The following is a 61670-nucleotide window of genomic DNA, read 5'->3' as shown; positions in this document are numbered from 1 at the left end:
GTTGTTCTGTCGCCCAGAGAATACCTTCTCTCTGGCAAGAGGGACCCGGAGCCCGGGGGGAAGGGGGTGGTGTCTCACTGCCGCCTCCCCCCCTCCCCCCACCCCATCCTGGCTCATTCATTGACTACCATCCGACATTTTTCTTTTCTCCTTTTTCTTCTTTTTCCCTCTTTTGGCGCAACAGGCAGCCCAAATATCTTTATTATTATGACTTATTATGTTTAGTGAATATAATATTTCCTGTTCTTATTCCTGGATATTAAAAGCATGCCCGGAATGTTCTCTCTCGCTTCCCACCGAGGCCAGCCAAGCGACCAAGGCCATGGGGAGTCGGTTTTCTTGAACAAAGCAGAGGCATTTGTTCGTGCAAAGGTTTTTCTTAGACTTGGGAACCATGTCAGGGGTCTCTGGGTCCACCCTGCCACGAGTGACCCCTCAGACCCAGGCTCTGGTTGGCACAGCAGAGGGGGACTTCTCGTCTTGGAGGGATACCTGAGTTAGGATAGTTCAGCTGTGACCCAGAGCTTCTGTGGGCCCTACTGCAACCTTTTTAAAAAAAATTAATTAATTTTTAATGGGCTGGAGTGACAGCACAGCGGGTAGGGAGTTTGCACATGGCTGAGCTGGGTTTGATTCCTCCATCCCTCTCGGAAAGCCTGGAAAGCTACTGAAAGTATCCCGTCCACACGGCAGAGCCTGGCAAGCTCCCCGTGGCATATTAGATATGCCAAAAACAGTAACAAGTCTCACAGTGGAGACGTTACTGGTGCCCGCTTGAGCAAATCGATGAACAACGGGAAGACAGTGCTACGGTGCTGTATTTATTTTTAATGAATCACTTTATTACTTTGGACAACCTGGCAGGCTACCGAATGTGACCTGCCCACACGGCAGTCTGGCAAACTCCCCGTGGTGTACCCAATATGCCAAATACCAGTAACAATGATGGGTCTCATTCTCCTAACCCTGAAAGGGCCTTGAGGATGGCACTTTAAAATCTCAGGGCTAGGATGAAGGAGACGTTACTGGTGCCTGCTTGAGGCAGTTGAAGAACAGGATGATGTGAGAGTGAATCACCTTGAGGTACAGTTACAGACTTACAAACTTTCATGCTTATGTTTCAGTCATACAATGTTTGAGTACCCATCCCTCCACCAGTGCCCATTCACCACCACCAGTATTCCCAGTATTTCTCCCACCATCCCTCCACCTCTGTGGCAGGCGCATTTCCTTTAACTCTCTTTGGCTTACAGCAACCTTGACGCCCTTGAACATCTTGGTGATGTGTTTTTCTCTTATTTGCCTTGAGGAAACCCTTCCCCCTATCTTAAGACACAACAGGTCTTCCCTGTTTTGCTATTTAATATCCATCCCACCGTCTCTCTTCCTGGGAGTTGTGGCCCGGTTTCTCACCCTACTTTGAGATGATTTCTTGGGATTTCCCGAGGCGAATATGTCTGATGACCAATTACAAATCGTCCTCGCTACCATAAATTCAACATCCAAACATCCAAATGGGAATGTAAAAAGGACAGCATGTCAGCCCCAAGGGTCCCCGGGACCCTCACTATGTGACCTATTCAGGATACCTTGGGTGGTTGGGTTTGACAATTCAAGGATCTGGGCAAGGTCTTGGGGAGGGGGTGGGTGCCCTCCATTCAGGACAAGTCTGGGCAAACTCAGCTGCCCATTTGATCCATCACCCACCTGCTCCCGCTTCCAGGGAAATGAATGAATGGAACGGGTGACTGAACAGAGTTCCCACTGGATACAGGGTGAGGAATCCCCCCACCGCCCCTGTCTGGGGCTCAGCGCCGGTGGCCAGCAGCTGGACACCAGCGAAGGAAGGGGCACTCCCAACCTCCTCTCTGTCCCAGGGCACTGGGGATTGCCAAGGGCATTTGCATTTTCAGTGTCTCTGCAACCCCTGAGCTGGGGACTGAGAGGGAATAATGACTCCCAGAGAGGGGAAGGAAGAGTGAGTGGGGCCTTGGACGTCTGGGTGTGGGTCCTGTCCACTCTCTGCTTGCAAGGAGACCTCAGCAGCCAGCCGATCAGGAGTTGAGGGCCTGCCCTAGTGGGAGAGCCAGCCTATCAGAAAGGAGCACCCTTTGATGGCCCAGAGAACCCCCACATCATTCTTTCTTAAAGGGAATCCTGAGAACAGCTCAGGAAACTGGACTTGCAGTCACTGCCTTGGCCATGTCCTCCGACAGCCTGTCCTCTGACAGCCCTGCTGGTGGGGTCACTGTCTTCCTGGGCACGAGAGCACAGAGACCAAGGCTGGGGATGCACCCCCAAGGCACACAACTGAGAGCTGTCTGGTTAAAGTCCCGTCTTTAAAGCTCTAAATCCAGAGTTGTGTCCCTCACTCAGCCTGTCTCAACCATCTCTTCCAGAGACCATTTCATTGTCCCTAATTAATAAGTCACAGGGGATTGTTTTTGAGACAAAGTTAAAGTGATAGAGGAGGAAAAAAAAAAGACTAGGGGGCTGCAGAGCTGGCACAGCGGGGAGGGTGCTTGCCTTGCACATGGCTGACGGGGGTTTGAGCCCAGGAATCCCGTATGGTCCCCCACACACACTGCTAAGAGTGATCCCTGAGTGCAGAACCAGGGCTTAGCCCTGAGCATCACTGTGTGTAGTCTGAAAACTAACAAATACACAAACAAAAGGACTAGGCAAGTCTTAATGCTGATGAAGAACAGATTCTGCCCAGGACAGGCTCTGATTTCTGATCTAAAGTTTCTTTTCCTTGGAACTCTCTGCCCCTGACCCCCACCCCTGAGGCTCAGCTTCCACTGCAGAGGACCAGAGGTAGCCACCGGAAGTGGCAGACCTTACAATATATACAAGTTTCTTTTTACCCAAACCAGCAAAGGGGACAAGACTTGAGCTGTATCAAGTCTGTATACAATACAATCAATGAACTGTATACTTTAATAGCTACTTTTTGGAAACAGTAATTCCATGTTTCCGGGCCAGGATTGTGCCAGGGATGGCTTTGCCAGTACGGCCCTACAAAGCTGAACAAGAGCAGACACAGATCCCATGTGATAGGTCAGGGGCAGTCCCTTGGAAACCTGCTGGTGAGCGCACCGGGCAACCACACAGAGAATGATGACACTAGACACCCCCCCAGCACCCCCCACCCCACACCATTAACACGGCGGGACTGCAACTATAAACATCTACAAAACACACAGGAGGCAAAGTTTCTGATGTCTTGTTGATGACTTTTAAAAAATGATGATGCCCTTGGGGCCGGAGTGATAGCCCAGCGAAGAGGGCATTTGCCTTGCACGCCACCGACCTGGGTTCGATTCCCAGCATTCCATATGGTCCCCTGAGCACTGCCAGGAGTGATTCCTGAGTGCATAATCCAGAAGTAACCTCTGTGCAACTCCTGGTGTGACTCAAAAAGCAAAAATAAATAAATAAATAAATAATGATGATGCCCAAAACAACAAGTGCAGGAATTGCTACATCAACCCCAAATATGGGCAAAAGTATTCTCAAGTATGTGTGTCTGAAGGCGTCAGAAGCAAGATTTATAAAGAACTACAATGCGTGAGCAGAAAAGAGCCTGATTTTAAAAATGACACAGGAACTGCCCCCTCCTCAAAACATACAAATGAAATAGGAACTCCACATGATGAGTCACCAGCTATGTCACACAGAGCTATGCCACAGAGACATCTCATCACACCTGCTATGAATGACTAGGTCCAACAAGACCAAAAGAATCTTCTGACTTAACTTCATTTTATATGATGCCTTCCAGTTCCAGCCAAGATGCAGCAAATTGCATGATTTCACCATTCCTCATGGCTACGTAGTATTCCATTGTGCATATATACACCACCTGTTCATTAAATGCTAGATGTTCTGCCCAAAACCTGAAAAGAAGAATAAGGAGAAGTAGGAGGAAGAAGAGGAGAGCGAGGAGGAAGAGGGGGAAGAGGCAAGGAAAGAAAAGGAGAGGAGAAGAGAAAGAAGAATTTATTATTTAAGGGCGCTGGAGTGATGGCACAGCAGGCAGGGCATTTGCCTTGCATGTGGTCGACCCAGGTTTGATCCCTGTCACCTCATATGGTCCCTGGCCCTGATAGGAATGATCCCTGAGCACAGAGCCATGAGTAAGCCAGAGAAGGAGCAAAGAGGTTAAGGCACTTGTCTTGTATGTAGTTGACCGTGGATCCATTCTTGGCACTGCCTAGGGTCCCCTGAGCACCAAGCCAGGAGTAAATCCTGAGCAGTGCTGGGTGTGGCATGAAACCAAGCAGAAACATGAGGGCCAGGGGCCAGAGCTGTAGTCGAGGACTCACTTTGCGTGCTTGATGTCCTGGGCAGAACCCCCAGCTCTGCCTGTATGTTCCGGGAGTCCAAGGGAAGGTGGGGGGGGGGGGGGAGGAGTTTCTCTTCACCAACGGGTGAGGGAGGCTGAGTGTGAGCACTTCACAATACAGGCAAAGGTGGCGTGGCCTGGCTAGATGCCCCAAAGGAGCATCCTGTCCCTGCCAATTCTGCCACAGCCCAAACAAAGCAATTCTGGCTTACCACCAGGAGGCAAAGGCTATTTTTAAATATTTCCATTTCACAAAGCTAGGCCAAACATGAGGGGCCGGAGAGGGAGTACAGTGAGTAGGGCGCTTGCTTTGCACACCGTAGATCTGGGTATGGTTCCCAGCACCCCATAGCTTCCCCTGAGCTCCCCCAGGAGTGATCCCTGAGCCAGGAATAAACCCTGAGTACCGCTGAGTCGGGCCCCCAAACCAAGCGAGCAAAACAAAACCAAACAAACCTGAACAGAGGGAGTTGTGAAGAAAAATGATAGAGAATATGTTTTGTGGGGCTGGAGTGATGGCATAGCGGGTAGGGCATTTGCCTTGCACGCAGCCAACATGACCGACACAGGTTCGATTCCCAGCATCCCATATGGTCCCCTGAGCACCGCCAGGAGCAATTCCTGAGTGCATGAGCCAGGAGTGACCCCTGAGCATCGCCGGGTGTGACCCAAAAAGCAAAAAAAAAAAAAAAAAAAAAAAAAAAGAATATGTTTTGTTAGACTGGACCACAAATGAAGATAGCACAAATTCCCGAGAGGAACTGGATCCACAGACGAAAAGCAGAGCATGGGGTGTGGGGGGGGGGGGGTTCTCGGGACGGGGTGGGGTGGGTGAGTGTTTAATAAGCAGCAATTCCAGTTTTGCAAGAGGAAAAGTCCCAGAGATGCTGGTGGTGATGGTTGCGTAACCTGGGGGTGTGTCTGCCTCTGAACCGCGCTGTCCTGGTTGTTTTGGTGTTTTTTTGTTTTGTTTCATGGCCACACCCTGCTGTGCTTTGGGACCTGCTCATGGTTCTGTGTTCCCGGGACTCTGTGATTCCAGGAGGATACCTGGGCTCCCAACCTCTTAGCTGCTTGACCTCTTCTCCTGGTCCCTGACCTGTATAGTCACAAATAGTCCTGACTGGGACCAGAGAGAGAGAGAGAGAGAGAGAGACCACAGCAGGAGGGCACTTGCCCTGCACACAGCTGACCCCTGACACTCCCATGTGGTTCCCTGAGCCCCGCCAGGAGTGATTCCTGAGCACAGAGCCAGGAGTAAGCCAGGTGCATGCCCCCTCAACCCCCCCCCCAAAAAACCTGCAAACATGAAAACAGTGGTAATGGCCCAAGAATAGCCGAGATAAATGCCAGGAGGTTCACTCCACAGCTTGGAGGCCAGCTGTACATGCTAGGGGAAAGGGCAGCTCAGATAGAGAAGGGAGCACCAAATAAAGGGTGTTGGGAGGATCCTCCCAGGATAGGAGATGCACGCTGAAAGTAGACTACAGACCGAACATGATTGCCACTCAATGCCTCTTTTGCAAACCACAGCACCCAAAAGGAGAGAGAGAACAAGGGGGAATGCCCTGACACAGAGTCAGGGTGGGATGGGGGAACGGGGGGGTGGGGGGGGTGGGAGGGATACTGGGATCCGTGGTGGTGGGAAATGGGCACTGGTGGAGGGATGGGTGTTTGATCATTGTATAATTGAAACCCAAGCACAAAAATTTGTAAGTCTACAACTGTACCTCATGGTGTTTCACTAATAAAAATTTAAAAATAAATAAATAAATCTCAAAATGAAGAAAAAACAGTGGTGATGGGCAATTGTGTGTTATTTCAGTATGGCTAACATTCTTTCTAATTACAAAGAAGCAGAGAAAGATAGCTGTGAACAGTTCTGTTTGGGAAATGAGGTTGCAGATAAGAACGGTGGCCCGGCTCGCCCCGTTCCAGGAGGGAACCCAGACCCCCCTCCCCGACTGGGTCCCGTAGTCGAGCCTTCTCTGCACCTTCCTTCCCTCCCTCCAGCTGCTGCTTTGTTCCCATCGGGGCCACCTCCTGCTGGTTCCTGCTGCTGAGAGCAGCCCAAGTGGACAAACATGCAGATGGATCCCTTCCCAGTGCTCCGGAGAGAGAGTCTGGGCAGAAAAGGAAAAGAAGAATCAGAGTGAAGGCTTTTGGTTCATCCAAGGAAAGCAGCTCCTCAACTCAGCAGGGCCACTGGGCCACGGGTCCAAGGGCAGGTTTGAAGCTGTCAGTTCTGCTCTCGCCGTGGGTTTCTCGGGCAGGAAGCAGTGTGACTCCCATGTTGGGGGGTGCCAGGTGCTCCCTTTCCCTGCCAGCAAGGAACACCAGTGAGGATTGGGATCAAGGGCTCCTGTGGGGCAAGATGGACCCTCACGGGGTCTTTCCACCCCATGGTCCTGTTTGTATTACTTCTCTGCAACCAGCACCCGGGTGGGCCCAGGCTTCCCTCCTGATGTGCACAGCTGTTTTTTTTTTTTTTTTTGGCTGAGGGGTTACTCCTGGCTCTGTGCTCAGAAATTACCCCTGGCAGTGCTCAGCAAACCATATGGAATACCAAGGATTGAATCCAGGTTGGCTTCATGCAAGGCAAGTACTCCACCACTGTACTATAACTCTGGCTGGAGCTGCGGCCTTTTAAAGGATTCCATTCTCTCTTTTTTTTTTTCTTTTTGGGTCACACCCGGTGCTGCACAGGGGTTAATCCTGGCTCTTGCACTCAGAAATTACTCCTGGCGGTGCTCAGGAGACCGTATGGGATGCTGGGAATCGAACCCGGGTTGGCCACGTGCAAGGCAAACACCCTCCCCACTGGACTGTCTTTTCAGCCCCCAACAATTCCATTCTTAGTAGCACCGGGTTTAAGGCACCTGCCCCGCATGCAGCCAACCCTGGCTCTGTTCCCAGCACCACCAGGTACCCTAAGTGCCACTGGGAGTGACCCTGAGCACAGAGCTGGGGGTCTGAGCAGTGAGGGGGCACCCCCCCCCCCAATTACATTCCTAGGAATGCTGGTGACTTGATGGGCAACTGAAAGGGGAGTGCAAATGCCTCTCCCGGGTGGCTGGCCCCAGAGCAGGGGGCCATTATGCCTCTGTAAAGCCAGAATGACAGGAAGCTTCACCTGTGGGTTTGTGATCAGGGTAAATGGGCTAAAGTACGAAAAGCATCTGGTACTACCAGGCCGACTCCACGGACGCCCTAAAATGCTTTTCCTCCGCCCCTGCCTGCTTCTATCTGTGATGAGCATATCGGGACTCTCAGCCCATCACTTCTGTCTCCCTCAGCTCAGATCCGCCTCTGGAGCTATACAGGAGGCAGGTGATTCCCAAGTTCCGCCTTTGCTGACTGCTGCAGGCTGACCACGCTCAGGCACCAGCTGCCGGCCCCAAGGACTGAGTTTGGATTTCCAGCCCTCTGGAACTTAGCGTGTTCATGAACGTGACCTTCAGAGCGAATGCCTGGGGTGTGGGAGGGCTAACCCCGGGCTACCCCCAGCACCACCCCAACCTCAACACATTTGGGGAGCAGGGAGTTCCTTGGGGGAACGCAGTTGGTCAGGCGTGGCTGATAGTTCTCAGGGCTCAAGTCCACCTGCTGCACATGCACACACACATAAATGCACTGCACACACACACACTTGCACTCATGCACACTTGGATGCACACTTGTACACACACACTTGCACGCACACAAACACACACACACGCATGCGCATACCCAGTAGCTAACGCGTTTCATTCCTTCATCCTACACCCTCCTGCATGGTCTGGCACCAGGAGGTCAGGCTTCATGGTGGGACTGCATTGACGGTGCCTATGGGAAGTGGTTCCCGCACTCACTCCTCTGACAGACCCCCCAGTGTGGACCCTCTGTCTTTGGGCCGTGGACGTGACTACTGGGAAAAGACATACAATTCCTTTAAGTGGAGAAACTGAACGATGCCACTCCCATCGATAACCTCACAAAACTGGGTTCCTTGCGCGTTCGTCGGGGTCCCCGCCCTGGGATCTTTCCCTACACCCCAAAGCCTTGGAGCTGGACCTTGCTTCCCAAGGGTCAGGCTGGTTTGGGGGCCGGGGAGGAGCCGGGCATGCCTGTAATGCTGACATTGACCACCAGAGGGGGCTGCGTTCCAGCCCCCAGGGGAGCCTCCTGCAACTGCTCCCAGAACTTTATAAAGCCGGGGCGGTGGGGCGGTACGCAGTCACCACCTCACAGAGCTGCCTGCGCAAAACATCTCTGGGCGCTGCAGGGAGAGGGGACGCCAGGGTCACCGCCTTCTCCTTGCTCGGCCCCCACTAGTCAGTGGCGCTTCCTGACCTGATCCTGCTGCAGGAAGTCCCGGGCGCCCCGGCAGCCTCTGTTTATGCCGCCCTCTGGGTCTGGCTGCCAGCGACTCAGTGCTGTGACACCGGCCAACTCTTGGGCCACCGCGGCGAATGCCAGGAACTGAGGGGCACGGCCCTCAGGTGAGTCTTGGAGTACCTTTGTCCCAGCACCTGCGACTGATGTCAGCCAGAGACTGGGGCATGCCAGGTGGAGTGAGCACTGCTCTTGGCATCCTCAGTCTGTGCTGTGGTGGGAGGGAAGGTTCCAGCAATCAGCCTGGGGGTGGGAGGGTGCTGTGCCTCAGTGGCACTGCTGCCCGGTGCATGCTCCAGCTCCAGAACCTTCCGGGAGCAGAGCGCTGGCGACGGGTCCTCGGACGCGTGTGCTTGCGTGTGCATGCATGTGCCCGTGTGCCCAGTGGTGGGACCAACCGAGGGAGAGCTTATTGATAAGTCATCAGCACATCTAGGCTTCAGGTGGCAGAGAGGCTTTCGGGGGGCCGTAACTTTCCTGGAGAGAGAGAGAGAGAGAGGCTATCTTCTGGGCTCTGTTCCTGGCTTTCGGTGACTTTAGAACAAAGCAAGGCAGCATGGAGTTGGCCGCTGAGGTGTGCGTCCCGCCCTCGGACTCCATCCTCCCCCGGCTGCCCAGAGAGCATGTCAGGGGGTCCGGCTGTAGATCTGGCTCTGGTTTGCACTCAGGACTTTTTTTCTTGCAAAGGGAACCCAAGCTACAGGCTCTCAGACTGACTGGGCGAACGGGAACCCCAGGAGCAGAGCCCATTTCTCCCACCTGGCTGCCCGTGGGGCCAGAGGACACGGGCCGGGGGTGGGGGGCTCTCCCCAGACTCTGCCACCCACCCTGAGCGGCCGTGTTTAGAAAACCCGAGGTTTCTCGTGGGGCACAGTGGTGCGCCCGCAGCTCAGAGATGATGCCCACTGGGCTGGGGAAGGGACCCCGGCCCTCTGCCTGCCCCCTGGCTGAGCCCGCCAGCCATGGCACAGGTCCAGGCTGATGTCCCATCCCACCCAGACTCCAGTCTCCCGGCGCCGGGGGCTTTGGCAGCTAACCCAGCACCAGGGATCTCCAGCACAGAGCAACCTCGGGGCTCAGCCTGGCCCAGGGTGAGGGGGTGCAGGTGAGGGGATCTGTGTGGGGCACCCAGGCTCTCTGATGCCCACCAGTTCCCACCTCTTGGGGCATGGCATGGCTTACTTTGAGATGGGACATTGATAGCTCTGGTGCCCCTCTCTGCACTCCAGGGGGACCTGCGTGTGGGGACAACCCCCCCCCACACACGGGGTCACTCTGTTTGCCACTAGTGGTGATGCTGAGGAGTACAGATGGCCCCAAGCCTCCGTCCCAGGCCCACATTCCAAGGCCCCGGCCCCTGTGCACCCCCACCTCGGTTCTCCCCCAAAGAAAAATCAGCCCCAATAAATCTGAGGTGGACAGAGACTTCTTGGGTTTCACTCTGGAGGAGCAGACACGTGAGCTGTGGGTGGCGCCTCCCCCAGCTCCCCAAACTCACATCTGGCCACCCCCGCCCCCTCCCCCTGGCTCCAGCTCCACCAGCTGAGGGGCGGGTGGGCGGGTCACCCTGTAGCAGGAGCCAGATAACAGCGGGGAGGAGGGAGGGGCGAGGGGCTTGAGGGTGGGGTGTGCCTGACCACCCCCACCTCCCAGCACACCCGGGCAGGCTCTAGCCTCCGACACTGACCCTCCCAAACTCCAGGGGCCATGCCAGAGGGCGGGTCCCTGCTCCGCTGAGCTGGAGAGATGACGAGGGTCCCCTGCAGCTCAGCCTCCGATCCAAGGACCCCACCCAGGGGCCCCAGTGGGGTGGAGGACTTAGGTGGAGACCAGAGAACTGGACACCACGGCAGAGCCGCTGTGTGGGGGTGGTCTTGGCACGGGGAACGCTGGGGGCAGGGAAGAGAGAGGCTGTAGACTCGGGCCCCCCTGCCCCCTCAGGCTACACGAAAGGTCCCCAGGGACGGGGAGCCTGTGCACTGTGCATGCGAGTGTGTGCGTGCGTGTGTGCATATACCTATGTGCACACATGCCAGGTGCTTCTGTACCCAAGAAACGTGGCTTCTTACTCAGAGATGCCAAGGCAGGAGAGTTGTGAAGCAGCGGCCAGTGCTGCCTCGTGCCAGCCACGGGAGATGGGCAGTGGGAGCGGCCGGCCAACTGAGCCCTTGGTCTCTGTCCCAGATGCCACCCTCTGCCTGTCCCCCTGCTGTCAGTTGTGGACCCCGGCCAGGCCCTCCTGCCCTCAGGGCTGTGTCCATCTGTCCTCCCAGGGCTTTCAACTTCCCAAGAAGAATTCGTTGCTGTTTTGCTTTGGTTTGGGGACCACACCCAGGGCACTCGGGGCACTGTGCCACCCTGGGGACCAGCTCTCTGAGCTGCCTGCCCCAAGAAGCCACTTCGTAAGAGTGACCTGGGGGCCGGAGAGATTGTATGTGGGGAATAGCCCTTGCTTTGGAAGTGGCCAAGCCCCCTTCCATCCCCGGGCCGCGTAGGGACCCCAGAGCCCTGCCAGGAGTGACCCCTGAGCACAGAGCCAGGAGTTAGCCCTGAACACCCCCAGGTGTGAACCCCCAATTTTTTGGTTTTTTGGGTCACACCCGGCAATTCACAGGGGTTGCTCCTGGCTCTAAAGTCAGGAATCACTCCTGGCGGTGCTCGAGGGATCAAATGGGATGCTGGGAATCGCAGCTGGGTCAGCTGCATGCAAGGCAAACGCCCTCCCCACTTTACTATTGCTCCAGCCCCTCCCCCCTATATATATATATATTTTTTTTTTTTTTTAAGTTAAAGAAGGGCTGGAGCGATAGCACTGGGTAGGGCGTTTGCCCTGTACACGGCCGACCTGGGTTCGATTCCCAGCATCCCTTATGGTCCCCCAAGCACTGCCAGGAGTAATTCCTGAGTGAAGAGCCAGGAGTAACCCCTGTGCATCACCAGGTGTGACCTAAAAAAGCAAAAAAAAAAAAAAAGAAAGAAAGCTAAAGAAAAGGGACAGAGCCTGTGTCCCACCATGCAGTGTCCTCAGTGCCCACCTGGGGAAGAAGCCCCAAGGCCCAGGTGGGGGGGTCCCAGGGTGCAGGGTGGGGGCGGGGCAGCTGCATGTGGCGAGCACTGAACCCACCCTCCTCCCAGCAGGCGCGGCGGGGAACAGGCCATGTACCTGCACACGGTGAGCGACCGGGACTCTGGCTCCCTGCTCGAGGAGCCCTTCGACGGCAGGAGCCTCTCCAAACTGAACCTGTGTGATGACGGTGAGTGCCGGGCCCCTGCGCCCTTCCCCTCCACCCCTGGGTATGGCCACACATTCTTGTGAGGTCAGCAGGACACAGACCCATTGCCCAGATGAGTAAGTGGAGGCCCAGTGGAGCAGACCCAGGGCTCATGGGGGACTCGGGGTCCAAGCGCCCGCCTCTGCAACCCCCTGGCACCTCCTTGCCCAGCTTCTGCTCCAGATCTGGCATCTGCAGAGACGCCTGCACCCCGCAGTGGGGTCGCCCCACCCACACCCATCCCGGGCCCCAACGGGGTGGTGCTGGAGCATGGTGGGTGTCCACTGTTGTCCCGGGCATCTGTCAGAGTGGCCACACAGCAAGACCCCCCCCCCCCATGTCTTTGGAGATGCCAGGCTGGAAGTCCTGGGGGAGGGGCGTGTCTGTCTGCCGAGATGCCCCCCTGGAGGTTGGCGCCCCCAGCCCACAGAAGCCCATAGAAGCCCACAGAAGCCCATGGAAGCCCACAGAAACCCCCCGCTCTGGCCCTCAGGTGCCTGCAGTCCTGCCCAGCCCCTCTCGGCTGGTTCCTTCCATCTGGCACAGGGCTCAGCCCCGAGTTCCCACGGCCCGCCCCAGTGACGTCACCAGATTGGCCCCACCTCAGGGGCCTCAGCCCCGCCCTGAGCGGCCACTTCAGTCCAGGGGGGTGGAACCAGTGGGGGTGGGGGGCAGAGAGCAGCACCCGTATGCGCTCATGCCGGGGCACCCAGGAAGGTTCCGGGTCCCTGCAGGAAGACTGGGGTTCTGCTCCTGTTCCCACACAGCTCCACACATTTCTCCGGAATGAGGAACCCTCAGAGGGGGACCCCGCCTAGAACAGGCAGCCCCTGAGACTGCCGCTGCTCCAGTCTGTCGGCTTGAGATCCCTTTCTCCCCACCCATGAGCTGACGGTTCCTGGGCATCTTCCGGGAACCATGGAAGGGGGAACCGGGTCCCCCTTCTTTCTGCTGGGGACTCCCTGTCACTTCCTGGGTCCTGTCAGCTCACCCTCACGTCCTCTGATCCGTCTCCTGTGCCCCCTTTCCGGTGCCCCCTCCCCAGTCCCAGTCCAGCCCTGAGGCCCCCACAGCCGCTTGTGGTCAGGGGTTTGCAGACAGGAACTCAGGGAGCTGATAGGAACTAAGGAAAATGCCGTTGACCCCAGGAAAGTCATAGAACGGCAAGGTGGGCCTCACCTCAAAGTCCAGGAGAAGCTAGCCCACGGGGGCCGGAACATCAGCCCAAGTGCCCCTGTCTTGGGCTCCAAGCTGCGTCCCACCAGGGCAGGGGCTTGATGGGCACTGTGCCCCATATGGCCAAGACCCAACTGACTCGGGCACACAAAACCTTAGGGTTCCTGGGGCCCCAGAAAGAGCACAGTGGGTGAGGCACTTGCCTTGCATGTGACTAACCCAGGTTTGATCCCTGGCACCCCAGAGGATCCCCTGAGCCCTGCCAGGAGTGATCCCTGTGTGCAGAGTCAGCCCTGACCACTGCCAGGTATGACTCCAGAACCACAAAAACAAAACAAAAAAACTCAAAAAAACATAGGGTTCCCAACTCACCTCCTGTTCCTGTCTCCACTTGTCCTGGTTGAGCCAGGGGACCAGTGAAGATAGAATGTTGTAGAAAACTCTGGAATGCTCTGGGGCTCTCTAGAACCTTCTAGCTACTTCCTGCCAGTCATCAGATCCAGCTCCACTCTAGACCAACATCATCTCCAGCCTGAATGGGGTCGGGGGGGGGGGCCCTCTGCAAGTCACAGCTTCATTTATTTTGGGGGGTATGTGTGTGTTCAGGGGGCTTGGAGGTCCCTCCTGGCTAGTCCGGCTGACAGTTTGATAGAAGGGCTCTAAGATGCAGTGCTCACTCACTGAAGCAGCCTCTGAACCTGGTGAGGTCCCCCGTAGACTCTGTCTGGCAGATCTGCTTCAAGCACCCTGGCTGGTGGCTTAAAGCCTCAGAGGATAGCTGGCTGGCCACCAAAGGAATGTTCCAGAAGGGAGGGAGGGAGGGAGGAAGGGAGACTCTGGTATCAGAGAGACACCCTGTCACCTCCACATGTTCTGCTGGCCAGAACACAGTGACCCTGGCCCAAGCCAGGAGACAAACCCGGGTGAATGTTCAACTGATGTCAGCATTTTGATCCCAGCATCTCCTGAATCAAACGCATATCTGGCTCTTTTTTTAAGAGCAATTTTAGATTTACAGCGAAATTAAGAGTGAAGTACAGACATTTTCATTTTTTAAAAAAATTGTTTTTGGGGGCACACCTGGCGATCCTCAGGGCTTACCTCTGAGTCTGCACTCAGCATCGCTCCTGGCAGGGTCTGGGGGACGGTAGATGGAGCCAGGGATGGAGCCTGGTCATCCGTGTGCAAGACCAGTGCCCTACCCCCATTTTTCATGTCCTTCCTGTGCCTCTCTCCTTCCCTCCCCGCCCCCCGCCATGAGTAGACTCCTCCTTTCCTTTACCAACATTCACCACCAGATGGGACACTGGCCACATCAGCACCACTGAGTCCATAGCTGGGGAGTCCGTGGGCATGAGTTTGGTCTCTGGGCTTTGGTTTTTGTTTGGGGGCCAGACCCAGTGGTGTTCAGGGTTTACTCTTAGCTCTGTGCTCTGGGCTTGATGAAGGTGTCACTGCATGGAGCCACTGTTGTGATGCCACCAAGACCTCATGTTCTCTTGTCTCCTGCATGTGCAGGAGCCCTGGGCCCACCTGGTCTCCTAACTGCGCCTCTCCCATGACTCTCTGTGGTTCCAGCCTAGTCTGGAACCAAATATGCTTCTGAGTTTTCTCCACGAACCTCCACGGCTCGGAAACTCATTCCTTTTACCTCTCTGGTTTTCATTTTTTAAGGCAAAAGGTGAGCATACTTTTGCCCTGGCTTTGTGGCTGGCCTTGTATTTACTTTTTTTTTTTCATTTGTTTATTTTGGATTTTTGATGACTCAGCTGCTCTCAGCTCAGTGCTCAGAAGTCACTTCTGGCAATTATCAGGGCACTGCGCAGTGCGGGGAATCGAACCTGGTTTCCCTCATGCAAAGCCTGTGGTTCAAGTCTTTTGGTTTTGCTTCCTGGCCCGCTGGCACACTCTCAGGCCTCCATGTAGTTGTAATGACTTGACTCCAGCTGACATACTACAGCCACGTTGGTTCTGGAGAGACTGTCCAGGGGTTAAGGTGCTTGTCTTGAATGTGGCCGCCTCCAGTTCTATCCCAGGCACCAACACACTGAGCCAAGAGACATCTCTGAGCCATGCTGGCTTTGGCCTCCAACCCCAAATAATGAAAATTTAAAAAAAATTAAACAGGGGCTAGAGAAACGGTACCCCAGGTAAAGAACTCACCTTGCATGTGGCTTCAGCAGACACAATCCTGGTTAAACTATCTGGTCACCTGGTCACATCCGGTCGCCTGAGCACCGCCAGGAGTCACTCCTGAGCACGGAGCCAGGAATAGCCCCTGAGCACCACGCACTGACTGTTCAGATGCCCCCTTCCCTCTGAAAAATAGAAATGTCCCAAGAAGCCCATGTGTTTGGGGGCCAGCAGATTCCTAGTGTGTGGGAGGGGTGGAAAACCGTGGCCAACAGTGATTTCGGGCGAGTTTGAGAACAATGTGGTCTGTGCTGGCCTTGGTGGGAAACGGGGCCAACTTCTAAAGCTGCTTACATTGAAGAGTTGATGCGGATGGTAATTGAATTTGTACTTCCTGACCACTCGTCCCCAACTGTCCCAAGGTTTCATGGAAATGTTATGTAACCACCCTCCTTTGCTGGTTTAATGACAGCGTTTTTTTTTTTTTAATAAAATGGAGTAAGTGAGTGGGAGAATGTTCCTGAATGGTCAAGAAATCCCAGGATGCCAGTGACCAGATGCCCCCTGAAGAGACTCCCCGTCCCTCAAACCCGGAGTGACCTCTCAGTCGCCAACATGGCACTGTCTTTCAAAAGCAGTTCTCTATCCTAATTATTCCTGGTGCGGTTATTCCCATAAGTTCGGAATCAGGCAGAGTTTGAGAAAATTCCTCAGCACATGTTCTCCTGCTGGGCTGGGGGCTGGGGTGCATGGGAACCTGGCGGGGAGGTGGGGGAGCCCCCCCCCCAGCTTGCAGGTTGTCCCAGAGCAAACCTGATCAGTATTTTCAGCCCTCTGTCTGCTTCTGGAAAAGGTCACACCGAACAGGCCCCCACAGGGACAGTGGGATGCTGAGAGTCTGGGGTTCCATGTCGGCCAGAACTGAATGAGCCTGCCAGGATGGAATTACGATGTCTCTCTGTAAATCTGAACCCCCGGTGTTAGCAGATCCAGCGAGTAAATGTGCAGATGACACGCCAGAGGGAGGTTCTTGGGGGTAGATTTCCTCTTGTTTGTTTAGTTATGAACCCTGAGAATCCAGAGCACTTTGTTGTGGTCACCCAACCTGAGGAACGTCATTGCTTCAGATGTGGTCCTGCCTGAGCCTGTCCCTACACACCATATTGCTGGGGTGGAGTGGGGAGGGTCCCTGCCTGGCCCCCTCCTACTTCCATTACTTCCTGGCCAGTGGGAGGTGGGGGGGTCTCCTTCTCGGATGTTGGCGGGGCTGGAGGACTTCGGGTGTGTGCGGGGCAGAGCTGCAGGCACGCCTGGCCTGGGGGGCTGAGAAGGAGACCTCCCACAGGGGCTGCATGAACAGAGCCAGGCACTGAGAAGTGTGTCCGGGATGTTAGTCATCTCATACAAGGGCTTAACAGCTCCAGGGTGAGATACGAACATTTTCACACCCTTTTCTCTAAAGAAATCTCTTTTGATCATATTTAGCAAATTATTCATAACAAGCAATATAAAATAAATTATTTAGGGCCTGCTTTGGGGGCAGGCTTGGGTGGGGCTTGGGAAAATTGGAAATCATGGTGGTGGGAAGGAGCAATGGTGGTGGGATTGGTGTTGGAACACTGTAATAAATCATCGTGAACAACTTCATAAAAATTAAAAAATGAAAGAAGGGGGGGCTGGAGCGGGTAGGGCGTTTGCCTTGCACGCGGCTGACCCAGTTTTGATTCCCAGCATCCCATATGGTCCCCCGAGCACCGCCAGGAGTAATTCCTGAGTGCAGAGCCAGGAGGAACCCCTGTGCATCTCCGGGTGTGACCCAAAAGGCAAAATAATAACAAGAACAACAACAACAATAAGAAAAAAAGAAAGAAAGAAAGAAAGAAAGAAAGAAAGAAAGAAAGAAAGAAAGAAAGGGGGTGCTGTGAGCGGTCACCCCGGGAGGAGCAGAGCAGGGTCTCACACCTCCCTCCCTTGCTTTCAGGAGGAGCGAGCCCCAAACGCCGGGCGGGCAGCGGCTGCTGCAGCCCGCTGGGCTCCCTGTCGGGCCTACGGCACGCCGTGCTCGGCCTCTACCTGCTCGTCTTCCTGCTGCTCGTGGGCATCTTCATCCTGGCAGGTAAGAGCGCGCGGTCCCCCGGCCGGGAGGAGGCGGCCCCGCCCCCGTTGCCACGGAAACCGAGAGGACGCGGCCGGAACTACTAGTGGGCGGAGCTCCGGGCTGCCCCGGTGCTGCCCAGCTGTTGCCCTGATGCTGGCTGCAGGGGCGCACGTGGGCTGGGCTGGGATCTCGGGGTTCGGCACCCCTCCGCCCCCGCCCCCGCCCGGGTTGCTAGAAGACGCGGGTCCGCGGGATGTGCCCTGCAGGGCGCCCGGGCCCGCGCATCGCGCTGCGCCCTCCTGGGACCTGGCACTGGGGGTGCTGCAGAGATGTGAGGCTCTTCCCTGCCGGGCAAAGCAGGTTCGTGGCACATTTGCTGCCCTTTTGCAACCACGGGGCCGGGGGTTTGCCAGGGTCTAGCCAGATTCTCCAGCCCAGTTTCTGTTGGCAAGACACTCTGGAGACGGGCTGGGTCAGGGCGGATGGGTGGGGGCGCCTTCTCCTGCCAGGAAGAAGCAGAGCTTGTAGACTTTGTAAACTGGACTCCACAAAGAACAGGGGGTCCCCAGCCTACAGGAGCCAGGCAGCCCTCAAGTGAAGGTTGCTCAATGCCGTATCGCTGTAGCAGTTAGTAGAGGGGCAGGGGGGAGGGCGCCGGCCGAAGGAGCATAATTTGAAGTTAACCTGGGATGCTTCCCCATCCTCGCCTTAAAAGTCCCAATTTCCAGAACCCAGTGGGGATGTGACTGAGGGTTTTCTGCACCACTTTGGGCCAGGTTCTGTGGTGGAATTGGGGATCCAGCTAAATGGGGAGACTTCCGATAAACACCTCCCAGGGCCACTCCAGGGAGTCCCCAGGGCAGATGTGGACTGGAGGACACTCTGGATCAGCATAGGTAGTGGCCGGGAGGTTGCTGCAGCAGGGGTTGGTGGTTTGGGGAGATAAGAGGGAGCTCCTGGCGCTGCCCCCTGCCAGAGCTGGGGTTAAGCCCGGGCAGAGGGCTCTGTGCTGGGCTCCAAGGGGCAGCTGCCAGGACCTCCCTGGTTTTCACTTTGGTCACTGGGACCTGGGTGGAACCCTCAAGTCAGCCCCGCCCTCTGGCTCCATTCTGTGGGGTCCATCCACCAACCATTAGCCTGGGGGGAGGGGAAAGCCAGCAGCTGCAAGGAGAGAGACATGCAGGCTGGGGCATGTTAGTCCACATGAGGAGGGTCCCTGGATGCGACCCCCCGGAGGATGAGTCGGACATGATCCGGGTCTGCTCCCCGAGCAGGGAGAGATTGGGATCTGGCTTTTGTGGTTTTGGCAGCCTCAACCATAACAAATTTCCGGAATGTTTGGAAAGTGTTCCAGCCCCGCCAGGAGGCGGGGGCTCAGTTCTGGTGCTGGGGCCAAAAGGTGACGGATGGGCCTGTGACAGAGGGACCCTCGTGTCTGACAGGGCCAATGAGTGAGTGACACTCCTCCCCGGAATCAGCCTGGCTGCCCCAGGGACAGATGCGTGTGGTGGGTGTCTCAGGGCAGCTTGAGCAAGGGGTGACGGAAGGGATGGATGCTGGGGAGAAAAGTGGAGCCTCGGTGCCCAGCTTGTGCCCAGTCCTTTTTGGCCCGCGCTGAGCAGAAGCACTTTATTCCTGGCCTGGGGGCCAAAGGGACTGGCTAGGGTGTCCTGAGGCTTTCATCAGAGTGAGAGTGGAACCGCGTTCCCGAGCTCAGGAAAACTGTTGCTGAATAAAATGTATTTACTGCTGCGCTCTGGGCCCTGAGTATGGTGTGAAGACCCCGCTGACACGCATATGTGCTCCCCAATGCCCAACTGTCTCCATCTCCCCAGTACCAGGCCACTTGTCCTGTCCCCAGTGCTATCCAGAGTACGATGTCCCGGTCCTGTCCCTCACCGCATGTCCCCTCCAGGGTAAGGCGACCTGGTCCTGTCCTCGTGCCCATCTCTGTACAGTGCATGCGTCCTCGTCTGGCACCTGCAGCTGGAGCCCTGGGCCCCGTGTCCCCTGGCTGGGCCCGCTGGGCTGTGACCCATCACTGGGCCTCTCAAGGCCTATGCCCAGAGGCTCTCAGTCCCCTCAGCTATCCTTGGCCTCCAGCCGCATGTGTGTTGTTGAGACCCCGCTGTCCTGCCGTCTGTCCTGGCGTGGGAGAGGGGCAGAGAGAAAGAGAGACAGAGGACTGGCTGAGGGCTCACCCCAACCTCCTCCTGCCTCCCGCCACCAACCACCCTCTAACTAGTTTGACCTGAGGCCTTTTCCACAGTCAGATTTAAAGTGTCCAAATAAATTAGCTGCTTTACCGGGAGCCCTTCCCCGGGAATGATGCCTGGTTAGTCCACATGGGGCAGATCTGCATGGTGGGAATCCCCTCTGAACCCCGAGTTTCTGGAAGATTCCCTGTGCACAGAAGGATGTGGAGCGTATTGGAGGCTAGTGGATGGTGCAGAGGGAGTGCCCTGGCCTGGCTCCTCCCTAGCTTTACCTTCGGGATTGGGTTGGCCCTCAGGAGACACCAGGTATGTGTGTGTGTGTGGGGGGGTGGGGGCTTAGGGACCACCAGAGCTGCCACTTGCCGTGGACCATCTTGGGGGCATGGTGGAGAGTCTAAGGATCTGAGGGCTTTGTCACCTGCAGGGTGGGAAGACAGTGGCTGTGAGGATCGGGGCCTCCTTTCCCCGACCCCAGGGGATCCTGACAGGCCCCCTCATCCGAGTGTCTGTAGGCAGGTCCGAAGCCCCCCTTAAGCCAAGTGCCCAGCAGCTGGTCCATAAGCGCGAGGACTCGGCGCTGGCCCCAGCCTAGCAGTTTCTGAGAAATGTCCAGGGACTTTGCGCGTGCATGCTCCACGGCCCCGTGCCAGCTGGGACCGCCCTGGGGTGGGGGTGGGGGTGGGCAGAGGGGCCTGCCCGCCCTGTGGTGCTGCGGATCAAACCTCGGTCACTGCCTGTGCTCTGTCTCCAGCCCCTCTCGGCTTCCCAGACAGACACAAGTGACAGTTTCCTCTGTCTTCGCGTCCTTTGGCTGTCCCTGTCCTCTTGCACGCACAGCTGGACGCCAGGCGCTCTCCGGCCCTTCTCTCACTCCTCCTCAAGCTAAAACCCCAGACTCAGCCAATCCCTCCCTTTCAGCTGTGGCTTGGAGACAAATGTGTGTGAGTGTGTGTGTGTACATGTGTGCATACGTGTGCGCAAGGGTATGTTTATGCGTGTGAACACAGGTGCATATGCTGGTGTGCCTGTGTATACCGCTGGGTGCGTGCATGTGTGTGTATGTGTGTGTGTGTGTGTGTGTGCGTGTGCACATCACCTCCATGGGCCTGCTCACCCTCTGGTCCCCAGAACCCCCCCGCCCAGGCCACACTGGGCCTAGTTCAACTTTGTGCCCCCAGTTCCTGCCATATCCCCCCGTATAATCATCACAACAGAAATGTCATACCTCATTATATTTTTCCTGTCCAAAAGGTCTAGAACCTTTTTTTTTAAAGCATCATACAATGTTCACACTCTGCTTTTTTTGCAAAAATAAATAAACACAACGGGCATAGAAACCTGTGGCAATTACACAAGCAAGGCCGGGCATTTAGTGCCTCGCCCATGAGCTCCATGACCACTGGGCCAAACCCTCCACGCCATGGCTGTCCTCCTTACTGTCCCGCCCAGAAGGTCCTAGTAAACTCCAGCCTCGGAGGATAAAGGGACTCAGACAAGAGTATTGTCTGGGGTTGGGGGGGGACAGATGGGAGACAGTACACGGGGGGCGGGGGTGATATGGGCAGCAGGTCCCCAGCACGGCTGGCCTCTGCCCTCCATGCTGACCCTGATGTGCTAGCCCCGGCCCACCCATCCCGCATTGGCCCCCTGCCCTCTCCCCCCCACACACACACTGCCCCCCCACTCCCATGTTGCTGTACCTCCTTCCAGAGCTGCCTGCTCAGGGAGGACTCCAGGGCCCGCTCCTCATGGCCCCCTGACTTGGGTTTGCTCCCATGCACAGGGCTTGTCTATCATCCCCTGCAGTGTCATCGCGCAGGTCCCTGCCAAGTGCGGCCGCCTGTGGGACGCCTCTGGACCGACCTCGGACATCTGTCCCTGTGCTGCTTCCCAGCCTGTCATCAATCCTCCGGCCCAGCCTCCTACACGGCCCTGCGCCACGTGGCTGGGCCCAGGCCCCAGATGACACCCGCCTCCAGCCTCCTGGGCAGTTCCCCTCCAGCCTCGCCTTGGGCCCCTCCCAGCCTCACCCGGGTTTCCCTCAGGAGGGTCTCCCGGCCTTAGTTGGTCCAGAGGGAAAGGAGGAGAACAGCAAGAGCCGGAGAAATAACAGGGATTAAGGCATCAGACTGGCACCCGGCTGACACTGCTTGTATCCCCAGCACCGCACAGGGGCCCCAAAGCCCTGCCAAGAGTGATCCCTGAACGCTGCATTTAGGAACCAAAAGAAAAAAAAATAAGGAAAGAAGGAAAAAAATAAAGGGTGATGTGAAGTTTATCTTCTCCATCAGAGCTTTGCTGCCCTCTGACTTGGCTGGAAGCTCCCAGCCAAAAGTGGGGTCAGGGGTCAGGGCGGGGGTGGCAGTGGGAGGCAGAGGTCTTCCTGCAGATGCAATCATATATTCTCTCGGTCCTTAGGGAAGTTGTTGTAATGATTAGGTAGGACAGGGCAGAGCACAGGGGAGATGTCGCCCATTAATCAAAGGCGGGGGAGGGGTCCAGTGGGCCTGATTTTGTCAGTAAAGTTTTATTGACCCAGTCACACGCATTCATCTATGCAATGGTCATATGTGTTTCCAGCCCATTTTCGTTACTCGCTGGTCCTTTACCGGAAATATGGGTGGAACCCCCTTCTAGAACCCTCTAGCTCACTCAGTAGCCCTTTATTCTCTCTTCTGGGTTGCCCTTCAAGGTCTCCAGAGAAATTTCACACCCATTATAAAGTTCTCAGAAGGATAGCTGAATTCTCGGTAAAAATCCAAGGGATCCAGAAAACTGTTCCTAGCCCACAAATGAGGAAACTGAGGCTCAGAAAAATGGCCTGACCTGGCCCATGACCCCCAGCGGGGAAATGAAACTGGAATCTGGGATTCCTCTCCCCATGTGCTCCAGAGGTGCTCACTCCCCCGCCCCCTTGGGAGGCCAGGCCACTGCTGGGTGGCCTTGGGTGATGTCGGGCATAAAGCAGAAACCACAGCACCCCCTGGCCCAGAGAGGAGGATTAAATTAATCCACCCTCTTAACCGCCTCCGAGCCCGTGAGGCCTGCGGGCGGGCACACTGCACAGTCTTGGCTGATTATAACCACGTCCAGCTTCCACCCACAGAAACCAAGAAACTGTAGAGGCGTTCCCAGAGCCTGCCGGGATGCGCTTTCTTAGTTTAGGAAAGAGCGATAGTGCAGAAGATGGGGAGCTCGCCTGGCACGCAGCTGGCCAGGCTTCTATGCCCGGCATCCCACAGGGTCCCCTGAGCACCCCCAGGGGGACCCCTGAGCAGAGAGCCAAGAGTAAGCCCTAAGCATCACGGCGGGGGAGGGGGTCCCCAAACAACAAACAAACAAAAAAGCCCCAAAGGCTCCTCAGATGCCCCCCACTATGTGCAGGGCACCCCTCTTCCTGGCTCCAAGGGCCGCCTTTGTACCCTCCTGCTTCTGACCTCTGTCGGCTGCACGTCCCTGAGCTGTCTCGGAGGGTGTGGATGTGGGTGTGTGTGGAGGGGTGGAGGGGGTGTCTCTAGCTGATGGCTCTGAGTCTGGCGTGGGCCACTGCCCAGTGGGGAACAAGCTCTTCCTGGCTCTCGGGGGCCAAGCTGCCAGCCTGGGGGTGTCTGCTGACAGTCTGCGTCTCCCAGCCTGGCGCCGAAGCCGCCCACCCTCGAGGCTTAGACCCAGAGCAGCAAACTCTTCTGCCTGTCACCGAGCGAGATGCCAAGGGCAGTGCCACGGTTGACCCCGCTGGGGGCTAAAAACCAACCCTCACCACCCACCCAGCGGAGAGGAAAGAACCAGGAGAGGATTTGGGAACCCGGCAGACCTGAGTTCAAGGACCAGCTTGATCATTTACGAGTTGAGAAAATTACTGAAGCCGGGACTGGAGCGATAGCACAGCAGGTAGGGTGTTTGCCTTGCACGCGGCCGGCCCGGGTTCGATTCCCAGCATCCCATATGGTCCTCCGAGCACCGCCAGGAGTAATTCCTGAGTGCAGAGTCAGGAGTAACCCCTGAGCATTGCCAGGTGTGACCAAAAAAAAAAAAAGCAAAAAAAAAATATTATTGAAGCCTCTCCAAGCCTCATTCTTTCTTTCTTTCTTTTTTAAACGAGGGGCACACTTGGTAGTACTCCAGGGGCTACTCCTAAGTCTGTGCTCAGAAATTACTCCTGGTGGTGCTCGGGGACCATATGGGGTGCTGGGGATCAGAGCCGGGTCAGCCAGGCGCAAGGTGAGTGCCCTCCCCACTGCATTACCCCCAACCACACACATGAGCCAGGAAAGGCGGCATCTTTGGCAGAGCATCAGCGGGCAGAGCGCTGGCATCTTCGGCAGAAGAGCTGCTTGTTTCAGGGGTGGGGAAGGTGTTGCCCGCAGCACTGATGTGTTAGCCCGACAGACAGGCTGGACCGTCCTTGCCGTAAAGAACCAGCCTGTTGTAGGCCCCCACACCTCTCCTCTCCGGGCTCAGGAGATGGTTCCCAGGGAGGAAAAGGGCGAGTCCAGCGTGGGAAATGGGGGAGTCCCTGGACACCCACCTGCGGGGAGGGCAATGGGGGCTCCCAGGCTCATCCGCCCAGGGGGCAGGGCTGCACCCATGGCTCTCACTCTGGCTGTTTGGGTCTGAGGGTCCGTGCTGGTGTGAGCCCCCCACCCCACCCGAGCCTGGGTCCTTAACCCTCTCCGGGCCCCTTGGAGGCGCTGTATGTCCTGCATCTGGGCCCAGAGGCTATGACACACCATTTCAGGGGGGGATAGTTGGGGCGGTTAGGAGAGAGTGCTGTGAGGAACAAGATGGGTCACGTACATGTGTGTGCTTGCTTACGTGCACATGCCTATGTGCATGCTTACTTGCATGTGTGCTTATGTACATGACTGCCTTGTGTGCATACATGCATGCCTGTCTCTGCATGCCCATCCATGTCTGTGCATACATTCATGACTGCCCGTCTATGTGCATTCATGCAAGCCTGTCTGTGTATGTTCATACGCTCATGCCTGTCTGTGTATGTTCATATGCTCATTCCTGCCTGTGTCTGTGCCTGTTTCCGTGCGTGCCTGTTTCCGTGCGTGCGTGCAGGCTGGAGGGACCCCTGAGGCCGAGAGAGGGGCTTGGGGGCCAGCACCCTTGGGGGTGCTGAGTAGCTCACATTCTTCCCTCTGTTTCCTGTCGTGTTGCTGGTGTTTAATAAAACCGTCCTTGTAAAAAGCCCGGGAATGTAGGCCACGGTCCCCAGCGTGGTTGGACAGCTCCCCTCGGCCCTCTCCAAAGGGTCGGGGGCTGGGCCAGGACCCCGTGGGAGAGGGAACAGTGGGAGTGGAGCAAGGGGAGGGTCTGCCAAGGAGGGTCTGCATTGGTCTCTGCGCAGACCCCCGACTCCTGCCCCTCCAGGAAAGCCCTGTCTTCCTGGGCTCCGCCTCGGGCGTCCCAATGTCCCTGGGTCCCGGCTGCCCTTTTCCAGATGCCCTCCTTCCTCCTCCCTTCCCTTCTCGTCCTCCTCCTCCCTCCTCTCTCCCTACTCCTTCCCTCTTCTTTACTTCCCTCCTCCCTCCTTACCCTCTCCTCCTCCCTCCTTCGATTTCTCCCTCCCTCCCTCTTCCTTTCCCTTATCCCTTCCTCTTCCTTTCTTTCCTCCTCCTCCCTTCCTCCCTCTGTCCTTCTTTCCTCTTCCCTTCCTTTCTTCCTCCCTCTCTCCTTTCTTCCTTCCCTCCTCCTTCATCCTTCTCCTTCCTTCCTTCCTCCCTTCCCTCCCTCCTTCCTTCCTTCCCTCCCTCTTCCCTTCCTTCCTTCCTCCCTTCCCTCCTTCCTTCCTCCCCTTCCTTCCTTCCTTCCTTCCTTCCTTCCTTCCTTCCTTCCTTCTCTGCACCCCCGCCATCTCTGTCTCCCTCCCTCAGCCCTCTCAGCCTGGTTGATCTATGCTTGGCAGGTGGCTTCCCTGTACAATTGATGGGGTCCCTGGTGTCCTGCACTTTTGACCAGGAGAGGGAGTTTCCCTGGCCAGCCGTGCATGGGCAAGCTTTTCCTCTGCCCCCGTGCTGTCCCGTCCATGAGGAGCCTGTGGCTGGGGTGCCGTGCGTGACCCAGGTCTCTTCCCAGTGCCCCCACCCTTGTTCTGAGGACTCCTTCCAGGCATCCCCTTCCCAGTGCCCCCACCCTTGTTCTGAGGACTCCTTCCAGGCCCTTTCGGTTAGTTTGCCGCCCAGTGCTACTCCCAGCTGGGTGGGAGGTGCTCCCCCAGCGTGCTCAGGGGCCCAGGCAGGGCCCACGATCAGTCTCAGCCCTCCTGCCTGCACAATACACGTTTCAGTCCCATGAGCCCTGTCCCTAAGCTCAGTTTGGGGGGTCCCCCTTCTGCCTGCCACCTTGGCTCTACAGCTGGCCTCGGCAGGGGGTGAGGGCTGCCTGGGAGAGGAAAGGTGGACGCTGTGGCTCGCAGCATTTTTCAGACTGGGGGGCTCTGTGAGGGTTGGACGTCCCCCCAGCCACGGCCATTGGCAGGAAGGACGGCAGCGCCCACACCACCACGCCGAGTCTGGCTCTGCAACGTGCTTGGGGTTTCTGCCCACACGTTTGATTCCCTCCGAGGAGATGTGAGCCTCAGAAAACCCACAGCCCGGCGCCAGCCCCTCCTCTGTGCTCAGTTCTGCTCCACTGGCTTCAGTCCTCTCCGTGCTCCCCAGAGGGAGGTGGTGCCGAGGGGACTCGGGGAGCTAGTGCTCTTGTCTGAGGTCCCGTGCCTTCTCCCCTGTATTTCACTCTGTATTTAAAGTGCTTATATACTTCTATAAGCACTCTGTATTTCACCATCGGAAACTCCAGAATCCGCTTCCTTCCCGCTGTCAGCCGCTCCCCGACAAAGCTGTCAGAGTTCAAGATGTGGAAAACACGCGGCATGCACCGTGATTGTTTTAAATTATGATTTGTTAAACGTTGTCATTTGAATTTTTCCCTTTTGTAGAAAAGACTCTTGAACCCACATGATGCGGTGCCGTGATTGATGGTGGCCACTGGCACCCTTGCATGGGTTCTTTTGCAATACTGAAGCAATCAGCGAGGTCATGTGAGCATGACAGAGGGGTGCCAAGTAACCTTCAAAATAACTCTTCCTCTTTGTGTAAATGGCTGAATTGGAAACACTCTGCTTGCTTGGATGAAAATGCCTTTTATTATTGTTGTTGTTAATGATTCATGTGGTTGGATGGATGTAAATAGATAAAAGGAAGGAAGAAAGGAAGGGAGGAAGGAAGGGAGGGAGGGAGGAAGGAAAAAGGAAGCAGAAGGAGAGAAAGAAGGAAGGAAGGGAGGGAGGGAGGGAGGGAGGGAGGGAGGGAGAAGTAAAGAAGTAAGGAGAAAGAGAGAAGAACAGAAGGAAGGAAGGAAGGAAGGAAGGAGGGAAGGAAGGAAGGAAAGGAGGGAGAGAGGGAGGGAAGAAGGAAGGAGAAAGAGAGAGGAGGAAGGAAGGAAGGGAGGGAGGGAGCGAGGGAGGGAGGGAGGGAGGGAGAAGGAAAGAAGGAAGGAGAAAGAGAGGACAGATGGAAGGACAGAAGGAAGGACAGAAGGAGGGAAGACAGGGAGAGGGAGGGAGGGGTGAGGGAGGGAGAGAGGGAGGGAGAGAAGGATGGAAGGAAGGAAGGAAGATTGGAAGGAAGGAAGAAAGGAAGGAAGGAAGGGAGGGAGGGAGGGAGGGAGGAAAGAAAAAGAATAAAGGAGAAAGAGAAAGAAGGAAGGAGGAAGGGGAGGGAAGGAATGAAGGGGAGGCAAAAGGAAGGAAGGAAGGAAGGAAGGAAGGAAGGAAGGAAGGAATAAAGGAGGGAGGGAGGGAGGAAGAAAAGGAGATGGGAAGGAAAGAAGGAAGAGAGCAGAGGTGGGAAGGAAGGAAGGGGAGGCAGAATGAAAGGGAGGAAGGAAGAAGGGAGGGAGGGAGGGAGCATTCCTTCCTTTTATGATTTGTTAAGAGTTTTCATTAGAATTTTTCCCTTTTGTAGAAGAGAAACTGGCAGGCTGAGAGTTGGCGCATCGTCTGGGATTCCTATATGTGCTTGCTTGCTTGCTTGCTTGCTTGCTTGCTTCCTTCCTTCCTTCCTTCCTTCCTTCCATGTACCCATGTATTGTAGATGCAAGGGTGACTGCATGGAAGAAAGGAAGGATAAACTGGTGCGTGGATGAATGGAGGTACAAATAGGCGAGTCCATTGATATCCGGATGGAAGGATGTATGACGGGGAGGAAACAGAGGCAGATTGATAAGTGGAAGGAAGGATAAATTGCTGAGTGGATGAATGGATATATAAGTGGATTATTGTATAGAAGGGTAGAGGGAAGGATGAGAGGAAGGGAGATGGGAAGATGGTGGTGGGGACCTTATTCGGGCGTTCTCGGTAGCAGCGTAGTATTTTAAAGAGAGGACAACTGGGTTTCAGAACCGGAAAACATAGTTGTTGACTTTGCTCTGTCACCAGCAATCAGATAAACATTTTCACAACCTCTTCCCCACCATGATCCCCACCCCCACCACAACCAAACCTTGTTCCCCATCCTCCCAGCTGACCCTCAAGTTCCATTGTCCACGGGGCTACCGGGGCCACGGTTAGCTCAGAGCAGCGCGGTGCTGCTTGTTTTGAAGAGAGATGCCAGACACGTGACATGGAGCCTGCAGACCTCCTGCTCCAAGTGCAGAAACTCCGGCGGGCTGGCTGGGATTCCTAACATGCTTATTAGCGAGAATAGGTCCCGGCTTTTCCTCAAGACAACTTATGACGGCCCCGCAAGCCAGAAGGACGGTCTGCAGACACCTGCCAGCAGCAGGGCCAGGCGGGGCCCTGGGGACCAGCTGAGTGGCTGCAAAACAAGCATCTCGGAACACACTGTCCAAAAGATGGAAACAGAGAAGCAAGCGGCTCCCAGCTGGGGCTGCAGGCTGTGGCCTCACACGACTGGGGGAGTGGGGTGGGGGAGGAGGGGCGTGTGCAGAGAAGCTCAAAGACACCCTCTAGGGGCCCTAGGGCCTCTGAGGCTGGGCAGCCCTGGAGGGACACTGTCTCCCCAGCCAGACAGGCTTGTGGCATTTATTTCCAGAAAATTACACGTGCACACATGCACATACACCTAAGCATGCACACATGTTCATGCACTTGTGCACATGTGGATTGATGTGTATACATGGGCAGGTGCTATACACAATGCACACACACGCACATACACTCGTGCATGCACACATGCACACACACACAGAGCACCGCTTGCCTGGCCAACAGGCATTCAAGCACCCCGGAAACCAGGACACGAGCTTGCATCATCCCCTGCCTCCGTCCAGCTGAGTGGGCCCTGGCCCAGCTATCCTCTCTGGCCTTCTGGCTGGCCCTGTCACCCCGGGAAGGAGGTGCCTGTGTCTGTGACTCCATTTCCCAGGGAGGGAGGAATTTGCCACCAGGTGCCAGGGGCCCTTTCAGCCCTGGCACCTCTGTGGGCCCACAGTGGCCTAAATGAATTGTAAGGCTGGAAGAGACAGGGTGGGGGGAGTGCTGGGGCCACTGTGGGGGCCCACGGTGGACCTGGAGCTTGAAAGCACAGTCCAGGTTTGGAAAGGGGTGTGCGCCCTGGTGGGGACAGACCAGCCTGGCAGTGACCTACCCAGTGTCTCCTTGGAGCCCCCCCCAATGCCCTTCTCTGGGCGCCCCATGGGGACAGAGCAAAGGAGTGTCACCTCAGCTGCAAGTCCTGCCTGAGGTTGGTTGCTTCTGGAAACGGGCGAACCCGGGGTGTGCCTGAGCACCCACAGGCATGACTGGGCAGGGGCTACTCAACTCTCGGCCCAGTGCTTGGGGACCACGATGCCGAGAATGGAGCCCGGGGCTCTGGCATGCAAAGCACTCACTCAGCCCTTTCAGCTTCTCTTTCTGGCTGCATGCGTGTGCGCATGTGCGTGCGTGCGTGTGCGTGCGTGTGTGTGTGTGTGTGTGTGTGTGATATGTGTGCGTGGTATATGGTGTGCATGGTGTGGTTGGTGTGTGTGTAGTGTGTGGTGTATGTGTGGGTTGGTACATGTATGTGTGTGGTATAGGGTGTGTGTGTGGTGTGGTGCATGTATATGTGTGGTGTGTGTGGTGTGGTGTTTGTGTGTGTGTGTGTTTTAAATACATAAGCCAGGGCTGGAGACAGTTGCAGTGGGGAAGGCACTTGCCTTGCACCGGCCAGTCTGGGTTTAATCCTAGGCGCCACATATGGTCCTTCAAGCAATGCCAGGAGTGACCTCTGAGCACAGAGTCAGGGGTAAGCCCTGAGCATCACCAAGCACAGACACCCCTCTTCCCTCTCAAAAAAGCCATAAATGGTACTTTGCAGAGTCAGTGATGGGATGATTCTAAAGGCCTCTGCTTTGCAGTGGGCAGGCAGGAGGACTGTTTAAGTGAGATCCAGCAGGCTAGCTGTTTCATTGGTTTCTTGTTAAGTTTCTACTTTCCTTCTCCAATAGAATGGAAAGATCTGGAAGGACCGTTCGAGGGGCTGAAGCAGAGCAGTGCCTGCAGGCCAGGATGAAAGCTTGGTTAGTTCACACCCACCACAGATGTTCACAGATGTCCACACCATCGGGGGCTTTTGTGTGGATGCCAGACTGGCCTAGGCCGGCCAGGGAGTATTGAGCTGAGGATGGGCACCGGCACAGTCTGTGGATTCCACAGTGTGGGTGGCGAGCTGGCACTGATCAGAGGGTTTGATTTTGGTTTGGGATTGTGTGTGTGTGTCGGGGGGTGGGGGGGCGGAGGCCTACTCCTAGCTCAGTGCTCAGGGGTTAATTCCTGAGCTCACACAGGCAAAGGGGGCTGTTAGCTCTGGGCACCATCTTCCTAGCCTGCCACTAGGAGGTTTTCTTTTCTGTGTTTGGTTTTGTGGCCACACCTGGAGATGCTCAGGGCTTACCTCCATGCTCAGGGGTCACTCCTGGTGGGGCTTGGGGGCATTGGCCACGGTGCTGGGGTCAACCCCAGGTTGGTGCATGCAAGGCAACTGCCTTCCCCGCTGTGCTGTTTCTCCAGCTCAACCTCCAGCAACTTTTTTTTTTTTTGGTGAGGTTATAGTTTTGAACCACAACCGCAGTGCTCAGGGCTTACTCTTGACTCTGTGCTCAGGGATTATTCCCGGCAGAGCTCAGGGCACCTCAGAGTGGGGAGCTGGACACGGAACCCGGGTCTGCTACAAGCAAGCCAAGTTCCCTATCTTCTGTACTGTCACTCCAGCCTGTTGCAAACGGGGACTATGGCTAGCCCTGCCAAGCCCCAGGGTGGGGTAGGGGTAGAAAAGTTGGGGTGTCTGAATACAAACTTGGTCGGAATCTTGTGGCGGGGTGGGGGGCATATCCCTTTTTCACCAGGATAAAGGACGCTTGTGTTTGGAGCACTGCGGCTGGGCACGGTGGGTGCGGCAGGTGCTCTGTGCAGGGGAAGCTGCAGTTCATGCAATCCCCCACCCTCCCCGCCCCAAACCTCCTAGCCTGGCCTCAGGGCCGGCTCCCCTCAGAACCTGACTTTGTCCCTCTGCTTGAATCCTGCTCGGCAGCTGACAGGACTTGGTGCTGGGGAATTCACCCTCTCCTAAGCTCGTTTCAAATGCCTGAGATACGTGGCAAGCGTTGGCTTCGGGCTGAAGCAATAGCACGGCAGGGAGGGCATTTGCCTTACTTGCAGCCAATCTGAGTTCGATTCCCGGCATCCCATATGGTCCCCTGAGCACTGCCAGGAGTGATCCCTGAGTACAGAGCCAGGTGTGGTCCCAAAAAAGACATGAAAGTTGACTCTGGGCTTGTTCCACCCCTCTTGGTCATGGCCCGATGTACCAACTCATAAGCTGAGAGTTCCGGAACCAAATATTGGGGCCCAGAGTGAGCCCCTCCATCTACGATGCTTCAACAGTGACTGAACCTCTGTGCCTCGACGACCCCACTTGGAATACAGGGTGACAGTTATGTGGATCCCACGGGCTCCTGGAAAGATTCCCTGTATCAGAACGGGAAAGGCATCTGGAGTAGCGCCAGGCACACGAACAGCTCTTGGGAAACGCCAGCTATTACTGTTACTCTGTGATTTATTCCCACCCCCACCCCCGCTTGCGAAAGTCTAAAAGTTGAAGAATAATTAAAGCACATTAAAAGTCGGCCCGCCAACCAGAGAGATAAATGAGCTGTTTGCATAAACATGAATTAAGAGAATCACGCTGGGGAGACGGCTCGGAGCTGGGGACGGCAGACATCTGGAAGGCATCAAATGGGGCAGAGGGTGGGGGACGCTGAGAACATGCTGTGATTGTGCAGGGACAGGATCCATTGCTGGGGTGGGTCAGTGATCCCAGGAAGGGCGGGGGGCTGATAGAGGCCCAAAGCGCCACAGAGTCGCCACACTCCCCAGCCCCTCTCCGGGCACTTCCAGGGCGGAAGGCACCTCAGAGGACTGGAGCTTGAGCCTGACACACTCAGGGTCCTGGGTTCCGTCCCTGACATCGGATGGTCCCTTGAGCACTGCTAGGTGCAGCCCTGGTGGCCCCAGCTCTGCTGGGAAGTACCCCACCAAAACAGCAAAGGCCTCTTCTCAAATGCAAACGTGCTGACATGGAAAATGACCAGGTGGCATGGTGTGTCTGTGAAATGAATAGGCAAATGCACGGATTCACCTTTTTCCTTTGTTTTCTTTTTCCCGTGTGTGTGTGTGTGTGTGTGTGTGTGTGTGTGTGTGAGCATTTCAGGAGACCATATTCTGTGCTGGGGGATCAGAGCTGAGAAGTTGGTCACGAGCAAGGCAAGCACGTTTACCCCCCTGTGTTCTCGCTCCAAATGGACCCAGTTAAAGAGCTGGGGGCAGGCAGGTGGACAGGAAAGGGTCCCCAGGGCAGTGAAATTCCTGGGAAGTCATGAAACCAACTAACCCTAAGGCTGTCAGGACATACCATGTGGACACAGGAACAAAGGCCTGATAAGACCTTTGCCTGGTGCCAGCACAGACCGGAGAAGGCTGGACACCCCCACCCAACCCCCTCCAAAAGAGGCTCCAGCAGGAACAAAGGTAAATAAAAAAGAATTTCAGAGGGCCTGGAGTGAGAGCACAGCGGGTAGGGCATTTGCCTTGCATGTGGCCAACCTGGGTTTGATCCCCGGCATCCCATAGGGTCCCCTGAGCAAGGCCAGGAGTGACCTTCTGAGCATTTCCAGGTGTAATGCAAAAAGCAAAAAAAGAAAAAAAGAATTTCAGACACGACCCTCAGTTAATCCCACCACTTCCCCCTTTAAACCACCCTAGTAAGGGACTCTTACCTAGGCAGAAAGTCCCACGTGGGGCAGATTGGAAGAAACCCTAGAAAAATCAACTTGCACAAAGAAAGCATGTGCATAAGCTGCCCGAGTCCATGTGCTGCCTGTGTTCATGTGTCATGGCCAAGAGCATGTGATGCCCGGGCATATGTGTGACCCGCAAGTCCCCTCTTGAGATGTGGACTGTCAGGATTTCCTACCTAATGCTGGGTGTGTGCTAGGGCTCTCTCTCTGCCTTTGAAGAAGCCCGTGCCTCTCTCTTGAATTTATTACTCGGTCTCCTTTTCTCTCCCTCTTTCCCCTTCTTTACCCCTTATTCAAAAATCTCCCCCCCAAAAATTGTTTTTACTTCACTGCTTGTCTCCTCCTGAAATTCTTTTCTGTGAAAAGGCAAGGACCCCAAAGGCCTGGGCAAGACCTAGGGTTGACTTTCTTTTTCTGCAAAGGGGAATTCCTTGCTCCAGCCTGAGTCTATGACTCAAGAAATCAGGTTGTGAGGAATGTGTAGAACAAGTGGACATCTGGTATGGTTTGATGGCCACCTAGTGGGGCTGTGGGACTCAATGTCTATGCTGGGCAGGGTCTCATGGCAGACTTTATTGGTCCTAGACTTCCCAGCTGGTCCCAAGGTGGCAAAAGTGGATTGAGAGAAAGTGACCATCTCTCTCCTCACTGCTTCACATAAGTCACCTGAGGGTCCGCTGGCATCATTTAAGTGGCAACCACAAAGGGACTGTAACCTCTCCGGGGACATGGCTCAGCAATAGAGTATTTGCCTTGCATGTGTGACGCCATCGGTTCGATCCCCAGCACTGCTGTCCCCAAAATGATAACAAAAAATAAAGTTTAAAACAGCAGAAATCTGTGTTGGCGTTAAACACTGGTGTGATTTGGGAGATGATTTGGCTGGAATTTTTATGAGTCATAAAAATGTCTCCACCTTTTGATCGATTTCAACTTTGGGGGGAAGTGTTCCAGAAGTTGGGGTGGACTGTGCACCTATTTACCACGGTCGGGGGGGGGGGGGACGGTCAGAGGCAGGACAGAGAATGGACGGATGACAAGGCCTGCCTGCGAGAGTCTGAACCTCTGGCAGAACCTCAAACCAGGAAGCCAGAAGGATGGGGGAATGCTGGTGAAACCAGAACCACAGGCCCTTAAGAGACAATGCAATGAACCAGAGTCCAATGGCGAGGACCAGGTGCGTATGAGGGAGCCCGCGAGGAGGAGAAGGGTGGGGGCGGGGACCCATGGCTCAGCATCAGGTGCTCCCAGCCCCCCTCTGCAGCACAAAAAAGGAGAGGGAGAGGGGGGACCAGCACGGCTTTTCCGTGGGGCCAAGTAGGAATGTTTCTTTATTTGGACGTTTATGCTAATGCTGGTTGTACAGCGAGCCACCCGCAAAGACCCGAATGAACGTGGCCAGGCAGTGGTAGAGGGCTCAGAGAGTCGAGGCCCCAGGGAACCCGAGTCAGCCCCGGATGTGGGACCCAGAGAAGCGGCAGCAGGGCTGGCAGGGGGCCAGGGGCCCCTGGGAGAGGTGGGAGGGAAGTGGGTGGTTGTCTGGACCCTGGAACCTTCTCCCCGTTGGAAACCCAGATGCCTCATCTCCAGGACCCGCCTCTCCGCTCTCTACGTGCTGTGTCTGGTGCTTGTAGTGTGTGTGCACACATGTGCCCCCTCCACAGACACACGTGCCCATGCGCACACGCATACATACACGTGCCCATAGACATGTGCCTCCCAACACATACATACACATACATACATACACACATGGACAAACACACCTGTGCACACACACGTGTCCACACACATACTACACGTGTACATGCACACATGCACACACAAGCGTGCTCATAGACACATGCCCCCCACGCACACACACACACATGTACACACACATGGACAAAGACACACGTGCGCACACACGTGTCCACACACACATACACATATGCTACACACTCATACATGTGTGCCCCCACACATGTGCCCCTCCCGCATACACACATACATACACACATGGGCAAACATCCGTGCACACACATGTGTCCACGCACACATGAACACACATACACGCACATATACACACATACACACAGCTTTCAGACGCCAATGCAGTCTGAGGCCTTCCTGAGCAGAGAGTTCCTGTGTTTTCCGGGCTGGGAGCAGCGTGTGGATTCACTTCCTCAGAACCTTTGCTTCTGTCCACGCCTGGCTGTGCTGGCAGGGGAGGCTCGCATTTGAGCCATGTGCCCACCCCTGGCTCAGTCTCTTCCTCTGTAAACTGGGGGAGATTTGATGAAAGATTGCAGACTCCAGGCTCACGATGGACATCTCAGGAGCAGAGGAGACTCTCCTAGAAGCACAGGTGTGGCCACATCACTGGAGGTATTAGGCTCAGAATGAAGGAGTTGATCCTTCTGTATTTCTGGAAACCCACGGTTAGATTGGGCACCCCCGTTTAACGAGAGGGGGCCATGACCGAATGTGTGGGGAGGAGGCAGCCTGGGACCCCGCTCCCAGCCCAGTCTATTTGGCTCCTTTCATAGCGGAATCCCTGAACAGAGAGAACAAGGGCCGGGGAGAGAGCTCTGGCTTCAAGGCTTTGCATGCTTCCGGCCCTGATTTTGATTCCCAGAACCACAGGGCCCCTGAGCACCCCTGGGTGTAGTCCAGGAGGCCTCCATATACCCAGTCTAGCACAGTGCAGGTAGCCCACAGCACTGGCCTGAGCACGAACCCTTAGGCTTATGGGTCAGATATCTCAGGAGTGGCCCAAACCCTCTGAGCACTGCTTGGAGCCACCCCACAAACAGAGGGGAAGCTGTGAAGCTGAGGGCAGGACAGTATCCTGGGAGAACCCTGCGACCACGCCAACATGTGAAGATGATGTGATGTTTGATGTGGAGGTGACGTTTCATGTGATGCTGAGGCTTCATGTGGAGATGACATTTCATGTGACAATGTTGCATGTGACAGTGATGTTTCATGTGGAGAGAATGCTTCATGTGATGATGATGTTTCATATGGAGATGACGTTTTGTGTGAAGATGATGTTTCACATGGAGGTGATATTTCATGTGGAGATGTCTTCATGTGATGATATTTCATGTGGAGATGATGTTCATGTGAAGATAACACTCATGTGGTGATATTTCATTCTAAAATTACGTTTTGTGTGGAGGTGACACTTCATGTGAAGACGACATTTCCTGTGGAGATGACATTTCATGTGGACATGTGGAGGTAACATTTCATGTGGAGATGACATTTCATGTGGAGGTGACATTTCATGTGGAGATGATGTTTCATATGGAGGTGATATTTCATGTGGAGGTGACGTTTCTTGTGGAGGAGACATTTCATGTGGATATGATGTTGCATGTGGAGATGACATTTCATGTGGAGATGATGTTTCATGTGGAGGTGACATTTCATGTGAATATGATGTTGCATGTGGAGGTGACATTTCATGTGGAGGTGACATTTAATGTGGAGGTGATGTTTCATGCAGCGGTGATGTTTTGTTTGGATCCACCTCATACCTGACATCAGTGAACCTGTACCGTGAAAACTTTCAGGCTCTTAAAAAATTCCCAAGATGTTGTGTCCAGAGAGACAGTACAGTGGGCAGGGCAGTTGCCTTGCAGGTGCCTGACCCGGATCCCATTCTTGGCACCCTCTATGGTCCCCCAAGCCCTCTGGGCGTGGTCCAAAGCTGAGAGTAAGCCCTGAGCAGAGCAGGTTGTTGTCCCCAACCCCCTCCAAAAAAATTCCCCAGCCCAGGGGCTTGAGAGATACAAGGGTAAGACAGGGTGAAGGCCTTGCACACTGCCAACTCCAGTTTGATTCTCAGCACCAGGTATGGTCCCCCCAAGCCCCACCAGGAACAGGACCTGTGCACCACTGGGTGTGGCCCATACTGCCCCCCACAAAAAATAAATAAACAAACGAAACGCCAAACCTTAGCCTAGGGCTATTTCCCCAGGCCAGGTGATTCTAGTGGGCATGCAATGCCCCGCCCAGTGCTGGGTTCCATTGCCTGGATCTCATCGCCCTCTGCTTCCCATGCACGCATCTTTATTGGACACCTACGGCGGGCCCAGTTCTGGCCGGGTCAGGTTCCTGAGCTCATCCGTCCCCCTCCCCGTTCTCCACAGTGTCCAGGCCCCAGAACGCCCCCGAGGACCTGAAGGCGCTGGCCGTGCACGTGAACCGGCTGAACGAGAGCCTCCGGGAGCTGCAGCTGCGGCTGCTGCAGGCGCCGCTGCAGGCGGAGCTGGAGGAGCAGCTGTGGAAGGTGCAGGAGGCGCTGCAGAACCACACGGACTCGCTGCTGGCGCTGGCGGGCACGGTGCCGCGGCTGGAGGGCGCGCTGGGCGCGCTGCAGGTGCAGGCGGCGCAGGCCGAGCAGGCGGTGGCCGCGCTGGGCGAGCGCACTGGCCAGCAGAGCGACGCGGCGCAGCTGGAGCGCTACCAGCTGCAGGTGGACAGCAACCGCTCCCAGCTGCTGCTGCGGCGCCACGCGGGGCTGCTGGACGGGCTGGCGCGCCGCCTGGCCGGCCTGGGCGAGGAGCTGGCAGACGTGGGCGGCGCGCTGCGGGGCCTCAACCGCAGCCTGGCCTACGACGTGGCGCTGCAGGGCACGTGGCTGCAGGACCTGGAGATGCTGGTGGTCAACACCAGCCTGGACACGCGGCGCCTGCGCCTCGGCCACCTGGGCCTGGAGCGGCAGCTGCGCCAGGAGCTGGCCGTGCTCAACACGGTCACCGAGGACCTGCGACTCAAGGACTGGGAGCACTCCCTGGCGCTGAGGAACCTGACGCTGGCCAAAGGTAGTGCACACCCGGCCCCCAACACCCCCGCCCCCCCCAACACACCTGCCTCCAACACACACACACTCCACCCCCCAGCACACCTGCCCCCCAGCATTCCCGACCCCCTCACACATATCCGCCTCTCCAGCCCGGGTGCCCTGGCGACCCACACCCCGTCCCTGTGTCCTAAAGGCCCACGTGGCTTATGTCAACTCCCAAGGTGAGCATCCTCTCGCCTGGCTAAGCCTCTGGCTGGCAGTGTGATACTGAGAGTGGCAGCAGAGAGGGATGGCCAGCCCCAGGCTGCAGGGGAGGACATGGAAGTGCAATGGCCAGGGCTGCCGGGACAGGCCCTTCCGGCTAGTGGCTATAGCTGAGCGGTTCTGACTCAGCCCTGGGCCTCGAGGGTCCATGGAAAGCTGGTCTCCTGGGCTGGAGTGATAGTCCAGCAGAAGGGCACTGGGCCCATCTGGATTTGATCCCCGGCACCTGTAGGGTCCCCCGAGCACCACCAGGAGTAATTCCTGAGTGTGGAACTGGGAGTAACCCCTGAGCATCACCGGGTGTGGCCCCTAAACAAAAGGGGAAGAGAAAAACGGGGTCTCTGCATAAAAAAAAAGGCTAGCCCTGGGAGTAAGAAAGCTGGTCTCCGGATTTAAGTGTGATGTGTCCACTCAGATGAAGGGAGGGGGCGCCCCCACCCCCGGAGTCCCATAGGCCTCGCCTCCCTTCCACAGCCTCTCTCTGTCCCTACTGAAACCCCATGTCCAGGCAGCCACGTCCCCTGCTCATGGCCCACCCCAGCTTCCCCTGGTCAGCGACAGCCCCGCCCCCTCCCCCAAGCTTACAGCAGGGGATCAAAATGCCCAGTGCTAGCCCGTCTTCAGAAGCGGCTCTCAGGAAGTCTAGGGACCCCCTTCTACAATGACAGTGCTCTGGGGCTCAGGGGGCTGACCCAGACACCTGGTGGGCTGCTGGCCGGAAGCCCAGCACAAGCCCCACCTTCCAGGATAGGCCCCGCCTCCCGGGAAAGGCCCCGCCTCCCAAGACAGGCCCCGCCTCTCAGGACAGGCCCCACTTTTTTCTGCCTTCTCCAGCTATTCAGCTCCGGGGCAGGCAAACAGCTGTCTGAAGGGGCCAGCCAAGGTTAGCTAGTAAAGGGACCTCGGTGTCAGGGGACTGATAAGAGCTGTGTCTGGTCCAGCCCATTTTGGCCAGGCTGGAGTGGACCTTGTCCCATTTTTTTCCCCCAAGGAACACTAGACACATAAGATGTTGTAGAATCTTCTTTTGGCAGTGGTGGGGATGGAAGCCAGTGCCTCACTCCTGCGGGGCATTTGCTCTTCTGAGCCGCATTCCTGGCCCTGTATTGGAGACTTGCAGCTGGACTCCAGGGCTGTTTACCATCCCCAGGAGCCCTTCTGTCCCTCTGACCCTCTGAAGCATCAGTGTAAGTGGGGCTTTCCATGACCGCGGGACATTCCAGAGGCCAGGACGGTCAGGGATGCTGCTTTGTTCTGCAGCAGAGTCTGGTCCATTAATGAGGGCAGGGCTGGGTTCATGCAGAAAACCACTGAGAGCCCGAGAGGGCAGAACTGGCTCCCCAGGGCACACTGGCACCACCTGACCAGTTGGCAAGAATGGTGGCACACAGGGGTTGGTACAGCTTGGCATCATGAGGAACATGTTGACATGTGCCAACACAGGCTGGCAGTGACTAAATTTGGGTGGTGCTGCCTAGCATAGGTTGGCACGTATATACACTTGTTGGCATAGGTAGGCACATATTGGCCCTTACTGGCATCAGTTGGCATTGGCTGGCACTGATCGGCACTGACACAGGTGGGCATAGTCTGGCACTACCTGGTTAGCATCAACTGGAGCCAATTGACTGGGTTGGCATTGACTGGTACCATCAGGCACAGATAGGCAAAACCTGGCATAGATGTACACTAACTGGTGGCATAGATTGGTACTGCCTATCACAGGTTGACACAGGAACTGACTGGCACTGGTGGGCATGGATTAGCATAGGCTGGTGCAGACTGATATGGTTTGGTGAGGGTTGGCATCGACTGTCATGGGGTGGTATGGTCTGGTGCCATCTGGCAAAGTCAGCACTGACCAGCACAGACTGGAGCCATCTGATACAGGTTGGCACAGACTGGCACATAATGGAAGAGACTGACCCACATTGGCACTTCCTGGGTCTCACTTTTCCAGTCATCTGGCAAGGTTGGCACCCAGGACTTTAATGAGAGAGCACTTAGGGGCTGAGAGATAGGACAGCAGTTAAGGCATTTGCCAAGAACGTCCCCAGCTCAAGTACAATTCCTGGCACCATGTGGTTCCTGGCATGGCCAGGTGCAGCCCTGCAGACCCCAGCATGGGGAGCCTGGGCCCGGTGCTTGAGCACTGCAGGCCGAGCAGTCTCACCCCTCGGGTGTTTGCACTGACCCGAATGGCCAAGGGTCACCTGTAGGAACCCACTGCTCCTGAGCACTGCTTGGGAGACCCCCAAATTTAATAAAAAGGGGCATTCAGGGGCTGGAGCAATAGCACAGCAGCCAACCTAGGTTTGATTCCCAGCATCCCATATGGTCCCCCGAGCACTGCCAGGAGTAATTCCTGAGTGCATGAACCAGGAGTAACTCCTGTGCATCGCCAGGTGTGACCCAAAAAGCAAAAAAAAGGGGGGGGGCATTCACAGGCCAACACCCAGGCCCCACTCCCCTCCCCACTGTCCACCCTCATGTGGCCCCTGGGCCCAGCTCCCAGCAGCGCCCACAGGGGCAGGACCAGGAAGGGGTGTGGAGCAGCCGTGGACCAGCGCCGATGGCTCCCAGCAGGGTTTCTGGCCCAGGTGTGTGGACACAGGGCTGTCCTCGAGGCTGCAGGGGGAGCCTGGCTGTCCGCCCCAGCCCCTCTGGAGCGGAGATTCTCACACAGCCACCCCTGCGCCTCAGCCCACGGCCTCCTCGGGCCCTTCCACTTCTCGTGCGCCTTCCCTGCTGTGGTCCGACCTGTCCTGCAGCCCAAGCCTCAGGGTGCCTTCTCGGCTCTTCGGTGATGCTTGACCCTCATGTCCCCTGAGCCCGCTGCAGCATATGGTGCCACCAGGACCCCTTTCCCTCTCCTGCAGTCCTCCCCTCACTCCCAGTCCCAGCCAAGGCGGTCGCCACCAGAGCCGAGGAGACAGAGCTCTGACTGGCTTTAGAGGAAGGGGCGCTTCTGCAGCACATCTTTGCTGTGTTTCTGTCCGTCTGTCCAAGCGTCCGTCCTACCCTGACAGGTCTCTGCACACGCTGACACGCACATGTGCACGCACACACATTGAGTAAGTGCATGAACACACACATGTGCACGCGGCATATGTGCCTACACATATGTGACGTGAGCTCACACGCATGCAGTACACCTGCGCTACACATGCAGCGCACGTGTGCAACATGTGCTCACATGTATGCAGTACACACGTGTGCACACATGTATACACACATGCTTCCGCTCTGCTCCTTCCGGGCTCAGAACACACAGATCCGCTCCTGAGGGTTTGTTCCAGGAGGGTTAACAGATTCTGTCTGTCGCTCCTGAGCTGATTTTCCTCCTCCCGCTGTGCTGCAACTGGCTAGGAGCTTGCGCTCCTGTTTGGCCTCTGTGTCCAGTTTCCACGGGGCTTCCACTGTGCTACTGTAGTACTGCATCTGTCGGAATGTATGTGCGCCTTTGAAAGATGCAGTAACTGAAGTGGTCACAGAAAGACTGGGGGGGAGGGAAGGAAGTAGCGGGGGGGGGGAGGCACACACACACACACACACACACACACACACACACACACACACACACAGGAGAAAGTGTGAGAAAAGCTCAGGTGGGGATTCTCCAAGATTCTCCGTCCTCTGCTGCTGGCGCTGGAAGGAGTCTGTCTGCCGGGCCCACAGAGCACGAGAGCGCCCCGGCACTGATGGTCTCTGGTTGCAGCCTGGGGAGAGGAGACACTGCAGGACGGCGGAGGGCGCGCCAGCTGGGACTGGGTGTGTCTGAGTCAGGGGCTTCAATGTCACCATCATGAACAGCCTCGGGGAGGCTGGGTGCCAGGTGCCATGTGGGACATGGCCTGAGTGAAGGACAGGGCACAGGCACCTGTGGGACTAGGGGCTGGGGTTCTCTGGGTCAGGGGACACGGGCATTTCTAGGGTCAGGGGACTGGGGGCAGCTGTGAGGTCAGGGGACTGGAGACATCTCTGCGGTTAGGGGGTTGGAGGCAGCTCTGGGGTCAGGGGCCTGGGGGCATCTCGGGGTCAGGGGCCTGGGGGCATCTCAGGGTCAGGGGCCTGGGGGCATCTCTGGGGTCAAGGGCCTGGGGGCATCTCGGGGTCAAGGGGCTGGGGGCACCTCTGGCTGTCCTTCCCTTTCCTTGTTGCTTGCCCTGCAGACCGCCTGTTCTGGAAAGCCCCTCTAACACTGGTGCCGTTTGTGACCCTTCCAGGCCCCCCAGGCCCCAAAGGAGAGCAGGGGGATGAAGGCAAGGAAGGTCAGCCCGGCCTCCCAGGAATCCCAGGGCTCCAAGGTAAGGAAGGGCTGGAGGGGTGGTTGGGAGGGCCCTGGGCACGGAGTCCCCACCACTTCCCCTAGGTTGGGGGGCCCCTGAGACACTGTGGGTGCGGGATGCTTGTCTCGGGAAGGACCCAGGTCCAGTGCTCACTGCACCAAGGGCCAGTGTGGGGAAGCGACGGGTGTTTGCCCGGCTGGTGCCCCTGCTGCTCGGCCTTCCGCCTCAGCCCCTCCAACATCTGTCCTGTGCGTCAGACTTTCCTCCCACCCATTGGATCCACCAGGAGCAGCATTTTTCTGGGAGCAAGTAGAAGCTTCTAGAACAGTGGCTCCCACCCTCTGGTTCGCAGCTGTGAACACACCTTAGAAGGGGCGTCAAGGAGCTGTACCAGGAGCCATCTCCCACCCTCAAGCCTTGCCCTTCCCACACCTCCAGGAAAGCGGGTGCCCTGCCCTCAACTGTGCCCTTGGGGGGGACCCCAGGCTCAGAGGGACGGGTCCACAACCATGCACAGCAGGTGGGACCCTGTGTCCTGCCTCACCCCGTCTCCAGAGTCGCATATCTACACACCCCTACAAGATTCCAAAATTCTGCCCTTCCCCCTCCTCCCCCTCTCTGCACCCCCCAACCCCGCCCCTCTAGCCTCCAGGGTCAGGTAGATGGCAGGGGAGGGGACACAGGGACCCACCCATTCGCGCCCACCTCTTCTGAGGCCCCTGCCTGCATGACTCCGACCTGGGCCGGCCGGGTCCAGCCCGGAGGCGAGCTGGGTCTTCCTGACATGGAAACAGCCAGAGAAAAGCCACCAGACTGGCCAATACTTTGTGGCAGGAAAGGCGAATGGCGAGGGCGGGTGGGCGGGGGGTGGGTGTTGCTTCCGAGGCCTGGAAGCATTTCTCTCCCCTCTCACTCTGAGCCCTGAGCACGCCAGCACCTGGCCTTCAGCTCACGGACCCCGAGCCTCGGGGAAGCCAGAGTTCACAACCTGCCTCCGGCTCTCTGCCATGTGATGGTGGGCAGATGACGTCCCCTCTCCGGGCCACAGGGTCCTCCTAGGTGAAAGGGCAGAGTGTGTGTTATGAGGGCCAGAGGAGAAGCTAAAGGGTCCAGGAGATGACTTGAAAAGTCCAGCGCTGACCTAGCATGCTGGAACCCCGAGTTTGATCCCTGACACCACAGGGCCCCCAAAGCACCTCTGGGAACAACCCACCTGCCTCGAGCACCCAGCTGGGAGTAGTCCTGAGCACTGCCAGCTGTGGCTGCAGAACAGGAGCGTCCAGCACAGTGCCTGGCCTGTGGAGAGTGTTTCGACCCAAAGTGTTGACCAGTCTTGGTCTCTTGGGGTGGGGTGCTGGCCCCAGCTCCGACCGTGGACTGGTGGTTGGGGGGGGGGGGGCTGGCAGCCTCTGTGGGTGCCAGGTGCAGGGGGTTGGGTGTGGCTGGGGCTGACCAGCTAAGTGCCCAGAGAAGAATCCAGAAACTGCAGACGGGGTGTGGGGAAGCCAATTGCTTGGCCAGACTGTGCTTCGAGGCGACCATCTCCACGGCCCCACCCTGAAACTCTTGTATCCCTAGGCGTGCCCGGGGTGAGAGGAACCCCAGGACTTCCAGGCCCCAAGGGTGATGATGGGAAGCTGGGACCCACCGGCCCCATGGGCATGCGCGGGTTCAAAGGTAAGGCAGCGCACGCGCCCCTTTCTGCTCCCACCATACCAGCCTCACGCGCCCCCCCTCCCCCCTGTCACGTCCCTCCTCGTGAAGGCCCTGTGCTCAGTCACAGGCACCCCTCGCTGGTCCTGCAGGGCAGAGTCCATCCTGTCAGACTAAAAAAGAAATTCCCAGACCCTGAGGATGTCTCACTCCTGCTTTGTAACTTCCCTGCTGGCTTCACAGCATCTTTCCACCCCCCTCTCTCTCTCCCTCTCCCTCCTTCCCTTCCTCCCTCCTTCCCTTCCTTTCTGCCCCGCTTTTCTCCCTCCCTCTCTCTCCCTTCCTCCCTTCCTCCCTTCTTTCCTCCCTCCCTCTCTCCCTCTCTGGGTCTCTCTCTCCCTCCCTCTCCCTCTTTCCCTCCTTTCCTCCCTCCCTTCTTTCTCCCTCCCTTCTCGCCTCCCTCCCTTCTCTCCCTCCCTTCCTCCCTCTCTCTCTTTCTCTCTTACTTCATTTTTGGTCCATACCCAACAGGTGCTCAGGACTTACTCCCGGCTCTGTTCTCAGGGATCACTCCTGGCAGGCTCATGGGACCATAAGGGGTGCCGGGGATTGGACCCAGGTCTGCCACGTGCAAGACAAATACACTCCCCACTGTACTGTCTCCCAGTCCCTGTTGGTCTTCTCACTGAGCTATGTCCACCTCTGGTCCACGCTGGAAGGAAGCGTTTCCTCTGACCCTCAGGGGACCCGGCAGCATCGCTGGCCAAGCTCCTTCCTATCTGCCAGGCTCCTTGCTCCTGCCCGTCTTGCCCCGCGCCAGCATCCCCTTCCGCTCCATCTTCCATCTCCGATGCCTGTTCTCTTCCCGTTGCAGGGGACCGAGGCCCAAAGGGAGAGAAGGGAGAGCGGGGAGACAGAGCCGCGGACGCTGGTAAGCATGTCAAGCTGTGTGGGGAGCTTGTATTGGTCTGTGGGGGGCTGGATGCCAGAGCCCTGGGCCCCACACCAGAGGGTCTGGTGAGAACTCAAGGCCACTGGGACTCAGGGAGGGGTGTCCCTGTCCAGCTCGAGTCCTCAGACTGAGGGGGCCAAACCCGCGGTTCCCTCTGTGGACACTCACTACGGGGCAAAGCTGAGGGTCTTCGTGTCTGACGGGGCCCCCCCAAACCCAATGTTGGGCAGCCAGCATGTGTGGTGACAATACTCCTGCCGGGTGCATCTACACCCCCGCCCCAAGGCCTCCATGTAGACGCCTGGAGGGCACCTGGCCAAGTCCATGGTGGGGTCTCCCCAGAAGGTCAGTGACAAGGACCTCGAAGTTAGGTCAGTGGCTACGACTTTCCTGGCCTGGGGTCCACCACCTCCCCACAGTAATGCCATCTGGCCCAGAGCCACTGTCCAGCGAAGGCCATGGGAGCTCACCCACTGCCTGGCCTCTCCATTAGCTCCAGGTCTCTCTGCGGACACTCAGGGACAGTGTCCAGCAGAGTTGCCTGAGGGACAGTACCCAGGCTGCTCAACCAGAGGTCACCCTAACACCTGCTTCCACCCCCACGTCCTGCAAACCAGAGGGCCTGTCTTCCCCCCCAGCCCCCCTGCAGCGTGTCCCTGCTGCCCCCTCCCCTGCTCCTCCCTGGGGGTGGTCATGCAGGCTTCCACAGCTGTCCCTCCACAGCAGTGGACACAGTCAAAGCCCCTGTGCTCAGTGCCCCCTGCGTGCTTCACATCTGTGAAGCATTAGCCCGTGTCCCTCCCAGAGGTGGCTGAGGGCATGGTGTGGGGCATCCCAAGCCAGATGCCATCAGCTTGTCAAGGCCATGGCAGAGAGTCCCAGATGCCCCCCCACCTTGTCCCCTACCCCCACGCCGTGCACTGACTGCCCCATGACGGGAGGCTGCCCAGGGTTGCTGCGAGTGCCCTTGACACTGAGGTCTGGGAAATCCATCACTCAGTTGGGGTGGCCGGAACCAGGTGCTGTCCAAGGATGACTTGGGAGAGAGAGCAGGACCAGGGGGCCTTGCCAGGGATGCCGGGGCAACTGTTGGCCAGCTGTCCTGGGGGGAGGACAGCGCTGCCACAGAAAACCTGGTCGTGAGTCTCACGGATGGCCCAGCTGCAGGACCCTGCGGCTGGACTCAGCAGGGGCACAGGGCGGGGTGTGGGGCTGAGGGGGTGGGGGCCAGGATGGGCAGGGCGGCTAACTCTTGGCTGGGGAGCCGATGACCGGCCACAGGCGCTGACGTCAGCCCTGCACGGTCCCTCCTTGAGCATCAGGGACCAGACCCAGGGCGTTCTCTCCTGCCCACACCCTCGCTGGGGCCAGAGCCCAGACTCCAGCCTTGCACAACACCCTTGGCCTTTTCTTCTCGCGACGGCGAGGAGGAAGGAGCCGGGCAGAGAGCGGCCTCTGCAGGCGGCGGCTGGCTCCTGGGAGGTGTGGTGCAGCCCTGTAGGAAGGTGGGAGCATCCAGCAATCGGAGCCTGTGTGGGTGTGCGCGTGCCGTGCGTGTGCGTGCGTGCGTGCGTGTGTGTGTGTGTAGGGAGACAGGGGAGCAGCCATCCAGCACCTCCCTGCCTTTGGAGGAGCTGATCAGTCAGGGGCATTGGTTAGAGCTGAAAACCCAGGTTTTGAATCTCTAGGGTTCTACAGTGACACCCCCCCACCGAGGAGGTGGGGACTTTAGGGCCTGAGATTGACCAGCAAGCATCTTCTGGTCCCATACTGGCACGCGCTGTCCCGGGCTCCTGGGGTGGGGCTGCCCTGGCCACGCCCACCTCCGACCACGCCCACACATGGCCACGCCCCCTCCGGCCATGCACTCCTTCAGCCCCTCCCCCTGTCCCTAACCTTGTCCATGCCCCCTCTGGCCATGCCCCCTGCTACAATCCAGCTCCTTAAGGTCGATTTCCCAGGAACCCCAAGTCCCAGATGCTTTAACCAGATCCCTGAGAACTGGGCTGTGCGGACAGAGCCAAGGATCATCTTTCAAAAGGGTGGCGGGGGGGGGGGGGGGGGGGGGGGGGGGGGGGGACTCTCAGGGTCACTGACTGACTGGTCACTGACTTCTGGGGAGCTCTTAGTCATGACCGGGCTAGGCAGCCTGGTGGGAGAATCTGAGGACAGGATGGGGTGTGTGTGTGTGTGTGTGTGAGAGAGAGAGAGAGAGAGAGAGAGAGAGAGAGAGGGTCTTGGCACCAGAGCGCTACCCTCTGCCAGAAACCACTGCTGGGCAGGGTTGGAGCTCAGGGACAGCCCTTGCTTGCCTGTGTGAGGTTCCATCCTTGGGTACCATCCCTGGGGATACTAAACCTTTTTTTTTCCCCCAAAGACCCAGTGCTGGGGGCCAGAAGAGAGCGTGGGTTGGGTTCGGGTCTAAACCAGGCTGGCCAGGTGACTCAGCTTATGCCCAAGATCCTGGGCCCATTGCCAACCAGGCATCTCTAGGGACAAAACCCTAACTTTTTTCCCCAGGATGGATGAGCTACAAAAACCGTAGGTCCAGATCAGAAGGTGAGGTTTTCCTCTGACGAGAGCAAGAGAGAGAAGATTCTAGGGCATGTGGGATAGTTTTGTCCCCTTCCTTCGGGTGGTTGTTATTGTCAGTGTTGGCATTTGGGGGGTGGTGGGGATCAGGTTTGAAGCTCACGTGTGCAAGGCGCTGAGTGCCCTCTCCCCAATCCCCTGTTCTCTCATGAACTCACTAGCACAAGGTTGTTTTTCATCACACCTGGCCTTGCTCTGGGCCTGCTCCCAGCAGTGCTGGAGAGGATAGGGGTGTAGGCCAAGGTTCATGGCGTAGGGATCAAACTCAGCCCTCCAGTATGCAAAGGAGATGGCGAGCCCTTTTTATTAAAAAAATGATTTTTCCATTTTATTTAAGCACTGTGGTATACAAAGTTGCTGGCTGGAGTGATAGCACAGTGGGTAAGGTATTTGTGTTGCACACGGCCGACCCGGGTTCAATTCCTCTGCCACTCTTGGAGAGCCTAGCAAGCTACCGAGAGTATCCCGCCTGCATGGTAAAGCCTGACAAGCTACCCCTGACGTATTCAATACGCCAAAAACAGTAACAAGTGTCACAATGGAGATGTTACTGGTGCCCGCTCAAGCAAATTGATGAACAACGGGAGGACAGTGCTACATATTCCAACACCAGTCCCACCACCAGTGTGACCTTCCCTCCACCGTTGCCCCATTTTCCCCTCCCATGCCCCCAAGCCTGCCCCCTGAGCAGGTCCAAATAATTTATTTTGTTTCGCTTGTTACAACTAAGTGGCCAATGGGATTATTGAAAAATAATTCAGTAAATACAAATTTGTGAAAATTCTTATATCTCACCGTGGGGATATTAAGTCCTTGTCTGACGGTTTCCTGAGCTGTTCATGGCTAGTTGAGCTGTTGTGTTATTGTTTTTGTTCTTGGATCTTAATTCACCTCTATGTCACTTTCCCATCAAATCTTGTGTGCTCCTACTGGGCTGTCAGTATTGTAAGTTTGGAGCTGTCATTCGACCACAGTGTGGCCACTTGCTCCAGAAAACTCCAGAGTATTTTACTGGGCTGTGAGCTTATATTTGGTGGCACTTATATGGTGGCAGTTGTGGGATGTAGGCATAGCTGTTGCACTTCCGGAGGGCTAGGGGGAGGCCGCCTACCCTCACTCCAAAGACCCCATAGTTCTCAGCCAAAGCACTGGTGTACCTGAAATTTTTGGCAGTTTGCTGTTTCTGCAGAGCTCAGTCATGAGGTGGTGGAATCTGGCCATTGGTATGATGGCCGTTGGGGCTTCAGTAGGGCAAGAGTTTGGCCCCTCCCAAGGAGGCCCCAGAGTCTTCAGCTGTGCTCAGCCCTTTGAGCGTGCTCCCCAGACTCAATAGTGCAGCACCTCTGAAAATAAGGGCCTCTGTCACACTCCCATGCTCCCATCTGGAATCCTGGGGTTTCGTGACAGCTGGGCCTCAGTTCAACTCCTCCTGTGTTCCTGAGTCCCCCACCAGTGACAGTTACTAAGGACAGAGAGAGGGAGAGAAGGCAGAGTCAAGTCACAGCCATGGCCACTATCAAGCAAATAGGCCTAAAATGCAGGTCTTAGGGCTGGAGCAATAGTACAGCTGGTAAGGCGCCTGCTTTGCATGCAGTTGACCGGGTTCGATCCCTGGCACCCCATGTGGCCCGCTGAGCACTGCCAGGAGTGATCCTTGAGCACTGCTGCATGTGGCCCACAAACAAACAAACAAACAAACGAATTTCGAATGCAGGCCTGTGATTTCTGTTGGATGAGAAGACTAGGTCTGCAGGGCCCCCGCTTCCCCAGGCTAGAATATGTTCAGTCATTCTGCCAGATGTCTGGCCGGGGTGGGCTGGAGGAGAGTTACATACTCACATCTCAACACAGAAAGATATTTGTTTTACCCTCCATACGATCCATTTGCAGGAAAAATAAATAGTGTTTTTGTAGCTAGCGGGTGGGTAAAGGATTCGGTTTTGTTTAAGTCCCACAGCATGAATTTAAAGCAGGAGAGAAATACAGATTGTTTAAAGAATCTTCCTCCGTTGGGCTTCACATGGGGGGAAAAAAGAAACACGAGGCAAAACAGCCCCAGCCTCCTCCAGATCATCGGCCACATCCCAGAATGTTTGCAAATGCCCCGTGTGTTTCCAGCACTTTGGGGTGGGAATTGGGGGTGGAAGGTGCCCCTAGGCCTGGTGTGCGCTCAGAATCAGTGAGCAGGGAAGTGGCTTCCAATTCATTCTGTCCCTTGTGGCTAAGTGCTCCTAGCTGGTCTAGAATTAGGGTTAGAGAGGCCTCTGGGACCCTTAACCCCCCATGGAGAGAACCAGCCAAGGTCACCCACTTGGGTGACTGCTAAGTCATGCGAGGTCTTTGCCGCTGCCCCAGTCACGAGGGCATGTTGGGGGAACCCCAGTGCCTCTCAGCACCCTCACCCTCCCCAACTGGCTGCTGGGGTGCTGGGTGCCTGGGTGGCTCTTGGCCTTTGGTTCAGGGATGAGGGAGGCTTCACCTGGAGGCAGAGCAGAATTGCTCCCACATCCCAGCCCCATCTATCCGGCCCACAGCCCCTCTGCCCCAAGACAGATGACCTTGCATCGGCCCTGGACATAGACTCTTCTTATGCTGTTGTTTTTTGGGGGTGCGGGAGGAGGTGGGGCCCCAAGTCAGGGCCTGAGCAGTGCTGGAGATCAAACCCAGAGCCTCGCACCAGAAAGGACAGGCAGTGAGCAAGGGGGGGCTTGGCAGCCTGGTAGAGAACTGGCAGAGGGGATGGGGACCCAGACCCGAGCAGGACCTGGAGGAAGGGTCAAGGATGATCACCCCCATGTCCCAAGCAATGCCACACATGGGGGACAGCCCCTCCTCCCCAGGGAAGAACCTCCAGCTGTTCCTGACGCTTCCTTTGCTTCTGCTCCAGGGCCTCCTGATTTGAGAGCCCTGTTTTCCAGAACCCTCTTTTCTGAGGAGCAAATGTGAGTTCTCAGGGGGGGCAGTGCTGGCCAGCTGCTGGTGGCGAGCCTGAGATACAAGCCCCCTCTGACCCCACCGGCTGTCGGACCCTGGCTCAGCCCTCCACCTCCACCTCCACCCTACCCGCTTCGTGTTCTGTGTTCTGTGCAGAGGCTGGGGTCTGGCCTTCCAGATGTGTGGGTTCTTAATTCTTCCAAAAACAAACCCAAGGACTTCTAAGAGCTATGGTGCCCTTCTCCCTGGAGAGCCTTCCAGGGCTCTACAGAAAACAGCTGCTCTCATTCAAGACCCCCAGCCCCACTCTCAACCCTGTAAGAGTGAGGCGTACCTACTGGAGGGGTGTGGAAAGTAAAGGCCCGACTCCTTTAAGAAGCCCACCCCATGCTCCCTCTGCCAACCCTCAAGGGGCTAGAGCACCTGCTTTGCAAGCAGGACCCCTGTGCCCACATCCCCCCCCCGAAATGCCAGGTCTGGTTACTCCCCCTAAAAAAGAAGAAGGTGGCAAAATGCAGATGTGGGGCAGGGCCACTGTGGGAACTGGGAGAAAAGAGCTGTCCAGTGGCCTTTCCAGGAGGGGCTGCCAGGACTCAGGCTGTGGACAGAGCGGGAAGGCTGGATTCTAAAAATACGAACAATGCGGGACCAGGCAGCAGGAGAATCCAGTGAAGAGACTGGCGGGATCGAATGGCACTTACCTTGCCCAGGACCAACCTGGGTTTGATGCCCGGCACCACTATGTCCCCCCGACAGTGACCTCTGAGTACTGCCAGGTGTTGCAAAAAAAAAAAAAATGTAACTTTTTTTTTTTATAAGGGTCACATTTGCTGGTGTTCAGGGAATGGGTGCAGAGACAGGGAGCAGATTCAGGGCCCCATACTTGCCTGGTGTGCATGTCAGCCCCTGCGCTATCTCCTGCTCCCCCCAAATAGCTGTGGTGCATCTGGGGGGTCCACAGGGCGCCCCTCAGCAGATGCTTGGAGACACTCTCTCTGTGTGGGCAAGAGGTCACTGGCCCCTCGGGATGCAGATTGAGATTTAAAGAAAAATGAAGAATAGCAGAAACATCTAGGGCTGGAATGACGGGGCAGGTGCTTGCTTTGCCTGCTGGACTTGCTTTGCATGTCCTGCCTCTGTCACCTCGTGGCCCCCTGCTGAGAGAACCTTTGAGCACAGGGCCAGGAGCAACTCCCGAGCACAAGTGTGGGTGAAACCCCCAACCCCACCCCAGGTCAATGGGCCCACGTGATTTTGACCCCTTGTTGGGGGTCCATTGTGCGGCCGGGGTGGGACAGCAGGAGCCCACGGACAGTGAGTGCCCATGGCCACGTGGGACGGGGGCTTTTGGGGTCCTATTGCTTGGATCTGTGGTTTGGGGGGGAGGGGGAGTCCAGGCTTGCAGGCCGGGGGCCATCTGGCCTCTCAGCGCCTCGTGGCTGACCAGCATTTCCCTCACCGCCCACCAGAGCTAACCCCACTCTGTCCTTGCCCGGCGGGGCCTGGAGGTGACCCTCCCCCCCACACACACACTTGTGCGGTCCATGATTTCTGCAGTGCGCCTGCCCGCAAACGCCAGGGCAGAGCAGAACACCTCCCACAGAGCCAGAGTCTGCGCCAGTCTTGATGTGGGTTTTGCAGGAAGGAAACGGAAAGTTGAGAGTCAGGGAATTAAGCTGGGCTCTGTTGTTCAGACAAACACAGGGGCCCTCTGGTTCCCAGATCCGCCCCCTTTCCCTCTGCACCTGTGGGAGGGCTTACCATTGGCTCCCCAGAAGAGCCCCTTCCCCCGGCATATCCCCACTTGGGGACTCACCTCAGGCGGGGTTCCAGTCTCTTCCACAGACTGTCATGAGACAGGGAGGGAGTGTGTGGCCCGGGATCCTGTGGCTTCCTCCCTGCTCAGCTGCTGGGTCACTCCCTGGTCACTTTGGTGTCTTGATCCCCCCCCCCACCACCATGGTCCTGGGGGTCCTCCTCAGCTTGACCCTGTTTCCCGAGAACCGCCAGTGTTGAGGCCAGGCATATTTGAGGATAGCTGGACGGGCCATTTAACGCGTGAGCGCACTCTCTCGCGAGCTTGCCCATGGTGTGGTTCTGGTGTGGCCACTTTATAATGTGCCCTTGAGAAAGTCCCTTCTCTGTGCCTCAGTTTCCTCATCTGCAATTTGGGCATTCCCCCCCCCCCCCCCCGCCTACCTCTGGGAGAGGGGTGTAGGCACGGGAGGGGACCAGCTGGCAGCCAGCAGCATCTGTAAAACCTGCCCTCCCTCCAGCGCGCCCGACCAGGAATGCCTTCATTTCCTGCGAGATGGTACCAGTCCTTCCCAGCGGGGCCATGGTCCCCCTAGACATCAGGGTTCAAAGATGGGTCCCAGAGGGGCCCCTCACCTCAGCTGCAGGCCAGCCAGCCCCGAGTACTTCATTCACCAGAGAAGGAAAGTTCGACTTCCTCAATGGGCAGCTGGTCCGAATTATCCCCGGGCTGGCTCTTCCCGGCAGCTGCAGAGAATCAGAGCCTGTTTTCCCACCCGCCTTCCTGCTGTCCCCCAAGCCCCCTGCCTTTCTTCTGCTTGGCTTGGGCAGGGCCTGGAAGGCAGCAAAAACAAACCAGCCTAGGAGTGGCTGCGGGGTCCTAAGGCTGAGGCCGGGTTCACCTCTCTGGAAGGAAAGTGCCTGGGCTTGCCCTAGTGTGCTAGTGTGTGGGTTGACTTTGAGGGGAGCGTCAGGGGGCGGCCTTGCTTCTGCACCCTCAGGGTGCCAGAGGGTCACCTTCTCCACGTCCCTCCTGCACGGCCTCTGCTCTTTCTCCTGAGCTGGTCTTGTCTGTGGGTTTGCAGTCAGAACCGAAGGGGTGGGGGGAAAGAGGATCCCATTTCCCCCCACCTCTGGGGAGTGTTAAGTCGGGGTGTGGGTGGGATAGGGAGAGTCCACTTCCCCACCATGGGTCCAGAAGACAACCTGAAATCTGGTGGCTGCCACTCAATCAGCTTCCAGATTGGAGTGACCGGGGAAGTCCCTTCTCCTTGGAGGACTTGTCCTTACAGGGGCTCAGAGCTTCCCCTTAGTCCTGCTACGCTGGCAAAGTAGAGGCTCCTCCCTTTCTGAGATGCTCCGCCCCTTCACTGGAGGCTCCACCCCTTTTCCAAGAGGCCCCACCTCTTTCCCGGGAGGCCCCACCCCTACCCCAGTGACTCCACCTCTCTCCCAGAGGCCCCACCCCTTCCCCAGGGGCCCCACCACTTTCCCAAGAGCTCCACCCTTTCCTGGAAGCCCCGCCCTTCCCAGAGGCTCCACCCCTTCCTCAGAGTCCCCGCCCACCCCGAAGCGGAGGCCCCGCCCCAAAGCACTGCTGGTCCGTTTCTCCCTGAGCAGTTGTCCTGGGGTGGGAGCACTGTGGGAGCAGGCAGACGGGGTGGGTGTGTGAGTACCCAGGGATTAGGCTGCAGAATTAAACAGGTTGTTCCGAGTCTTCTCCGTGGGGAGCGGCAGCCTCCTGCATGCCCCCACAAGCCTGCAGGTGTCCGTTTGCATCCTCCACACAGCCTCAAGGGAAGTGTGGAGGTAGCGAGTGGCAGTGGCCTCCCTCCAAGCTGGGGCCAACAATGGGTGGGAGGTGGCCCTCCCAGATGGGGGCTCTCCATGTGCTCCTCCAGCAGTGCTCTCGGTCTAGGGTTCCCACTGGTTTCACATGGGGCTTCCCAGGCCGAGCTGAAAGGGGCCTATGGCAAAAAAAGCAGGGGTCTGGAAGGGGCCCAGGTACCCTAGTAACAGCTGGGCACTTCCCAGTTCTCAGTAGCTGTTTTCTCATCTCGACTTTGGGGGTGGTTTGGGGTCCACAGCTGGGGGGTACTCCTGAGTCTGTGCTCAGGAGTGACGCCTGGTGATGCCCAAGAGATCCTATGTGGGGCCGGAATTTGAGCCTGGGCGGGAGCAGCAAGACGCCGTGTGTGTCTCTCTGGTCCGTTTCCTCTCCCCTGGGCGAGGGTCCCTGCCAGCGCCAGCATTCCCGGGGCTGGTTCCCTCCACCCACGCGAAATCAACTTCCCTTGCAAGCTCAGCAACAGCTGCAGATGGGGAATGTGGGGGTGCTGGGGGCCCCTCACAGCGTCTTTCTGGGTCAGTGAGCGAGTCACTGAAGCAGGAAACGGACCCAGTGCTCAAGTCTGTGCCCAGGCAGTGGGACACCTGCTCATCTCTGGGTTCCCCCTGCACCTTAGGAGAAGCCCCGCTGTTTCGGGGGGGAGAAACACCCACTGAAGGACGATGGGTGGGGCATCCACCCCCACCCCCACCCCCACTCTTCGATGAACTAAAGGAGCCTGATGGTGTCTGAATCGGGGCTCCCAGTAGGAAGGCAAGACGAACAGCCACACAGGGAAGGGGTCCCACAGAACAGGGGGGATTCCAGGGCCAGCAGGGCTGGGGCGCAGAGAAGGAATGCAGGGGGCTGTCCAGGCAAGGCTTTAAAGGGAGCAGGCCAGGCTGGCATCAAAGCAGAGTGTCCCTTGTCTCACTGTGGCCCTTGTCCTCTCTGGACCCTGCCCCAGGCCTAGGCCTGTGTCACCCTCTGACTGGGAAGAGACTTAAAGGGCCAGAGCACAGACTCCGGGGGCAGGACGCCCGGGTTCAACACCCAACATCGCATGTTCCCTGAGCACTGCCAGGAGTGACCCCCAGGGCCACTTGATGTGAACCACAAACTAAAAGGCACGAGCGTGCGCACACACACACACACACACACACACACACACACACACACACACACAGAGCCCTGCCTTCCTCACCCCTGCCCTGCCCTGGGCAAAGAGAGGCTTGTCCTCAACCCCAGGACACCCCACATGGCCCTCAGGGGGCCCTTCAGCACTTTCAAGGGCATCTGAGGACTTACAGGAGGCCTGCGGGACACGAAGACGGGGCACAAAGAGATCAAGCCACCTCCAGGCATCGGGGAGCCCGGGGGTGCCCCACGGCTGGGTGAGAAAGCTTCAGGGAAAGGCTTGGTTCACCCCTGCCCACCGGACCAAGCCCATCTTAGCGGGGGCGTGCCCCTCCTCCCTGGCGGGCTTGACGGCCACTCCTGGGGTTTCAAGTGGGGACCCAGCTGCCACCCGCTTTGGTGTTTGCTCAGAGGACATGGCCAGTGTCCATGGCAGAGCTGCACCTGGACATTTGAGGAGCCTCACTTGGTCCTGGTGACCCATGCCTGGACCCCAGGGAGTGTCAGAGCCAGGGTAAGGGACAGGGTGACTGTAACAGAGGGAATACGTAACAGCGGGGTGACCATAATGGAGGGGGTGGCCATACATCAGAAGTGACCATAATGGAGGGGATGACCATATGGAGGGGGTGACCATAATGGGGGGGGTTTGACCGTAACTGAGGGGGTAACCATAAGGGAGGGGGTGACCACGTTCCCTGCACACACAAGGACAGGGAGGGAGCAGGGAAAGACCGGGAGAGCCTTAGACTCTGCTGGGAGGGAGAAAGAAGCCAGCAGGAAATGGCTGTGTTCTCTGGTCCCAATCCTGGAACATTCTGGAATCGCCAAAGGGTAGGGAGGGAGAGACGGAAGGGCGGGGTCTCCGAGGGTTGAGGAGGGAGACAGGGAGCTGGAGCCTGAGGATATTCTGGGCAGAGACTGCCCGGGGGTGGGGGTGGCCTGGCATGTGGGCACCATCTGTCCCCCATGGAGTGGACACACCCAGAAGGGCTGCCATGGACACTTCAGGCTCGGGTGACATGCTTGTGTGGCTCATCCACTGTCGCAGGGTCCCACCTGCTGGTGGGTGCTGATTGCAGGGACGCTGGGCTTGGGGCGTGGGGGCACCTGGGAGCCCTCACTTTGAGCCCGTGAATCTCAAGCTATGCTAAAACAATTAGCTTCGATGGAGAGAGGGCACAGAGGAAAAGGCACCTGCCTTTTGGACAGCTGACCTAGGTTGGATCCCCAGCACCACGTAGGGTCCTCTGTGACCCACAGCAGTGACCTCTGAGCCCTGTGTGACTCAAAATCGAGAAACAAAAACCAAACTGAAAAGCAGAATAGTTAGCCTCTCTCAGCGGGTGGAGACACAACCAGTGGCGCTCTGAGGTCACTCCTGGGCCCGTACTCAGAGATCACTAGAGACGGGGCTGGGGATTGAACCCAGGTCAGCCAGGTGCAAGGTAAACGTGCTGGACTGGAGACAGAGGTAACCCACTGGACTTCCTATAGCTCTGGCCTGCCAATAGAAACCTATTTATTAGGTGCTCGGGACAGGAGTTATAGTACAGTGGGAGGGTGCTCAACCTCCACACAGTCAACCCGGGTTCGATCCCTGGCATCCCATAGGGTCCCCTGAGCACCACCAGGAGTGATTCCTGAGTGCAGAGCTGGGAGTGAGCCCTGGGCATCATCGGATGTGACCTAAGATAACAACCACAAAACCTACTTCTAAGAATCTCAGAGGCCAGGGGGCCTGGTGGCTGTGGCTAGGGAAGGTCCCCGCGTGTCCTGGCCCTGTGGTGACCGTGGCCCATTCCATCAGGTGGCCTGGAGGCCGTGCTGATCCGCCTGGTGAACGGCTCGGGCCCACACGAGGGCCGCGTCGAGGTCTTCCACAACCAGCGCTGGGGCACGGTGTGTGACGATGGCTGGGACAAGAAGGACGGGGACGTGGCCTGCCGCATGCTGGGCTTCCGGGGCGCTGAGGCTGTCTACCGGACGGCTCACTTCGGGCAAGGTGAGGCTGATGCTCCGGTCCCCCGTTCCTCCTTCCAATCTAGGCCTGGCGCCTTCCTGCAGCCAGAACTCTGTGCTGGGGGCAGCAGTGCTGCCGGCTTAGACATCCCGACAGTACCGCGGGCAGGGCCCAGTCCGAATCCCAGCACCCTATCCCGAGCCCCACCAGGAGGAAGTCTTGAGTCCCACAGGGTGCGTGCCCCGACATAAGACAGCAGCAAACATCCTTCCTTCCCTGGAATTGACTCTTGGGTTGTCTCTGGGCTGGTTCTCAGCAAGGTGCAAACAAGTCACTCGTGGGACTGGAGTGATAGCACAGCAGGTAGGGCATTTGCTTTGCATGTGGCTGACCCGGGTTCAATTCCTGGCATCCCATATGGTCCCCCAACCACCACTAGGAGTAATTCCTGAGTGCAGAACAAGGAGTAACCCCTGAGCGTTGCTGGGTATGACCCAAAAAGGAAAAAAAAACAAAACAGTCACTCATCACAACCATCCTGACACAGCTCTGAGGAGAGAGAGATCAGGGTCCTCTCGCTTTTTCTTTTCTTTCTTTTTTTTTTTTTAAGTAAGGAGCCACAGAAGCACAGGGAAGTGAGGGCGGTGGCCCCAGGCCACACAGCAAATGCTATGTCTGGGACTGACCTGTCGCTGTCCCCCTCTGACTCTTCCTTCTTCTTCAGGGCCCCTTCCAAGTACTTCGCCTTGTCCTCAGAGCTGGAGGAGGGCTGGGGTGCGAGAAGGAGCACCCCAGCACGTTGTGTGAAGGGCAGGTATGCCCGGGTAGTGGCAGTGCCCGGTGCTCATACCTGCTTCTGCTTCCAGGACTGACTCTTGTGCCAGCCTGTCCCCTGGGCTGGTCCCCGGGGCCCCTCTCTCTCTGCCAGCGCCTCTCTCGTGCCTCCCAGCTCCAGCCTGCAGCCTTTTCCTGGGACGGGATTCCCCAGAGACACTAATCCTCCCCAGGTCTCCGAGGGCTGCACTGTGTAAGCTCTGGGGAGCGTCCCCCGGGAGCAGTGCTGGGCTACAGAGGGCGTCCAGGGCCCCCGCTGAGCCTCAAGCGTTGCATGCAGAAACCCCCAACCCCACCCCACGGCTTCCATCCCCCCAGCACTGCTGTGTGTGGCCAGAAAGGGGGCGAACTACAGCCCCAAAGATGTCCCCTCGGCTCTGTCCCTGAACGCGCCCCACCCCGAGGCTTGCTGCTGAGCCAAGTCTGGTGCAGGCCGCTGGGAGCAGGAGGTGATGGGAGATGCGGGGAGGCCATTGGGAAAGGGGTTTCTCCCTGGCCAGCCAAGATGGCCTTCAGGGTCTCGCCTTCCGTAAGGCAATATTCAGCAGACAGGGACTCAGCTGTGAGGGTGCCCCAGCCCACCCCAGCCCACCCCACCCCAGCTGCCCTGTCTCAGACACCTTTTAAGTGTGTCCCTGATGGAACTCCCCCTCCTTGGCCCCCCTGGGACACAGCCAGAGAGGCTGGACCTGCTCACAGCCTGAACGTTAACCCCATGTTTTTGTTTTTGATTTTGGCTTCTGGGTCATACCCAGTGGTATCACTGGCCTACTCATGGCCCTGCACTCAGGAATCACACCCGACAATGCTCGGGGGCCCTATGGGATGCCATGAATTGAACCCGGTCTGCCACAGGCCAGGCAGGTGTCTGCCCAATGTAGTGTTGCTTCTGCTCCACTGTTCTTCTCTTTTGCTTTTTTTTCTTCCTCTCTCTTTCCTTCTTTCTCTTTCCTTCTTTCCTTCCTTTCTTTCTTTCTTTCTTTCTTTCCTTCTTTCTTTTTCTTTCAATTCTTTTTCTTCCTTTCTTTCAATTCCTTCCTCCCTCCCTCCCTCCCTCCCTCCCTCCCTTCCTTCCTTTTTTGGCATCACTCATATATCTAGCAACTTTGGGTGCTGGGGCAACCAGCCACCCCACTTTACGGTGACGATGACCCTGATTTAATGCCAAACCACACAGAACCCCCCCGGGCCCACGGTGTCCCCAAGAATTGCAGGGAGAACTGGGCTCTGCACCTTCCCCACTCTGTGCTTCTCAGATGTCAGAGAGCAGCCCCAGAGATTCAGCCTGCGGGGGGGGGGGGGGGAACCTAAGGTTTCGGGGAGCTTCGGGGTGGGGCGGACACAGGGGCGGCCTGGGAACATCCTCAGAACAGCGACACTTCTAAGCGCTGTGGCCATGGGCACCCCATGGCCCGGCTGTTTTCTGGGCTCCCCTTACCTGGGTGGTCGCGTGCCATACCCCAGGCAGCCCCCCAGTGCAGGGGCTGGTGATCCTGCCCACAGTGTGGCAGGAGGGGCCTAGAGGCAACAACAGTCATGGCCCCTGACCATGGCCCCTGACCCTCCATGGGGCTGCCCACTCCACCGGGGAGCAGCTGCCCTCTGACCCGACACAGCCACGGGAGAGCCAAATAGCACCCAGAGTGGGTGTCTTCGCCCCAGAAGGTCCAGCGTCTTCACAACTGGGGGCGCAGTGCCCACCCTGCCAGCTGACCCACTTGGCAGTGCTCCCAAATGGACCCGGGGCTACCCCCAGCCAAGGGCTGCTGGTTCCCAGGATGCCCCCAGCTAACAACTGGGCCCTGAGTCCTCAGGGCTGCCCCTAGCTAGCAGTCGGGCTGGACACAAGCTGGACGCAGGGCTCCCGCGGGTGCCCCAGCTCTGAGTGTGTCCCTCTTCACCCCGCAGGCAGCGGCAGGATCTGGATGGATGACATCGCCTGCCGGGGCACGGAGGACACCCTCTTCCGCTGCAGCTTCTCCAAGTGGGGTGTGACCAACTGTGGCCACGCCGAGGACGCTGGGGTGACCTGCCACAGGGACTGAGAGTGACACCCGCCGCTCTCCTCCTCGGCGCTGGGCCCAGGCAGCCCATCCGTCCCAGACCCCTGCCCCAGGGCCTGCTTGGTCCTCCCACACATCCCTAAGCCAGGGTCACACCTGCTCACTGAGCCCTGCCCACTGGCTGGACCCCTCCTGCCCCGGGTTGGGGGGACCTGGCCCCAGGGTGGGAGGGGCCGAGTGCATCTTCCCCCGCAGAGACCTTCAGGGTCTCACAGGGCACAGCCTGACTGGCTCCTTGCTGACCCCTGTGCTGTGTCTGCCCATTGGGGGCCTGGTGCCACCTACAGGCAGCTGCCGGGGACAGGGGAGCTGTGGGTCCCCCAGAAATCACTCTGAGGGTCAGAGGATTATAGCCTGAGCAGCTTCGTGTGCCTCTTCCTGTCAGAGGGCGGCATTCCTCGGTCCTCCCGGCCTTGCTTTTCCATGAGTGCTGCCCGGGGAAGGTCCTCCCTCCCTTCTCTTGACCCCTCCTAGCAGTGACCAGTCACTGACCCACAGATGGGCGCTGTGTCCAGCTGACAGGGTGTGAGGCAGGGTCAGCTCTGGCTGCTTCCGGTCTGGGTGGATCATGGACTGGGAGGTGACCCTGGGGTCCGCGGGAGGGGTGGACAGCAGTGCTGTGACCCAGAGTGGCTCCAGGCAGTGACCATGAGCCTTCTAGGTTCCTTGGGGGAGCCATCCTTGGACCCTCAGGGGTGGAGGTTGGGAAAGGGGGCCCCTATGCCCCTCTCCAGGAACAGGGAAATCTTGGTCCGCTCTGGACAGGAGAAAAAGGTCAGCCTGGATCATGTACAGGAGAAGGTCAACCTGGGTTATGCCTGTGTTCTGGGACCGGGGCAGGGAGGGAGGGTGAGTCTCCGTGGCAGCGAAGGGACATAGACGCGCCTCTCTTGGGGGGAGTCCCTCAGAGGCCTGAGCCCCGGTGAGAGGGTGGGTGAGCTGCGGACTGGCAGGAAGCAACCGTGGCCCCCCTGTGCCCAGGACCAGCCCTGCTCAGAACTGTGCTTCCTGCCGCCCTCCACACACCCCCACCCCCCGCCGCCCATGGGAGCGACAACAGTTCTTGGGAGCATAGCTCGGAGCTCCACGCCGGGCAAGAAGACAGTAAGAGACAGTACCAGGTCACTCCCTCATCGAGCTGCAGGGACCCGGTGACCTTCCTTACTGGAGTGGGGAGGGGGGTTATGCCTTGCTACATGGAAGGGGACACGTGTCTGAACCCTGAAGTCAGCACCTACAGGTTTATACAGCGACGTCAGAGGACCTGCGGGCCGAATTTCAGGGGCTGGGAGGAAGAAGCCCCCCAGGCACAAGCCCTCTGATAGGAAAGTCTCAATAAAGAGGAAAGACGTCACTGGCAGCTCCCTCACTTCCTTTCTCGGGAAAGGCTGCCGCTCTGTGGGAGAGCTGGGAAGGGAGAGCGCTGGGGGTGAGGCTGTCTTCTGGTGGGGACTGGGCTGTTGGGGGGACAGTCAGCAGTTCAGGCCAGAGCACAGTGGAAGAGGATGTCAAGAGGCAGGCTGAGGGTCCAGGCAAAGGTCCCAACCATCAGCACTGGGGAGAGACACCCCTCCCCCCATAAGGGGATTGTTGGCGCGGCCGGTGGATGACTTGGGAGCTGGCAAGGACCCGGATACTCTGTGGTGGAAGAAACAGGGAAAATCTCCAGTCCCGGCTCACCTGTCC

General features: G+C 57.3%; 1 protein-coding gene across 1 annotated transcript; it reads left to right on the top strand.

Moving 5' to 3' along the window:
* The first annotated feature begins 8604 nt into the window (after positions 1–8604).
* SCARA5 (scavenger receptor class A member 5) lies at positions 8605–60037 on the top strand. Its single transcript, XM_056114228.1, has 9 exons — positions 8605–8829; positions 11861–11976; positions 17285–17419; positions 37065–37739; positions 42211–42291; positions 43852–43950; positions 44801–44857; positions 56935–57129; positions 59830–60037. Exons 2-9 carry the CDS (start codon positions 11880–11882, stop codon positions 59964–59966), a joined length of 1476 nt encoding a protein of 491 aa, XP_055970203.1. The 5' UTR covers positions 8605–8829; positions 11861–11879; the 3' UTR covers positions 59967–60037.
* The last annotated feature ends 1633 nt before the right edge of the window (positions 60038–61670 follow it).

Source organism: Sorex fumeus, unplaced genomic scaffold (genome assembly GCF_029834395.1).
Source record: "Sorex fumeus unplaced genomic scaffold, SorFum_2.1 ptg000024l, whole genome shotgun sequence".
NCBI classification, from domain to species: Eukaryota; Metazoa; Chordata; class Mammalia; order Eulipotyphla; family Soricidae; genus Sorex; species Sorex fumeus.
This window is presented reverse-complemented; position numbering and strand designations above follow the sequence as displayed.

Excerpts from the sequence above, each read along its gene's own strand:
- SCARA5 (XM_056114228.1), top strand. The coding sequence starts at position 11,880 with ATGTACCTGCACACGGTGAGCGACCGGGACTCTGGCTCCCTGCTCGAG. Across the intron at positions 11,977-17,284 it reads ACTGAACCTGTGTGATGACG|GAGGAGCGAGCCCCAAACGC; the intron begins GTGAGTGCCGGG and ends CCTTGCTTTCAG. Across the intron at positions 37,740-42,210 it reads GAACCTGACGCTGGCCAAAG|GCCCCCCAGGCCCCAAAGGA; the intron begins GTAGTGCACACC and ends TGACCCTTCCAG.